The sequence below is a fragment of the Triturus cristatus genome, chromosome 10, assembly GCF_964204655.1.
Source record: "Triturus cristatus chromosome 10, aTriCri1.1, whole genome shotgun sequence".
Classification (NCBI taxonomy): Eukaryota; Metazoa; Chordata; class Amphibia; order Caudata; family Salamandridae; genus Triturus; species Triturus cristatus.
In genome coordinates this window covers 437,755,942-437,828,030 of record NC_140593.1, presented here as the reverse complement: position 1 = coordinate 437,828,030, position 72,089 = coordinate 437,755,942, and positions in this window count along the sequence as shown.

Below are 72,089 nucleotides of genomic sequence, written 5' to 3'. Positions count from 1 at the left end.
AGATGACGATGCATCCAACGCGGTTTCTGAACCGTGTCGGTTTGTGTTACAAATAGCATTTGCAAACTGATAAAAACAGTCAAAGCAAGCATTGGCACCGCCAAAATCAACCCGAAAAAAGTTCAATTATTAGCCACACCCACCAATCCACCTATATAAAGGGTCAAAAATATGACCATGATCCTTTGCTCCAACACAACTACTGCTAGGTCTCAGGAGTCCCTGCACATCTCCTGCTCTCTGCCTCTCTGCCTCACACACCACACAACTTGCACAGATTTTATTTAATAACAATTCTTACAAACACACACTCTTTTTCATATTCACACTCACCCTCACCTTCACAGTCACCCTCACCCTCACCCTCACCATGGCCCAAAAGAAGCAGCCATGTTTTACAGAGAAGGAATTTGAACAGACCCCCCTTACCCAGAGAAATAGGATGTGGGACATGCTAGTCAACAAGGTGAACGCGGAAGCACCTGTCCTGCACATAATGGATGATATCAGGAGTAGGTATTATGATGTGCGAAGGAGGGTCAAAAAACTGCTAGCCAGAGAGCATGCACAAAGCCAGCAGACTGGCAGTGGCCCTCCTGCACCACCTGTGTACTTCACTTCGTGGGAGGAGAAGGTGCATGCCATCCTTCCGCCAGAGAGCATCCATGGACTACCAGAAGCATCAGAGTCTAGTAAGCACCTACTCCACATTACAAAAAAGTTACCAATTATAACTCTATAGACATCACTGTAAAGGATATAGTTATACAAATTACTGTTTTTAAAGTAAAAACAAACTACAGTAAATGAGCATGTGATGTGTATGTCATATTGATAAACAACATACCTGCAAAGAAAATTAAAATGCATAAAATCCTACCATGTACATACTTCTTACAAACTCACAGTCACCAGTGTCAGCCATCTTGCCAGCGCATTTACAATCAGTCTCAGGAAATCTGAGTCACAGGTGGGTGTGGGCACAGGCATGATCAGAGTTGTAGTGACAGCAAACACTCCTCCTCCCACACAGCCCAACAAGCCCATCTGGAACTATGCTTTCCTGACAGTGAGTGGAAATGTACTTGCAAGATGGCTGGCACTGTTGCATGGTATCTGGAGCATGGGCCTTGATGGGAGTTGCAGTCAAGTCAATCAGCAGGCTCCAATGTCCGACATCTAGAATGTACACTTACCTTCATTGTCAGGACAACACTTTCCCTTGTGGCCTGGTTGGGCTGCCTGGGAGGAGGAGTATTTGCCCTGACTACATCTCCCATCAGGCTCTGTCCTCTACACACCTTCCTACCCATCCAAACTAGCTTATCTGGGACTCTGCTTTCCTCACAATGAGTGGCAATGTGCTGCCAAGATGGCTGACACTGCTGCATGGTGTCTGGAGCTGTAGGCTTTGTTGGGTGTTGCATTCAAGTCAAACAACAGTCACCAGTGTCAGCCATTTTGTCGGTACATTTCCACTCACTGTCAGGTAAGCATGGTTCCTGGTGGGCTGCTTGGGCTGGGTGGGTGGAGTAGTGTTAGCGCTGACTTAATCTCACATCAAGCCCTGTTCTACACATACTTTTACCACCCAGCACAAACAGCCCACCTGAAACTATGCTTCCTGACAGTGAGGGGACATGTACTCTCAAGATGGCTGAGAGTGATGCCTATTGTCTGAGTTGACAACAACTCCCATCATGGTGTTGTGCTTTGTACACCAGCCCGCAGTGTCAACCATCTTGCCATCACATTTCACCTCAATGTCAGGAAAGCAGAGTCCCAGCCAGTCTGTGCTTGGTGGGAAGTTGTGTTTAGGACAAGGCCTGATGGGAGATGAAGTCAGTGCAAATACTCCTCTTCCCTCCCCCCCCCCCCAGCTCAACCAATTCATCTGGGCCTATGGCTACCTGACAGTGAATGAAAATGCACTAGCAAGATGGCTGACATTGTTGCATGATGTTTGATACACAAGGCCTTGTTGGGAATTTGGAATCAAGTTTAACACCATGCAGCAGTGTCCGCCTCTTTGCTAGTATACTTCCCCTCACTGCCAGGTAGCCATAGTCTCAGAGGAGTTAGCTGGGCTGGGTGGGAGTAGGAGTATTTTTAATGGCTTCAACTCACACCAAGCCCTGTCCAACATATACCTTCTCACCCAGCACAAACAGCCCAACAGGAACTAAGCTTACCCACAGTGTTTCAAAATGTACTAGCCGGATGCATGACACTGGGCACTGGTGTCTGACTTTTTCACAACTACCAACAGTGCCTTGTGCTCTAAACACTATTCCCCAGTGTCAGCCATATTTGTCAGTACATATCCACTCACTCTCAGGAAAGCATAGTTCCAGGAGTGCTGTGTGTAAACGATGGAAAGAGTGTGTGTAGTACAGGGCCTGATGGGAAATCTAGCCATTGCAAACACTCTTGATCCCACCCAGCCCTACAGGCTCACTATGAACTATTCTTTCCTGACAGTGAGTGGAAATGTACTGACAAAATGCCTGAGACTGGGGAATGGTGTTTGGAGCACAATGCCGTGAGTGGAGTTGTTGTAAAGTCAGACAACAGTGACCAGTGTCGGGCATCCTGCTGATACATTTTGACACACTTTGAGGTAAGCTTAAGTCCTGTTGGGTTGTTTGCGCTGGGTGGGAAGGTATATGTACGACAGGGCCTGACGGGAGATGGAGTCTGTGCAAACACTCTTCTTCCCATCCAAACCAAATAGCTCATCTGGGCCTATGGTTACCTGATACGAGGGGATCATACTTCCAAGATGGCTCACAGTGATCCCTGGTGTCTGAATTGAGCACAACTACCATCATGGCTTCGTGCTCCAAAGACCATTCCCCAGTGTCTGCCAACTTGCTAGTCCATTCTCCACTCACTGTCAGTTAGCCATAGGACAAGATGGAGTTGATGTGCCATGGGGGGGGAATAGTGGTTGCCATTAATTCAAATCCCATCAGGCAATGCCATACACACATGAGTCCCACCAATCCCAAACAGCAGCCACAGGATCCAGTGTGAATGTGAGTAAGTGGAAAGAGGAAGATTTCTGCCACTGGTGCATGGTGTTTGAAGACCAAAGGCCATGCTGTGAGTTGGTCTCAAGGCAGACATCTTGCAAGTACATTGCTACTCACTGTTAGTAATGCATATTTCCAGGTTGGCTGGGTGGCAAGGTGTATGTAGGATTGTGACTGATGGAAGTCAGAATAACAGCAAACACTCCTCCACACACACAGCACAACCACTTCATTGGGGCCTATGTCTATCTGACAGCGAGTTGATGTGTACTAGCAAGATGGCAGAGACTGGGGACTGCTGTCTGAACCTATCACAACTAACAATTTTGCCTTTGTGCTACAAACACCGGTCACCAGTGACAACCATCTTTGCAAGTACACTTCTCAGCATAGTCTGGACAACACTCTTCCTGGTGGGCTGGGTGGGAGCGGGATTGTAAGTTTCACAACTGGTGCCTAAGCACTCAAACCTCAGTTCATTAAATTAGTTTGCCACAAAATGGCAGAAAGCAGAGTTAGTGATCACATCTGACTATGGAGTAAATGTACAACATGTTTTATCTGTGTAGGCACAAAGCTCAGCAGTCACACATGTTGCTCCTCACAGCCATTCACTTTTGTATAATGAGATGAGAAGCACCTCACTCTCACCATTCCCACAAATTTCAGGGTAAATAAACAGAATGTGAATGTGTAGGCAGCCACACCTATGTGACTGCTAAAGACATGGACCCAGTACACAGGCCTGAAAAATACCAACACTGGGAAATAAAGAGTATACATGTCACCGTGCAAGTACAGATGTGGACAACACCAACCCACCTATGTCATTCACAGGGTGTCACAAACCAGTCAATGTCTTTGGACATGTAATGCCAACTAAACACGACATGCCCATTTATGCACATAGCTGGACATGTTTATTAATCCCCATCTTGTCAGAATTATATTGTCCTTCAAAATCATAGGCCAGCATCATAGATGAAGGATGACAATCTATGTACATTAACTCATCATTAGGTTCAGTGATCGATGTAATGAGTATGATCGGAGAGGCAGTGGACATTCACATCAATCATTGTGTCATGTATGTACCCACAGGGCGAGCTGGGAACACCCCAGAACCAACCAGGACAGCCAGTCCCAGACTCTGGTGGACCAGGAGCTCTCCGTTGTTGATGTCTCTCAACAATCCTCGGACGAGGATGATCGACCTGGCCCATCAGGTTTGGGTCGGCCCACAGCACCAGCAGTGACTACAGCAGGATCCTTTGCAACCACTCTAGCATCAGCTGACTCCTACCCTGACGGACAAAGCAGCCTGAGGCACCACCGACAGCACAGCAACACAGGGCACTCTGGAGTTGGTGGACAACAACATCCCTGTCAACGAGGAAGGAGGCTCAGTGTCGACAGTGCCACCACCAGCTGGGTCTGCTCGGGTAGTTAGGGGTGATGGGAGGGGCTGTGGGGATCTACACCGTCATGTAGCTAGTGCTGCTGATGAGGAGCACCCAAACCTCTCCCGGATCATCAACGCTTACGAGGGACACCAGGGAGAATTTAGCCAGGTCATCGGGATCCTCAGGGACATTGAACAGCTGCAAGCAGCTCAAAATCAATGTCTGAACACTTTCATGTCAAAAATTGATAAAATAACTACAGTGCACCCGGACATTGTCACCTGCCTCAACATGTCCACCCCCAGGAAGTGACAATCTGCCCTTGATATCCTCCATTGTGTGCCAAGCGTTCACTTTGTTGATTGTTATCAAACTGTCCCATATTGGATGGAGGGTCTAAGTTGGACTTTGGACTCAAATAACTGTGGATTTACTTTTGATGACTTCATCTACAAACACTTCCAACTCCTATCTGCACTTTTCTATTTTTTTGTTGAGCACTCCACCATTGAGTGGAATGATCTTCGTAACAAAATATTAACTAATGGCTTGTGAGTAAATGTACCTTGTCACAGCATGATAAATAGATACAACCAGGTTATCAAACAACCCGTAGTACATGGTACTGATTCAATGGAAGTCTTTTATCAACAAAACTATCACCATTTGCCAGTACAATCAACAGTCATTGTTAGCAAACCAGATCATCATGGTCCATTTCGGTCACAAAAATGTTTGGATGTGTGATAACACACAAGGCACACCTCAATGTGGAACACATGTTTATTCTCAAGATATAACCTGGCATATAAACACAAACTCAGATCACATGACACAGTAAGAAAATGCCCACAACTTTAAAAAAAAAAAAAAAAACATCAGGTCAGAAGGAAGTGTGTGCCAAGGTTTTCCGCAACAGTTCTATGTTGTAGTATGTTACAGCATCATGAGTCTGGTGAGGTCACAACTCTGCAGATGACATGGCAAAGTACCCTGGTAAGGAGAAACATAGAACAGAGTCAGGAACTCAGGAATAATGTAGCTACATTTTGAAATCTATGTCAGCTAAATCACAAAGATGTCAGTGTGAACACAAGCTAGTATTAAGGGTAGCACTTTACACGTTGACCTGCAAATATTATTGAACCATTTTAGTATAAACCTCAGGGCAATTATCATACAGTCACTGGTATACATACAAATTGTACACCAGCAACACACAAACAAACAATTTGGCTTTGTCAACTCCTCTCATTGCATACTTACATTCATGTGAAAATGTTGTGGATAAGTTGTTTTCTCAAATCCCCACCATCATCCTCATTACCACTGGCATCATGTCCGAAGTCTGGATCCTCCCTCGCTGGCAGCTGCTGGTCTCCATTATGAGTGGTATTGCTTTCCGTATTGCAAAGTTGTGGAGCATGCAGGAAGCTGTGATGATCTTGCACACCTTCAATGGGTCACATTGGAGGGCTCCTCCAGTGTGATCCAGACACCGGAATCTGGTTTTCAGTAGCCCAAAAGTCTGCTCCACGAATCGCCTGGTCCTACCATGGGCCTCATTAAACCACACTTCTGCAAGGGTGACAGGGTTGCACAGTGGTGTCAGCAACCAGGGTTGGTCTGGGTATCCAGAGTCTCCTATATTGAACATAGAAAATACTTCAAATGTCTGACACTAGAGCAATACCTGACATATAATCAACACACACTACAACATACACATACAACATCACCTACCAACAAGCCAGGCCCGGTCACATTGCAGCTGAGACATCAAATGGGGGATAACGCTGTTTCTCAGGATATATACATCATGTGCTGAGCCAGGAAAACGTGTGCAGATGTGGGAAATGGACATGTCAGTCAAACATACCACCTGGACATTGATTGAGTGGTAATGTTTTTTGTTCCAATACACTTGCTCATTTGCCTGTGTTCCACTAGATGATGCCACTGTATACTGGAAGGAACCCATGGCAAAGAAATGAAATGCTGCCATAACCTTCACCTTGGGGTCAGTGCAATAAGATACGGGCGACCAGGCCGCAAATGAGGTGATAACTGCACAGACAACTGTTCAATTATTGGCCTCGTGAAACAGTATTTCCTTATGGTATCACGTTCTTCCATGGTCTGTAGGTCTGTAAAGGGCCTGTACACTGGAGGTCGTCTGCGATACCTATGTGTAGAGTGTTCACACACTTGTTGTTGGTTCACAATGTACAAAGCAACATGCATTTAGACAAACAGGACTTGAAATATGAACACAACTAGTACTAGAGCACATAGGAAATAGATGTTTCAATGAATACAGTTGATCTTAAATATACATCACAGCATTGTGACCCTTGCCAGATCTGTTACCAAGGTACGGTGACACAGCAATTAGAGTACTGTTGTGAAAAACTCACTAGTGTCTATCACTGTTCATGTCAATCAAGCATCACATACTAAACAACTCCCAAACAAATAAGCAGAGATATAGGTTTGTGATAACAATTACATGGTTCAAATGGACCCACAATAGGATCATGTAATGCCAGATATGTGGGACACCAAATACACACAGTGTCTCACAATGTAAATTATGCACATAGCTGTCACAGGGTGGACACTGTCATGTTGACATGTTTGCAATACACATACATCACATACTCAAACCATTACCTATGTAGAAGTTGCTATATGAAGCCATCATCCACTTAAGTCTGGGACACAAAGATACACTAGTTAATCACATTACAAACACAAGATAATTTGGCTGCATTATGTCACAGTCTACTCATTCAAAGGTAAATGCATTATCCATGACTTAGACACAAAACATTTACAGTGAGAAATCACACAGATTGCAGACTGGGTCACACAGTCCCCAAATGCAGTGAATATGTCAAGAATGCACTTGTACATCCCCAAAAACTCTTTGTAACCAAGTCTAGGAAGGTAAATGGAGTAGTTTGGTTTCATGTTGGTATTAGCCTCAATCAGTGTGTCATGTTCCCCTCAAGGTTAGCTCCTCATGGGAGTGTGAGCTATTAGTTTAAAGGTCTATTTCATAATTAAAAAACTGCATCCACACATGTAATGCACAAAAATACATCCATTGCAGAAGTGTCTGCCCTGCCTACCAATTATTGAAAGGACGCGGTAGCGGCATCCTAACCTATTTGGACAGAGCCGTAGGCTGAAAGTTGTTATGGTGACAGACGCGGGTGAATATTCAAAGGACGCGGTAGCTGCATCCTGACCAATTTGAACGCAGGCATAGGCTGTAAGTTGTTATGATGACAATTGTGGGAAAATATTCAAAGGACGCGGCAGCCGCATCTTAAGCAATGCAGACAGAGTCATAGGCTACAAGTTGTTATGGTGACAGACGCTGGTGAATATTCAAAGGATGCGGTAGACGCATCCTACCCGATTTGGACACAGCCATTGGCTGTTGGTTGTTATGGTGACAGACGTGGGTTTAGGATTGTGTCCTCATCGCATGGAAACCTACTGGGTAACCTGCCATTACCAATGTATCAAAGTCAATCGCGGTCCGATGTTGAGTTTTTGAACTTCGCGGTAGGCATGTCGTCTTCAAGCAATGTAATGCATTGAACAGAGTCAGAAAATGTGACCGACGTGAACCTACAGCTTTGGCCGCATGGAATGAAGACCGCCTCTTCAAATTAGATATAAGTCCCATACAGACTTCACTTGCCTGCACCACCTACATCATTCCTGCACCTCCCCATCTCTCTGCTGCTGTTTCCACATCCTCTGGGAGCTATTATGTCAGCTTTCACAGAGGAGGAGGACAAGGGTCCTGTTGGACACCCTCCTGCCAATCTACAGCCAGCTCTATGGCAAACCAGAGGAGCAGGTGAGTGATGATTCCACTAAATTCTCATTGGACATGTGCAATTACCATGCACTACTAGCATTAGGAATCTCATAAGCAAGCATGTAAACTGTGCTTTTTGTAAATTTAACAGTGTGTAGATAACTGTTCTGGGCGGCACACTGCTGTAGAATTGTGTGTACTGGGGTAAACATCTGATCACTGTTCTCATGGGATGGAGTCATCATTGAATACAGGACAAATGCACATAATGACACTTGCCTATCCCTTAGACATTGTTGACAATCTGACTATGACCAATGTGTTCAAGTGTTTGACTCCGAAACATGTTGCAAGTGAACTAAGGGACTGTCACCATAAAAATCTAAATGATCCAGCACGCTTAAGTGCAATTATTTACAAATGCAGTACAATTCATAAATTAGTTTTACATTCATTAATATTCTTTAGCCACACAATTAAATATGACATTGATGCAGCAGCTGTATTGCAATTCCTTTATTCGTGACTTCTTCTTCACAATACATAAAACCGTAGCCAGTGCGTTTCGTCCTCTCGGACTTCTTCAGGGCTACAAACAATATACATATATACAAGTTATATTTACAAAATTTAAAATCATGTAAATTCATTAAAATATTTTTCCATATTTTTATGAATTTAGCCAGTAAAGGTGATTAAATCATCTGTTGAAACAATTCTATTTCTTAAATAAATTTTTCTATTTAAAACGAAATGTGCGAATTCACACACAAAAGAGTGCCACATATTAATTCATTACAAACCTCAGTTCTGTATTTTTCCTGCTGAATTAAAGACATTATACCAATAAACACTGCATAAAGTATTCACTAAACCACTAACATGCATAGTGTTGTGCTCCAGGTGGGATGGAGCACACAAGCAATCTTTGTGCATTAAGACAATTATATGCCATTTTATTGCTTTAGCTTGTCACCCAAAAAGATAACCCCTAACCAAGCCTATATTTACACTGATATTACCAGATTAAGAAAATGTTTGGCCTCCTGTCTTGAAAGCTGTGAGCGTTGTTCTACTTCTTCTTTTGCAATAAACAGATGGACAATTTGTCTATTAACAGGATAAATGCCTATCATAAGTGACTCAAAGAGGAGGGATGCTTTAAACAATTATGACTATATGATAATATTTTAAAGAACTAAAGGATTCCTACCTTTATTTTAAGAAGAGGTAATCCCAATGTCGTTATTTTACGGATTGGTGGAGAAACCATCTGTAGAAATCCATCTGGTATTAGGACCTTATGCCTGGAAATAATGCTTAATTCAGTATTACCCCAATAGTAAATCTATTGGAAACAAGAGTTCCCGAAAGATAACTTAATTAGATTAGATGTCTGGTATATGAATACATAAATTTGAATTTTTTTCTATTTTAGGGGTAATTACTTTTTTTAAATATTATTTAGGAAAGGTATTATCTCCCTTCTATATGGTCTCAAGAATGGCAGCCCTTAGTCCACACCATCCCCATTTGTTGTTTATTGGTCCTGTTGGTTAAACAAGACTTATGGTAAAAAAAGGCCCCAGTATTACTAAGGTGCCCTTCCTTCAAACAACATCTTGTATTTGTGGAAGGTGCAGCATCAATGTTTTCATTAAACAAATATACTTATAAAATGATGGAGACAACCCCAATGTTCCTCCAGAGAGGAGGGGGTCTGGTTACCACATACAGAGGCAAATTATAATCTTCCTGCCCCCAACGTATAAAGTATTATTATACCCCGCGATCGCCTAATATTGCAGCGTCAAAGTCCCCTTATTCCAAAAAAGCCTCCCGCTTAGCATATAACTTACTTCTGATCTTCTGTGGCTCGTGTAACGGCATGGAGTTGGCAGTGTTTGCAACTCATGCCGTGCAGAGGCTCCATTTAAATAGCCCAATTATTGAAATCATCTGTAGATTGTCAGGATTTACGTTCCCTTGCATTACGTTTTCTTGGCCGCCATCTTACATTGGCCAATTGATTCCTTTCACACTACAGAATTAGTTAGGTTGCTCCTAAACCTACTCTACCATTCATTTGTACTAAAATTATATACAAATGAAATCATTTTTTTAATGAATAAGTGTGTATTTACTATTAATTTTTTACCATACTTGACTCGATCTGAATAAAAGTCCCTCCTTTTTGGTAACAATACAGGACCACGGGATTTACACGGCATCCTTCACGTTTATTTGGCTGCCATCTTAGACATGCCAAAGACACCATTTTAAAGCTAACATTAGACTTTCCTTTGTAAAAAGTTAGTTTCATCACTCCCAAACCCACTATACATGTGGTTAGTGCTCTAAATATATACAAAGCAAATCTAATTTTCTATAGATAAGTATTATGTTTACAATCCATTTTCATAATGATTTTCTTGATCTGAATAAGAGTCCCTTTTCTAATTAAAAGTACGGGACCAAGGAATTGCTCTCTATACTTCAAGTTTCTCCGGCCACCATCTTTTAAAGTCCGAAGAAACGATTTAAAGTTTGTCCCATGATATTATTCCCCACAATCTAACTACTATTCCGGTTTTTACTGCACAATTATTCTATTATAGTATTATTTAAGTTAATTTAATGTAAGAAAAAGTTCCTAACTTTTGTTGCGACACAGGACTTAAAATCACTGGCTTGCTACATCATTTTTAGACCGTCAGCTATAAGTTTCAAAGAAAACCCGTTTAAGTTGGCATATTAAAGTTGTTACTCATAAAATCTTAATATTTCTACACGGATATGAGATGTAATGTAGTTTTGGACAGTTTAGTCCAAAATGAGGTCCCTTTTTCATTACACCGCAGGACTAAAAAATCCGTGGCTCACTTCAGTTTTTTACGTCCGCTATTTTCAAGGTTCAGAGGGAGCCCTTTTTAAGCTGACCCATTGAAGTTAATACAAATAAATAGCTACTTACAGTTCAGCTACTAATCCATTTTTGACTTCAGGGATGTTGTATTTAATAATATTTGAATCAATTTAGTCACACTATAGGTCCATTTTAGGTTACATTACAGGAAAGAATACACAGCTTAATTCAACTTATTTTCAGCCGCCAACTTTAAGTGTCCAAGATGACATTAATATGTGGCATATTGTTGTTATGATCTATACATGCCAACTTTATGGGAAGTGATGCATTCCTCGTTATGGTCTTATATTACCATTTTTTTTACTGTTACTGGTTATCTGCAGACAGACACATATAGTGTCTCTTATCAGGCACATGCAAAATTATGCCTAGTGTTTGTCAATGATCTCTTTTATAGATGTTCATCATTCGCTGCAAATTAGGGGATTTCTTTCTCTTGCATAAAATACATTTTTACAGGAAATGGTAGAGTTCCCTGTTGGTATTGAGACCCAGAGCTATTATCCGTAGGCGGCATATCCACCCTGCCTCTGCTTTCCTCAGTGCAAGTTCTCTGTTTCCACCTCTCTCCAAAGCCTTAACATGTTCTTGTGCATGGAACCAAATATCTGTGTCTTCAGGATGTGATTCATATATATGTGTTGCTACCGGGTACCTTTCATCTTTATTTTTGATGGTCCTTATGTGTTTTTGAATTCTGGTCTTAAGACTCCTGATACTACTTCCTATCTAAATTTTATTACAAGAACATCCTATTGCATAGACTGTATAGGTGGTATCACAGTTGATAAAGGTATTGATGTTAAATTCCCTGGCAATGTTACATTGGAATCTCAGTTTTTTATTGCATCCAAATTGACAAACATTACATGTCTCACATACTTAGAAACCGGTTGGTTTACAAGGGAGCCAAGTAGAGGATTGATTTTTTTTATCCCTTATGTAACTTGGACATAGTATCTTTTTCAACGTGTTGCCCCTTCTATAAACTTCTTTAGGTTATTGGCAAAAGTGCCTTCAGGCAATAATCCTGATGCTAACAAGTGCCAATTTTTCCATAAAATGTTATAAATATGGTCACTATATGCATTGTACTGTGTGATGAAAATCACTTCCTTATGTATCCTTTTTTTCTGCTGATTCTGTTGTGACATTAATGTAGACTTCCGTTCAACTTTCATAACTCTTGCCTCAGCTTGTTCCAAGCATTTCTGTGTATATCCTCTTTCATGAAAGCTCTTTTTTAGAGATTTGACATTTTTAGCAAAGTTTTGTTCCTCACTACAATTGTGTCTAGCCCTAATCATTCGCCAAAAGGTATGGTGTTGATGGTCACTCGGGGGGGTGCACTGTCAGCATGAAGCACGCTATTGCAGGCTGTTGATTTTTTATGAATGTTGCTTTGTATTGTATTGTTGGATATATACAATTTCAAATCCAGGAAGTCTATAGCCTCCCTTGAATAATTCATAGTTAGCTTGACATTAAACTTGTTCTTATTCAAGTAGCAGTGATATGCAGTCAGTTCCTCAACACTCCCATTCCAGATTAATAATACATCATCTATGTATCTCCCATAAAATATGATGTTATCCCTCCAGTTCTGTTATCCAGGTCCCCATGCATGCTCCGCCTCATACAAATCCATAAAGAGGTTTGCATAAGACGGAGCAAACCTGGATCCTATGGCTGTCCCCTGTTTCTGTATAAACCAAGTGTCATTATGCAAGAAAACATTCATGGTCAAAATCATACGAGCCATTTCAAATATCATGAGTGTATGTCCCAGGTGTGTGACATTTTGTTTATACAAGAAGTATTTCAAAGCATCCAAACCACAATCGGTTTGGATGCAAGTATATAAACTTTCCACATCCATGGTGACAAACATAAGGTCTACAATGTACCAGACAAAGTCTTCCAACTTACACAATACATCCCCACTGTCTTTTAAATATGAGGGTAAGTTTTTTAAAAAGGGCTGTAAGAAGCCATCAACATATTCAGATAATCGCTCAGTGGGGCCTCCATTCTCTGATATAATAGGTCTTCCGGGGGGGAACTCACCCCCTTTATGAATTTTAGGGAGCATGTAAATGCAAGGGTGTCTAGAATCATGAGCTAGTATGTATTTGTATTCAAGATCCGTGATTAGACATGACTCATGCCAGTCCTGTAACCTGGCGTTAATAGATCTTTCAATATTGTCAATTGGATATTCATTCAGTTTAGCATAACAATCAGTATTCCCTAATTGTCTTTCAATTTTTCCTAGATAGTCCTTATGATCCATCAGAACTATATTCCCCCCTTTGTCTGCCTCCCGTATAACTATCTTGGGGTTGTCTCTTAAAGATGTCAGTAACATTTTATATTTTTTGGAGAGATTATAATTATGTTTGCAATGTGCATTGTTGGTGTGTTTATCCTCCAGCTGGTACAGTTGTTGTGTAACCCGATCGTAAAATTCATCTATGGAGGAATCTTGTGTTTTTGGGGGCATAAACCTCGACCTATTCCATCATCCACTGTCAATTGTAGTATCCTCACATATATCCAACATGTCTGCTAACTCAACTACATCAACATTACTATCATCCTCACCAAGAGCTGTCAATCAATGTGTTACATTGAGATCTGCAATAGTTAGGGCAGAAACAACATTTCGATTTTGTTCAATACAGGAAATGGGGGGGGAGATCTTCAAAATATTTCTTTAATTGTAATTTCCTCACAAACTTATACAAATCGATGTGGGTATCAACAAAATTACATTTTTCAGTTATACAGAATTTCAAACCCTTCTGAAGAACACATTTCTCATGATCATTTAATGATTTGGATGACAGATTAACAATGCCTAATTCATTAGAAATTGTAGTTTCATCATCATAAACACTGGGGGCCCGATTCACAGAACTAACTTAAGACAAAATCCTAAACTTACTACCATTTTGGTATTCACAGAAGGCACTTACTCATTTTGGTATTCACAGAAGACACTTACTCATTTCGGTATTCACAGAAGTTAGGAGTCCTAACTTTAGGACTCCTAAATGCCTTCTGTGAATACCGAAAGTCTTAAAATTAGGATTTTTCTCAGTTTAGTAGTAGTATAGTTAGGACTCCTAACTTTAGGACTCCTAAATGCCTTCTGTGAATACCGAAAGCCTTAAAATTAGGATTTTTCTCCGTTTAGGAGTAGTAAAGTTAGGACTCCTAACTTTAGGACTCCTAAACTGAGAAAAATCCTAACTTTAAGACTTTCGGTATTCACAGAAGGCATTTAGGAGTCCTAAAGTTAGGAGTCCTAACTTCTGTGAATACCGAAATGAGTAAGTGCCTTCTGTAAATACCAAAATGAGTAAGTGCCTTCTGTGAATACCAAAATGGTAGTAAGTTTAGGATTTTGTCTTAAATTAGTTCTGTGAATCGGGCCCATTATCCTCTTTCATCTACAATTCTCATTTCCTCATCTGTGTTGTTTTGCTCTGTAGCCTTGTTTGCAGGCCTGTTCTTGTGTTTCTTGCCTCCCCTCCTTGTTTTATGTTTTGACTTTTCTTCCTGTTCCGAGCCTGTATCATTGTACCTCTCTTAAAAAAGAGAAGTGGATGGTGTTGTTTCAATGTTACTCGCTTCCTTCCCTGGGTCACTTTCTAAGGAGGATAGGGAAGTACTGCTGGAAGATACACTTGCTGTTTTCTCAACAGTATTCTGGTCTATAGCTGATTTTGATGGTACATCATCATATTTTTTTGAAAAGGTGAATATTCATCCCTTTTCGTAATCCAACTCACCACCTCATCTCTTAAGATCTTTTTCTGTTCTTTATCTTTAAGGTATAACTGGTAGGCAATGAGTTCCTTTTTTAGGATCCCATAATTTTTTTCAGTAGCATCCTTCAAATTCATTTCAGAAATTTATCTTTCTAACTTCAAAATGTCTTCCTTTATTTTACTCACTTTCCTTTCAGAATTTATGATCAGGATCTTCACCATTCGATATGATGCATCGTAGAGGTCCTCCTCCCATTCATCTAGAAGATCTGTTTCCAGATCCTCATAGTTAGGAAATATTAAAATTCTAAGACCTCGGGGTATCCCTTTGTTTTTTACATATTTCTTAAGGGTCGCCACATCCGACCATTTGGCCAGTTCCTGTTGTTTAAGCTTTTCCAGTCCGTGGAACTTATCCTTAAGACCCTCATTTTTCAAAGTTGGTATTTCTGAGATGGTCGTGTTGGGGCCTTTTGGTTTAAATAGGTCCCCCAACATTTCCTCTCGATTGTCATTGAAGTCCATGTTTTAGTATAGTCTGTCACCATGTCATCCTTACAGGTCAACTCCCATCAGAAGGCCGAGCTGTGGAGGACCATCGCCCGGAAGGTGCACGCCGTGGGGGTCACAATTCAGCACGTCCGTCACTGCTGCAAATGCTGGCAGGACCATTGTGGCTGGACCAAGAAGATCGCAGAAGTCCAGCTGGGCCTGTCAGCTCCTGGTAAGAGGGGTGGGTGCCAAACAGTGACACCTCACATGCTCCTCATCCTAGCGGTGGTCTTCCCTGACCTGGATGGGATATTGAAAGCCAGACAGCAGCAAGGAGGGGGTGAGTTTGTCACACACCTTTTTTTAACCATGCATGTTGTAGTATCTTGGCCTGCTGGCCCTTTTACAGGATGTAAGACACACAAAACCACTGTTCAGCTTTAAATGATGCATATGTACAAGGATTATGAGATGCCTGGTGATGCCCCTTTCATCAGGCACAAGAAAGGAAGTTGTGTTCAGGGTAGTGGGAGTAGTGCCATGCTCATGTGATCAGCACACATGACAACAATATGTGCATGGTGATAACCTTCTGGAGTAATGTGATTGCTTAATATGTGTCAGCACATTGACTAATGTATGACCTGTTCTCAGTGTGGTTTCAACAAATCTGTGAAGTATGTTGTTATTGGAGCACTCAAGTGTGTAAAGCCTATGCTATACTTGGAAGCAGGTGTTGTCTATGTTGAGGCCTTGGTGAGTTTTGCTTGATCAGTGTGCCAATGATAGGTCCCAGCCGTGGTGCTCGTTGAATTCAAATGTGTCCCATGGGCCAATTACAGGTTGCTAAATCGGGTCACCTGTCACACTGGCCTTTTCACATGGTTGGGTGTAAGATTCTCTTCTCTCCATTCAAAAGAGTGAGTCCATGTGTCTGACTCTGTAACGGTGACAACACATGCCATTCAGTGTTAATCACAGGTTGTCACTGGTGGAAACAGGGCTGCAATTGTAAGGTATGATGTTAGATACACATTCACAAAGGTTGACAAGTGTGTAAAGGATCTTGACTCTTCACACCTGATGGCTATGTAAACCAGATTTTTGATGCATGACTGTCAGGTTCAGAGATGTGAAATGTGCATAATTTTGGTGTAGGTTTACAAAATGAGATGGTAAACCAGAGCAATGTATGCTGTTCACAGTGTGCAATATGTCTAAAAGAAATGAGGGACATTCAGACTTGGCCCTTACAAATAGGGACTTCGGCAGTTTAGACAGGAGTGGTACACAGTGTTGACTGGACTCTTAAAGCCTAGAGGTTCATTCAGAATAATCTGTACACACAATGCACCCAGACGGCCCAGTGCATAGTGTTCCACCTGAAGCATTGTGGAGATGCAGCCATCGGACTTGGAAGTGTGTTGACCATTGTTCACATCTGAAACTGGTGAGCTGTCTCCAATGTGCACAACATTCTGACTCATCTTCATGACACTTTGCATAGATGACACAAGGCTATGGGCCACGTACCTCTCACCCTAGCTATGCCAACTACCTTGGTGTCTATACACGATAAGAGTCAGATGTGTGACCTGCTAGTAAAGGACCGACATTACAGGACAAATTATCACAATCACTGTAATCTGTTTAACATGACTAATACAATGACTACGCCAGCTTGATGTATGACAATAAAGTCACATGGCCTGCAACATCAGAGCCAATGACTCACAATTTGATGATTAGGGATTGCATGGGAGTGGATACCATGTCTCAAATCATTTATGTTAATCCTATTTCCATTGTGAGGTATAAACTCCCTTGCATGAGATGAGATAGGTATGTCATGACATGAGACCGTAAGGAGCAATAGACGATACATCACCTGCTACAGAGTGAAGTAGTTGACATTGTGGTTGTGGAAATTGTTATTGATACACCCAGTGTTGCAGATAACATGATGTGTGAGGGAACCATGGTTAAGTGGCATACTGATAATTGCCATGTACGGAACTATATCAAAATGTTATGGCACAAGTACAAATTATGTTTTTGGCTGATCTGTGAAGATTTGTGATGATACCTATGTGTCAAGTACATACGGATGATTTATGTGAATCTTTTTCATGCTTTTTCACAGCATCGGCACCGGCCAGCGGAGGAGGCAGCACCACGGACCAAGGGGAAGCAGCTCGCCAGAGTGGTTCCAGTGCCGAGTCAGAGCAGGAGGGAACCAGTGGCATGGAGGGTGAGGGAAGCCTCACTGAGGGCAATTCTGACGTGACATCAGTTGGATCACCAACCGACCCCAGTGAGGATTCCCATGTGGTGGTGGATGGCTAAGGAACTGAATTATGTACATCCAAGTCCAACACCACCCCAACCATCTCCACCCTCCCAGCTGCTCCCCATCCCAGTGTCCATGGCTGCTCCCATAGAAGGGGACCTGTATCTTTCATGCTAGGCACCTCACTCCCTGTCCCTGTCGCCCCTGTCACCCCTGCTGCCCTGAGTGTGGAGGCCATCAACATCCTGAGGCAGATCTTTGTGGGGCAGACAGCAGTGCTGAATGTCCTCCAGGTGCATACAAATCATTTGACACGAATGGTATAATTCCTGGAAGGCATTCACTCTGACATGTCTGCCCTACAGAGATCCAATCAGGCTCTGACCTCCACACTGACTGCAGCAGTGTCCCAGCTCCAGCTGTCCCACCCCTCCTGCCTTTTCCCCATCCACGGGTCCCAATTTCCCTCCCTGACCCTAACACATGAAAACATACACATGCACCCACCTCAACAGCCACATGCAGAACACAAACACACAGACACAAGGACAAACCCACACACACATTCAGGAGACAGACAGCAAACCCACCCCCCACAGACACACCACCAGACAACACACATGCATCCACAGACCCTTCACATACCTCAGATCCCTCTGCCTCCACACCCCCTACCCTTGCCTCTCCTGTTCCCCACTCAGCCCAGGAACCCCACTTTGTCCCCATTGAATTCTTCCCTACCAAATCCTGCACACCCCCTCCCAAGAAGTGTAATTTCACCCCGACAGCCAAACATCTACATCTGCCCGAGAAGAAACCAAGCCTCAAATCAGCCTCATCAGAAAATCCCCCTGTCTCACAAAAAAATAATCCACTCCAGTAACCCCTACATCCCCAGCCCAGTCCTTCCGTCCCCACAAAACCTACTCCTAAAAAGACCAAACCCCTCCCTATTCCTGTCCACACCATCAAAAATGTTAAAATCCCTAATTAGTGAAGCCCAGTACATCCCCCCCTCCATTTAGCCCTTCCACTACAGATGCCCCCTCTCAATCTGAGCCAACCACTGCAGTGGAGACACCACCCCCTCAATCTGAACCTACCACTACAGTGCACCCACACCACCCTCCTGATTCCATCCCTCCCAAAACCCAAACCAGTCCCCCCTAGCTTTGGCCCTTTGGCATGCCCCCTAGATGCCTCTGCCAGGGGAGGTGTCCCTTTGTCATAAAAGTGCAGGCAAGCAGTGATGGCCTAGACATTTATGGCCCTCAAAGCCATTGACTCTTATTGGACTGGCCATTGGCCTTTTTCGCATCACCGTTAACCCTGGGTGGAGTTCGCGGAGTTAAACTACGCAAAGCTACGCAAAGTTAAAAAAAAATGTTGCACTACGCGGAGCTCTGCGAGCGGCGGGGTACAGTAGAAAAACACCGTTCGCAGTGATTGCACAGTGCCGGATGCTTGTCCGCACTGTGCAATCATTGCGAACAGCACCATGCACAGCGCAAGATTACCTTTTCTGCAGCTTGAGTAGATTTTTACTCGAGCGGCAGCTTACTCAACACGAATGGGCAGTTTCTCAATGCGAGCAGTCGCAAGCATACGCGAATACTCGCAATGAGAAACCTGACTCTCCCGCGTTGAGAAATCTCGCCGGCAGGTTTATTTTCCACGCTCGCTCTCGCCAGCTTGATCTTGGTGATCGCGAACGAGGAAAAATCTATCCGGGAGATGGATTTTCCTCGCTCTGCTGCGCGAAGTGGAGTTTTTCGGAACTCCGCGAGCTCCGCGTAACGCGGAGTGTGGGAAACTCCGCAAAGTTCGCGGGCGGAGCGGAGTTCACCGCCCAGGGTGAATCACCCTTCCATATATACTTTTGTTGAATAAAGCATTTTCTAATTATTTATTCACATTTCTGTGTCCTCAAAATGTATTTCTGGTTAACTGTTATTCATGTGTAAACTGTGGTGTAAGTATACAATGATGTAAGTATGTTGTGGATTGCATATGGTCCATGGGGTACAAGTTCTTGGTCAGTATGTATCCTAGAGTGTTATGGCTACTTTGGCTAGATGTCAATGTCAACATTGGTTTTGTCTATGAGTGTGACATGAAGTCACAAAGTTTTGTTTTAGTAAAACACTGTTCCACGTGGTTCATGCTTTCAAATGTCAACATAGTGCTAGTGTGGCAAAGTACAACAGTTTATGAGAAACATGCTGCATGTGTTTGGTAATGTGCTGGAAGACCACTGTCTCATCAATGCACCTGGATAGATATGGAGTTTGAGAACCTGGTAGTGAGTTTGGACAGGCACATGTACACAAAGTAATGGCACAAAACTTTCAGGTGACTTGATTCAGATAGGCAACATCAAGTCCTGTTAGTACATTCTGTATGTACAACATGTCTGTGCCTGATAATCCAAAGCCCCTTCAGGCCCCCTCATGTGACACAGCTGAAGGTATACCTTTTCCGCATGACAATGCACAGCAACAACGTCCTTATTGGCTCAGTTCATGCAAGCAGGTTGAACCTCAGTTGTTGGGAGCAGAAGTGGTGTAGAGTGGTTTAGTCCAAGCATGTGGCCACATCACTTGTAAGTGTTATGGATGTGACTGCAACCTGCCCCTGCCTGGATGGAATTTGGTAAATCCTATGATACGCCCCCACAAGTCTAGCAGGCATGATGTAATCGTAGATTTTTGGGCACTGCTCAACAGGGGTGAGTGCCAATTGTGGACATTTCTGCTGTGTTGTGGTGAGGTATTTTGCACAATCTTCAACTGTCAAGTGTTTTGTCTGTCCAAGTTTGGATGTTATTGTTTCAAACACACATCAATGGTAGTTGAGCATATGATGTGTGTGTAGGTTGTCATTTGTGCATGACTGATAATGTAGTCCTTTTGAGCTATGCTTGATGCTGTTTCAGATCACACTGCGCAGAACTATGAGTGCTGTTATGTCTATTGTATTGGCCTGGGCTACATGTGGTAAGCTGAGTGGACTGTGAGTTCACATAAGTGTTGTGGGCCCGTCTACTGTGCAGGTGCTACATGAGCTAGTGTCACACCCATGCTCTTAGTTGACACACAGGTGAGGAGGTGGAATTTGGGATGTGAGGGCTAGTTGCTGACATGTTTAGCAATGTTCATGTTGTATGTGCTAAGCTAGCTTAAACAAGGGTAACGGTGACAGAGACTTGTGTTCCCTTTTTGTGAATGGAGCGGAAACTCATACGTAATGGGGGCAGGATAAATAATGAGTTTTTCAGAGAGTGTAAAATAGGAGTGTAGGTCAGAGGCAGTTCTTGAGTACGAAACGTGAAGTTTCGTTATTGTTCCAAAGTGTTTCGTTTGAAATGTGGGGGTATGAGTCAGAGTGTGGGAGCTTGTAAAACTGGTTAAATCCTGTGCCAGGGATGCTAGGAATAGGTAGATGTGATGGGGTAGAACCAGCTAGACCAGGTTGGAGTCTGGCAGGAGATGAGAGCTGTAGTTTGTGGCACTGTGGTGAGAGAGGACTGTAAGAGGTTAGTGTAATTGAGTAAGGACAGTTGTTGATGTGCAGAAGTCAATCGAGGTATGGAGTATGGGACTCGGATGTGGATGTGAGAGGGCCACAGTAAGACAAGATTAAACTTATCATTTGTAACAAAGTGGATACGTATATGTCAAGGGTATGCGCCAGTTGTGAAATTTAGGGTGCTATATGGTGAAATGTGAGGTGTTGTCCAGTTGATGCATGTTGTGTTTGAATCTGTGGATGCATTTGTTTTTTAAATGACTATCTGTTGAACTTGATCAGAGTAGGGTGTGTGAATGTTGATATGCAAATGACTGAGGACATATTCATTGAGCAATGTAAGTGTCTTGTTTAGAGATGTGGTGATGTGTTAAGTGTGCATGTCAGAGTGGGCTGCCATGGTACACATTGTGATATGAGTGAAGTCCAAGACATTACTGAGGGTGCAACTGGTGATGAGAGTGGTCCATATGACATGTAATGTTTAACGCCTCCTGAGGAGGTGATGAGTAAAGAACATTGTGTACATGTCATGTACATGAGAGGTGTTGTGTACATAGTGATGCTCCTGGAAGGGGAGACACCAGGGGTAACTCAAGCTGAAATGCAAGGCAATGAGTTAAAAATGAGTGTTAAATAAATGCCTTTGTTGGATGTGTGTGTGTGTGTGCTGTTTAGCATGCCTCCTTTGCCTGGCCATTATAGGCCTACTTTAGTTCATTGTTTTCCAGGCCTCCTGCTTGTTGTGCTGTGAGTGACCATGTGGCTGGTGGCCATTGTGTGGTGGTAGTTTAGTAGTGTGCTGCTTTTGCCATATACAGGCCTGTATGTCTTTCCTTTGTTCCTCTTGGCTTACTGCTTCCATCCCCTTTGTCAGCTGCAGCTCCCTGAATTACATTTTTCAGTTATACAGAATTTCAAACCCTTCTGAAGAACACATTTCTCATGATCATTTAATGATTTGGATGACAGATTAACAATGACTAATTCATTAGAAATTGTAGTTTCATCATCATAAACACTGGGGGCCCGATTCACAGAACTAACTTAAGACAAAATCCTAAACTTACTACCGTTTTGGTATTCACAGAAGGCACTTACTCATTTTGGTATTCACAGAAGACACTTACTCATTTCGGTATTCACAGAAGTTAGGAGTCCTAACTTTAGGACTCCTAAATGCCTTCTGTGAATACCGAAAGTCTTAAAATTAGGATTTTTCTCAGTTTAGTAGTAGTATAGTTAGGACTCCTAACTTTAGGACTCCTAAATGCCTTCTGTGAATACCGAAAGTCTTAAAATTAGGATTTTTCTCAATTTAGTAGTAGTAAAGTTAGGACTCCTAACTTTAGGACTCCTAAATGCCTTCTGTGAATACCGAAAGCCTTAAAATTAGGATTTTTCTCCGTTTAGGAGTAGTAAAGTTAGGACTCCTAACTTTAGGACTCCTAAACTGAGAAAAATCCTAACTTTAAGACTTTTGGTATTCACAGAAGGCATTTAGGAGTCCTAAAGTTAGGACTCCTAACTTCTGTGAATAACGAAATGAGTAAGTGCCTTCTGTGAATACCAAAATGAGTAAGTGCCTTCTGTGAATACCAAAATGGTAGTAAGTTTAGGATTTTGTCTTAAGTTAGTTCTGTGAATCGGGCCCATTGTCCTCTTTCATCTACAATTCTCATTTCCTCATCTCTGTTGTTTTGCTCTGTAGCCTTGTTTGCAGGCCTGTTCTTGTGTTTCTTGCCTCCCCTCCTTGTTTTATGTTTTGACTTTTCTTCCTGTTCCGAGCCTGTATCATTGTACCTCTCTTAAAAAAGAGAAGTGGATGGTGTTGTTTCAATGTTACTCGCTCCCTTCCCTGGGTCACTTTCTAAGGAGGATAGGGAAGTACTGCTGGAAGATACACTTGCTGTTTTCTCAACAGTATTCTGGTCTATAGCTGATTTTGATGGTACATCATCATATTTTTTTGAAAAGGTGAATATTCATCCCTTTTCGTAATCCAACTCACCACCTCATCTCTTAAGATCTTTTTCTGTTCTTTATCTTTAAGGTATAACTGGTAGGCAATGAGTTCCTTTTTTAGGATCCCATAATTTTTTTCAGTAGCATCCTTCAAATTCATTTCAGAAATTTATCTTTCTAACTTCAAAATGTCTTCCTTTATTTTACTCACTTTCCTTTCAGAATTTATGATCAGGATCTTCACCATTCGATATGATGCATCGTAGAGGCCCTCCTCCCATTCATCTAGAAGATCTGTTTCCAGATCCTCATAGTTAGGAAATATTAAAATTCTAAGACCTCGGGGTATCCCTTTGTTTTTTACATATTTCTTAAGGGTCGCCACATCCGACCATTTGGCCAGTTCCTGTTGTTTAAGCTTTTCCAGTCTGTGGAACTTATCCTTAAGACCCTCATTTTTCAAAGTTGGTATTTCTGAGATGGTCGTGTTGGGGCCTTTTGGTTTAAATAGGTCCCCCAACATTTCCTCTCGATTGTCATTGAAGTCCATGTTTTAGTATAGTCTGTCACCATGTCATCCTTACAGGTCAACTCCCATCAGAAGGCCGAGCTGTGGAGGACCATCGCCCGGAAGGTGCACGCCGTGGGGGTCACAATTCAGCACGTCCGTCACTGCTGCAAATGCTGGCAGGACCATTGTGGCTGGACCAAGAAGATCGCAGAAGTCCAGCTGGGCCTGTCAGCTCCTGGTAAGAGGGGTGGGTGCCAAACAGTGACACCTCACATGCTCCTCATCCTAGCGGTGGGCTTCCCTGACCTGGATGGGATATTGAAAGCCAGACAGCAGCAAGGAGGGGGTGAGTTTGTCACACACCTTTTTTTAACCATGCATGTTGTAGTATCTTGGCCTGCTGGCCCTTTTACAGGATGTAAGACACACAAAACCACTGTTCAGCTTTAAATGATGCATATGTACAAGGATTGTGAGATGCCTGGTGATGCCCCTTTCATCAGGCACAAGAAAGGAAGTTGTGTTCAGGGTAGTGGGAGTAGTGCCATGCTCATGTGATCAGCACACATGACAACAATATGTGCATGGTGATAACCTTCAGGAGTAATGTGATTGCTTAAAATGTGTCAGCACATTGACTAATGTATGACCTGTTCTCAGTGTGGTTTCAACAAATCTGTGAAGTATGTTGTTATTGGAGCACTCAAGTGTGTAAAGCCCATGCTATACTTGGCAGCAGGTGTTGTCTATGTTGAGGCCTTGGTGAGTTTTGCTTGATCAGTGTGCCAATGATAGGTCCCAGCCGTGGTGCTCGTTGAATTCAAATGTGTCCCATGGGCCAATTACAGGTTTGCTAAATCGGGTCACCTGTCACACTGGCCTTTTCACATGGTTGGGTGTAAGATTCTCTTCTCTCCATTCAAAAGAGTGAGTCCATGTGTCTGACTCTGTAACGGTGACAACACATGCCATTCAGTGTTAATCACAGGTTGTCACTGGTGGAAACAGGGCTGCAATTGTAAGGTATGATGTTAGATACACATTCACAAAGGTTGACAAGTGTGTAAAGGATCTTGACTCTTCACACCTGATGGCTATGTAAACCAGATTTTTGATGCATGACTGTCAGGTTCAGAGATGTGAAATGTGCATAATTTTGGTGTAGGTTTACAAAATGAGATGGTAAACCAGAGCAATGTATGCTGTTCACAGTGTGCAATATGTCTAAAAGAAATGAGGGACATTCAGACTTGGCCCTTACAAATGGGGACTTCGGCAGTTTAGACAGGAGTGGTACACAGTGTTGACTGGACTCTTAAAGCCGAGAGGTTCATTCAGAATAATCTGTACACACAATGCACCCAGACGGCCCAGTGCATAGTGTTCCACCTGAAGCATTGTGGAGATGCAGCCATCGGACTTGGAAGTGTGTTGACCATTGTTCACATCTGAAACTGGTGAGCTGTCTTCAATGTGCACAACATTCTGACTCATCTTCATGACACTTTGCATAGATGACACAAGGCTATGGGCCACGTACCTCTCACCCTAGCTATGCCAACTACCTTGGTGTCTATACACGATAAGAGTCAGATGTGTGACCTGCTAGTAAAGGACCGACATTACAGGACAAATTATCACAATCACTGTAATCTGTTTAACATGACTAATACAATGACTACGCCAGCTTGATGTATGACAATAAAGTCACATGGCCTGCAACATCAGAGCCAATGACTCACAATTTGATGATTAGGGATTGCATGGGAGTGGATACCATGTCTCAAATCATTTATGTTAATCCTATTTCCATAACTTATTTAAGCAGAGAACGAGGTTTGGGGCAAACGCAATTGCACTTATCCCTAGTGAAATTATGTTTTGATATGGTGCTAGTGACCGGAGAACCAAACCCCCTAAATCTCCTGAAGCAGAATGCCTCAAATAACTATAAATACAACATAATGGTCCAGCACCCAAGATACAATAAAGTGTGAAACAATATTAAGACACAAGTAAATGTCAACAAATTCTATTCCATAAGAACACACGAGCTTTCAGCAGAGGTATTTTCCATCAGATCCTTTTATTCAGTGATTTCTTTTCCAACATGTTAAAACAGACCATAGCCAACGCGTTTCATCCTTGCGGACTTCTTCAGGGCACTAAAAACAAGCTTTATTTTTCCGTGGTCTGTGCACTGCCCATTAGAGTACTGGGTTCTTTCTCTTCACGATCGTTATAAATTTTTATCTGAAAAGAGGGATATGGCAGTTGTAATATTTTCTTATCCACAAAATACTGCCTGTATTTTGGATTATTCAATGTAAGCCATCCCTCATTCGATTTTCATTTGTAATTTCTCAGTCAGCCGGCACAATCGCGTAGCGTCAGTAATCCTATTTCCATTGTGAGGTATAAACTCCCTTGCATGAGATGAGATAGGTATGTCATGACATGAGACCGTAAGGAGCAATAGACGATACATCACCTGCTACAGAGTGAAGTAGTTGACATTGTGGTTGTGGAAATTGTTATTGATACACCCAGTGTTGCAGATAACATCATGTGTGAGGGAACCATGGCTAAGTGGCATACTGATAATTGCCATGTACGGAACTATATCAAAATGTTATGGCACAAGTACAAATTATGTTTTTGGCTGATCTGTGAAGATTTGTGATGATACCTATGTGTCAAGTACATACGGATGATTTATGTGAATCTTTTTCATGCTTTTTCACAGCATCGGCACCGGCCAGCGGAGGAGGCAGCACCACGGACCAAGGGGAAGCAGCTCGCCAGAGTGGTTCCAGTGCCGAGTCAGAGCAGGAGGGAACCAGTGTCATGGAGGGTGAGGGAAGCCTCACTGAGGGCAATTCTGACGTGACATCAGTTGGATCACCAACCGACCCCAGTGAGGATTCCCATGTGGTGGTGGATGGCTAAGGAACTGAATTATGTACATCCAAGTCCAACACCACCCCAACCATCTCCACCCTCCCAGCTGCTCCCCATCCCAGTGTCCATGGCTGCTCCCATAGAAGGGGACCTGTATCTTTCATGCTAGGCACCTCACCCCCTGTCCCTGTCGCCCCTGTCACCCCTGCTGCCCTGAGTGTGGAGGCCATCAACATCCTGAGGCAGATCTTTGTGGGGCAGACAGCAGTGCTGAATGTCCTCCAGGTGCATACAAATCATTTGACACGAATGGTATAATTCCTGGAAGGCATTCACTCTGACATGTCTGCCCTACAGAGATCCAATCAGGCTCTGACCTCCACACTGACTGCAGCAGTGTCCCAGCTCCAGCTGTCCCACCCCTCCTGCCTTTTCCCCATCCACGGGTCCCAATTTCCCTCCCTGACCCTAACACATGAAAACATACACATGCACCCACCTCAACAGCCACATGCAGAACACAAACACACAGACACAAGGACAAACCCACACACACATTCAGGAGACAGACAGCACACCCACCCCCCACAGACACACCACCAGACAACACACATGCATCCACAGACCCTTCACATACCTCAGATCCCTCTGCCTCCACACCCCCTACCCTTGCCTCTCCTGTTCCCCACTCAGCCCAGGAACCCCACTTTGTCCCCATTGAATTCTTCCCTACCAAATCCTGCACACCCCCTCCCAAGAAGTGTAATTTCACCCCGACAGCCAAACATCTACATCTGCCCCGAGAAGAAACCAAGCCTCAAATCAGCCTCATCAGAAAATCCCCCTGCCTCACAAAAAAATAATCCACTCCAGTAACCCCTACATCCCCAGCCCAGTCCTTCCGTCCCCACAAAACCTACTCCTAAAAAGACCAAACCCCTCCCTATTCCTGTCCACACCATCAAAAATGTTAAAATCCCTAATTAGTGAAGCCCAGTACATCCCCCCTCCATTTAGCCCTTCCACGACAGATGCCCCCTCTCAATCTGAGCCAACCACTGCAGTGGAGACACCACCCCCTCAATCTGAACCTACCACTACAGTGCACCCACACCACCCTCCTGATTCCATCCCTCCCAAAACCCAAACCAGTCCCCCCTAGCGTTGGCCCTTTGGCATGCCCCCTAGATGCCTCTGCCAGGGTTGGTGTCCCTTTGTCATAGAAGTGCAGGCAAGCAGTGATGGCCTAGACATTTGTGGCCCTCAAAGCCATTGACTCTTATTGGACTGGCCATTGGCCTTTTTCGCATCACCGTTAACCCTGGGTGGAGTTCGCGGAGTTGAACTACGCAAAGCTACGCGAAGTTAAAAAAAAACTGTCGCACTACACGGAGCTCTGCGAGCGGCGGTGTACAGTAGAAAAACACCGTTCGCAGTGATTGCACAGTGCCGGATGCTTGTCCGCACTGTGCAATCATTGCGAACAGCACCATGCACAGCGCAAGATTACCTTTTCTGCAGCTTGAGTAGATTTTTACTCGAGCGGCAGCTTACTCAACGCGAATGGGCAGTTTCTCAACGCGAGCAGTCGCAAGCATACGCGAATACTCGCAATGAGAAACCTGACTCTCCCGCGTTGAGAAATCTCGCCGGCAGGTTTATTTTCTACGCTCGCTCTCGCCAGCTTGATCTTGGTGATCGCGAACGAGGAAAAATCAATCCGGGAGATGGATTTTCCTCGCTCTGCTGCGCGAAGTGGAGTTTTTCGGAACTCCGCGAGCTCCGCGTAACGCGGAGTGTGGGAAACTCCGCAAAGTTCGCGGGCGGAGCGGAGTTCACCGCCCAGGGTGAATCCCCCTTCCATATATACTGTTGAATAAAGCATTTTCTAATTATTTATTCACATTTCTGTGTCCTCAAAATGTATTTCTGGTTAACTGTTATTCATGTGTAAACTGTGGTGTAAGCATACAATGATGTAAGTATGTTGTGGATTGCATATGGTCCATGGGGTACAAGTTCTTGGTCAGTATGTATCCTAGAGTGTTATGGCTACTTTGGCTAGATGTCAATGTCAACATTGGTTTTGTCTATGAGTGTGACATGAAGTCACAAAGTTTTGTTTTAGTAAAACACTGTTCCACGTGGTTCATGCTTTCAAATGTCAACATAGTGCTAGTGTGGCAAAGTACAGCAGTTTATGAGAAACATGCTGCATGTGTTTGGTAATGTGCTGGAAGACCACTGTCTCATCAATGCACCTGGATAGATATGGAGTTTGAGAACCTGGTAGTGAGTTTGGACACGCACATGTACACAAAGTAATGGCACAAAACTTTCAGGTGACTTGATTCAGATAGGCAACATCAAGTCCTGTTAGTACATTCTGTATGTACAACATGTCTGTGCCTGATAATCCAAAGCCCCTTCAGGCCCCCTCATGTGACACAGCTGAAGGTATACCTTTTCCGCATGACAATGCACAGCAACAACGTCCTTATTGGCTCAGTTCATGCAAGCAGGTTGAACCTCAGTTGTTGGGAGCAGAAGTGGTGTAGAGTGGTTTAGTCCAAGCATGTGGCCACATCACTTGTATGTGTTATGGATGTGACTGCAAACTGCCCCTGCCTGGATGGAATTTGGTAAATCCTATGATACGCCCCCACAAGTCTAGCAGGCATGATGTAATCGTAGATTTTTGGGCACTGCTCAACAGGGGTGAGTGCCAATTGTGGAAATTTCTGCATGGTTGTGGTGAGGTATTTTGCACAATCTTCAACTGTCAAGTGTTTTGTCTGTCCAAGCTTGGATGTTATTGTTTCAAACACACATCAATCGTAGTTGAGCATATGATGTGTGTGTAGGTTGTCATTTGTGCATGACTGATAATGTAGTCCTTTTGAGCTATGCTTGATGCTGTTTCAGATACTTTACCTGAGAATATTTTTTGGCAGCCTACGCAGCAACCCTACACACACACCTACTCCCTGCTGACGAGAGGCAACTACCTCGAAACACGTGTCCAGGGATGGCTAACGCGACATTCATTTTAAACTTTTGGCATAGGCGTACCCGCCGACGCTACTTCATGGACCACAATGCTTTGGGGTAACACGCTGGTAGGACGAGCAGAGTGCGGCCAATCAGATTTTTGTTTATATTCAGGCTCCCTTGAGCCGGTGGGGCTGACGAGCCCATGGCTACACACCTGCGCGCCTTGAGTGGTACTTTACCTGAGAATATTTTTTGGCAGCCTACGCAGCAACCCTACACACACGCCTACTCCCTGCTGACGAGAGGCAACTACCTCGAAACACGTGTCCAGGGATGGCTAACGCGACATTCATTTTAAACTTTTGGCATAGGCGTACCCGCCGACGCTACTTCATGGACCACAATGCTTTGGGGTAACACGCTGGTAGGACGAGCAGAGTGCGGCCAATCGGATTTTTGTTCATATTCAGGCTCCCTTGAGCCGGTGGGGCTGACGAGCCCATGGCTACGCTCCTGCGCGCCTTGAGTGGTACTTTACCTGAGAATATTTTTTGGCAGCCTACGCAGCAACCCTACACACACACCTACTCCCTGCTGACGAGAGGCAACTACCTCGAAACACGTGTCCAGGGATGGCTAACGCGACATTCATTTTAAACTTTTGGCATAGGCGTACCCGCCGACGCTACTTCATGGACCACAATGCTTTGGGGTAACACGCTGGTAGGACGAGCAGAGTGCGGCCAATCGGATTTATGTCTATTGTATTGGCCTGGGCTACATGTGGTAAGCTGAGTGGACTGTGAGTTCACATAAGTGTTGTGGGCCCGTCTACTGTGCAGGTGCTACATGAGCTAGTGTCACACCCATGCTCTTAGTTGACACACAGGTGAGGAGGTGGAATTTGGGATGTGAGGGCTAGTTGCTGACATGTTTAGCAATGTTCATGTTGTATGTGCTAAGCTAGCTTAAACAAGGGTAGCGGTGACAGAGACTTGTGTTCCCTTTTTGTGAATGGAGCGGAAACTCATACGTAATGGGGGCAGGACAAATAATGAGTTTTTCAGAGAGTGTAAAATAGGAGTGTAGGTCAGAGGCAGTTCTTGAGTATGAAACGTGAAGTTTCGTTATTGTTCCAAAGTGTTTGGTTTGAAATGTGGGGGTATGAGTCAGAGTGTGGGAGCTTGTAAAACTGGTTAAATCCTGTGCCAGGGATGCTAGGAATAGGTAGATGTGATGGGGTAGAACCAGCTAGACCAGGTTGGAGTCTGGCAGGAGATGAGAGCTGTAGTTTGTGGCACTGTGGTGAGAGAGGACTGTAAGAGGTTAGTGTAATTGAGTAAGGACAGTTGTTGATGTGCAGAAGTCAATCGAGGTATGGAGTATGGGACTCGGATGTGGATGTGAGAGGGCCACAGTAAGACAAGATTAAACTTATCATTTGTAACAAAGTGGATACGTATATGTCAAGGGTATGCGCCAGTTGTGAAATTTAGGGTGCTATATGGTGAAATGTGAGGTGTTGTCCAGTTGATGCATGTTGTGTTTGAATCTGTGGATGCATTTGTTTTTTAAATGACTATCTGTTGAACTTGATCAGAGTAGGGTGTGTGAATGTTGATATGCAAATGACTGAGGACATATTCATTGAGCAATGTAAGTGTCTTGTTTAGAGATGTGGTGATGTGTTAAGTGTGCATGTCAGAGTGGGCTGCCATGGTACACATTGTGATATGAGTGAAGTCCAAGACATTACTGAGGGTGCAACTGGTGATGAGAGTGGTCCATATGACATGTAATGTTTAACGCCTCCTGAGGAGTTGATGAGTAAAGAACATTGTGTACATGTCATGTATATGAGAGGTGTTGTGTACATAGTGATGCTCCTGGAAGGGGAGACACCAGGGGTAACTCAAGCTGAAATGCAAGGCAATGAGTTAAAAATGAGTGTTAAATAAATGCCTTTGTTGGATGTGTGTGTGTGTGTGTTGTTTAGCATGCCTCCTTTGCCTGGCCATTATAGGCCTACTTTAGTTCATTGTTTTCCAGGCCTCCTGCTTGTTGTGCTGTGAGTGAACATGTGGCTGGTGGCCATTGTGTGGTGGTAGTTTAGTAGTGTGCTGCTTTTGCCATATACAGGCCTGTATGTCTTTCCTTTGTTCCTCTTGGAATACTGCTTCCATCCCCTTTGTCAGCTGCAGCTCCCTGAATGATGTGATGCACAAATTAATGCCACACAGGTTCCACTTCCATTATATTTGTATTTTTGTTTTCGTTCTTCTTCTTTCCTATTCTTCCTGAGTGAACACAGTAACAGTACACCATGAAAGCCCTTGTTGTCAAAGTCTCACAAATGGCTACACTGTTGTTGTTGTTATTTTTTTAATAACTGAGTTAATAACATTTAATAATAAAACACTAACAAGTGTGAACACCACACACTAAGTTATATGTTATATTTGTTTGTTTGTACTAGCAGTAATTGAACCACAACAACAAATGCAATATTTCACTGATGTTCTTCTGGCTTCTTTGCTTTTAGGTGCTTAGACTGAGGAGGAGGTGTTATCATCACCCGTTGCACTGCCAGACAGAAGTCTTGCTGCGCCCGAAATCATGTGACGTGTGACCACAGACATCTCTGCAACTTGTGCAACTGTATCCTGCTGACATCTGAAGAAGATGGCCCCAAAGAAAGGTACCAGGTCCTTCAGTACCAAGAAAGTTGCCAGTGAGAAGAAGGAACAGAAAAAGGAAGTGGCACTTACCAAGACTGGTGTGCCGGCCAAGATGTTTTTTGGGAAACAAACAAATTACGCCTGCAGCAGCGGTGTCCGGGGACCAAGCTGGGAGCAGCACCTCTGAGTGTCGCAGAGGCAGCCAGTCTAATTGCGCAAACGCCAACGAGCAGTGATGTTGAAATTGACTTATCGTTATCGCAAAGTAGTACCCAATCAACGCAGGAGGAAACTCAGCAGATAAGTGGGCAACAACAGCCGCAACCACTGCCCACAATAGTAGTTGTTCATCCAGAAGTAGGGGCAGTTCAGGAAATAGAGCTTCCTGCAGAGGAAGAAGAAGAGCGAGCCAATCTTTCAGAAGATCCATTGTCTTCCAGAACCCCAACAAGGAAAAGGAGGGTTAGTCCATCAATTTCTTCTTCAAGCCCCCCTTCTGATCTAGATGCCACTTGGAAGCCACCAGCTCAGTCTGAGAGTGAGGCATGTCATGCGACAAGGCTAGGGAAAAGGAAGGTTCCAGAAAGCCTTAGAGTTATGAAGATAGATGTAGAAGCAGAGGATGATGACGAGCCAGTCATCATGAACATCACGCCCACCCCAGTGGAGATGGAGACTGACATTATTACCCCATCCCAAGTTGTTGTGAGGGATGTGGCACCGATACCACCAACACAGGTAACACCAACACGACCTCCAGCTTCCATATTTGCATTTGCAAAGACCCGGCAGGGACCTACATCCAGCACAACCACCACCTCAGTAGGTAGTGTTACTGGCACTGCACAGTCAAATTCTGGGCACACCCTCTAGTTCATCCAGCATTGCAAGTTGCACCTCCAGCAGCGCAAGAAAATTCACCTCCCCAGATTGCGACTTCTTTTCAGTTAGCAGTAAGGAGGAGAACGTTGCTATATGCTCAATTTGTCGACATGGTGTCAGTCGGGGTAAGCTTGGTACAAACTATGGTACCGGAGGCCAAACAACCCATCAGAAAAAACACCACTTGATCCAGTGGGAGGCGCACCTTAGCGGACAAAAAATTGCACCCATCACTGTTGGTGGGGATGAAGAAGTAGAAGAAGATATGACCGCGGTGGAAGGTGAACAAGAGGGAGACATTTTCTCTGGCCCACAAAGTAGCCCTGATCCCAGCAGTGCAGTTGTACCGCCCACATCCTCATCAGCCTCAGCAACATCTCTGTGGTACCGTAGTAAGAGTCAGGCTGAGACACCAAGACAACAGAGTACCGCAATGAAAAAAAGTTTGTAGTTGATCCTAACTGGGTTCAAGAAGTCACCTGCATCAGCGGCACCAGAAAGGAAAAAATCCAGCCTACCATTGTGTTATATCTCTCTTCCTTAGTTTACCGTGTCATAGAATGTTATGGTTGCTTAGTAACCCATTGTTAGTGTTGATTTGAATCGTTTGCGGAGCTGTTGGTGGAGGAGCCAGCCTTTCACCGTGCTCCTGTCTGCTGTGTAGCTGTATCTGAATAAATTACATTCAGCATCATCAGCGTCGGAGTAGTTAATTACTAAAATTATTGTGGCGACGATCGAGTGCTACACAGTCACATTTCGGACTACGCGCGCAAAGCTGAGTGACAAGCTCTATGTTAAGACGAATTGCGGTAAGACTATTTATTAAATTATAAAGGATTACCTCGTTAGACTTCCACCGCAAAGTCTTCTCATACAGAATCGCGCAAAGAGGCTGATTTATTCTATTTTTAAGTAACAAGAAGCTCTTACGTAAACAAGGATGTTTAGAGAGTAATTCTCTTACCAGTGCACGACGGAAACCCTCGTTTCTTTAAAAGATTGCTACGCTTCTTGTCCGGACTTGCGCAGTTAAGCAAGCGCTGGCATATCTCCGCGGTTGCGCACTGACGGTTGCAGGCCCAGATTCGCCTGATTTGCCTGACCTAGGCCGCAGATCTACGATGTAAGCTTGTTGGACATCGCGTCATCAACGTGATCAACGCGCAACAGCGTTTATTCACCTTGTCAGTAACGTTCCAGCCAATCACGGCGATTGGCATGTCTAAACATTGGCACTTCAAAAACATTGGATTACCAAGTACAAAAGCCATCTCAGCCGATCAACGATTTCAAGGCATTAGTAGTGCTGTCTTCACACGACGATCAGCACGTCTTTTGGCTTCACTTGAAAAATAAAAGCAGATAATAGTGTTGAAAGGCATTAGTAGTGCTGTCTTCACACGACGATCAGCACGTCTTTTGGCTTCACTTGAAAAATAAAAGCAGATATTAGTGTTTTAAAGGAGCATGCTCACACATTAGAAAAAATTTATTTAAGTTAACTTCATATTTATCTGTTTCTATTTTTTTTGTACATTTAGTCAAATAAGGACAAACGTCAAAAGATTTTTTTTTTTTCTTTTTTTAAAAATGTTTGTTAACTGATGTTCACACCTTATGAAAACAAGTTTTTTTTTAGTCTACACATGGCTACATTCTGCTGATTTTCATGTAAATTCATGCACTAGAGTTAATTTGCATACTCTAGGATTGTGTATTCTACATGTAAATTCCTAGTTAAAGATATAATCTCTTTTGGTCGACAGTATGCAATCTGTAACTCCACCTCCTTCGTTTTTAGAATCTCCAGGAGAACCTCCTGTCAGGTGGGAGGTGTGGTTTGATGCGTTTCAAACCTACTTGGGTGCCATTGGTGCATCCAGGTTTTCAAGCGAAAGAAGAAAATATCTCCTTCTGCATGCCCTTGGTTTTGAAGGACGTTCAATTTTCAAACACCTCCCAGAAATTAGTTATCCCCTGATGAAATTGTTGATGCGTTTCAAGATACTGTTGCAAAACTTAAGTTAAGGTTTGACAAAAAACCCAGTCTAATGGTGTTACGACACAAATTTTTCAAACGCAAACAGAGTGATAGTGATGACGTGGATTCGTACATTTCAGTACTACGTAATTTTGCTTCTCTATGTCAGTTCGAAAATTTCACTGACCAATTGATCCGTGATCAGTTTGTATGCCACTGCAAAGATAAACAGATTCGTCAGAAACTTCTATCTCTAGCAAATCCCACTCTTGATGAAACTATAAAAATAGCTAAAAGCATTGAGACTTCGGTGACCCCTTTGAAAGAACTGGAGGAGAATTTTACAGAATCTGTTAATGTTATTACTAGCCAAGGTAAAGACAAACAAAGTGCGTCAAAATCTTCATCGACGAAGATCAGTTCACGCAAAGACATTAGTGGAGGCAACAGTGTTTATCAAACTCAAATTACAAGGAACATGTGTTACCGATGTGGAAATCCTCCTCATCAAAAAGGTGCAAAGTGTCCAGGAGCAAATGTTATGTGCAATTATTGCAAGAAAATAGGACATTTTGCTAAAGTCTGCATGAAGAGGAAAAAACCACTCAAATCCGTTGCCTGTATTGTTGAATCTGATCAGGATTCTGATCCTGAAATCATTTCTGTGGTTACTGACCTTCATGATATGGTGTCTAATGTTAATGATTCATCTGAATGTGTGGATCCTGTTGAAGAGATTATAGTAGGTGGTAAATCTCTCAAGCTCTTGATTGATTCTGGGGCTAGAATTACAATGATTACTCAAAAGTTGTTTTATGAAACATGGGGTGACAAACAACTTCAACCTCCTGATCGCTCCCCAGTCTCGTACGAGGGACGTAAAATTGACCTTTTGGGTTTTTTTGAAGACAAACTTGTTTTCAAACACATGAAAATTTGTGGTAAGATTTATGTTGCTGTTAAGGGCCTTAACATTCTTGGTTGGTACCATCAAGGATTGTTCGGAATGGTACTCAGACCAGGCACTAGTGAACAGGCCTTGGTAATTACGGAAGATCAACAATTGGGCAGTTGGAAGGAACGATACCCTTCTGTCTTTGGGGAAAGTTTGGGTACGATTAAGGGCTTTCGACATAAAATCATAGTAAAAGAAGGTGCTCTTCCAGTCAAACACAAATTGAAAGGTGTTCCTTTTAGCTTGAGGGATGATTTGGACAAAGAACTTAAAATGTTATGCGAGCATGGAATCATTGAGCCAACGGAGTCCTCACTTTGGCTTTCTCCCTTGGTAGTTGCCCGGAAAAAGTGTGGTAAGCTTCGCGTGTGTGGACTTGAGGTCTCTTAATAAGGAGATCTGGGTCGATTCCCACCCGTTACCTAAAATCTCTGATCTCTTATCAAGTGTCAAGGGGTCTAGATATTTTTCAAAACTAGATCTCGCAAGTGCCTATCATCAGATTGAATTAGACCCTTCCTCTCGTCATCTTACTGCATTTATTTCACCTCTTGGCACATTTCAGTTTAAAAGGATGCCATTTGGGCTTGCCTCTGCGGCATCAGTGTTTCAGAGGGTGATGCAAAACATTTTAGGTGGGATTAGTGGAGTTCTGGTCTTTCAGGATGATATTTTAATTCACTCAAAATATATTCCTTCACACAATTTACTGCTCAAGAAAGTTTTTGATGTGTTAAAGAATCAGGGTGTGGTAGTTAAATGAGAGAAATGCAAATTTCTTTGTGATGAAATTGAATATCTGGGTCATTTGATTTCCAGCGATGGTATCAGGCCTAGGCAAGGTTTACTTGACGCAATCACTCGTGCTCCAACACCTTCTGACAAGGCAGGAGTAAAATCACTTCTTGGTTTGCTGGAATACTATTCCAAGTTTGTCCCGAACTATGCTACAATAGTTCGTCCTATCAGTTCGCTTTTATGCAAGGGAATGATTTTTGCGTGGACTGATGAGTGTGAATTGGCTTTACAATATGTGAAATCGTCACTTGTTAAGAGTGGGGCACTTAAACCTTATGATCCTACGCTTGCCTCATGTATCATAGTTGATGCAAGTCAAGTTGGGTTGGGAGCTGTTTTAACCCAAGATTCTCCCTTTGGGGAAAATACTGTTGAGTTTGCATCCAGAGTTTTGAGAGATGCGGAGTTACAATACTCTGTGATTGAGAAGGAACTACTTTCATGTTTGTGTGCTGTTGAAAAGTTCCGACCATACATTTGGGGAAAACGTTTTACATTAAAAACTGATCATAAACCCCTAGTTAGTATATTAAGTTCGTGTACTGGTAAATCATGTTCTCCACGGATACTTCGTATGGTTTCTCGCCATATGCAGTATCAGTTTGATGTACAGCACATCTCGGGAGGTAGAAACCTTAGAGCGGATTATTTGTCGCGTTTTCCACTTGACAATTGGAAGTTGGAAGATTGTGAGGTTGGGGATGATGACTCTGAAGATTGTTTTGTAGCTTCTGTGGATCTTTATGAGCATGGTTTTGACTCAGTTGATGAATGGGTAAAAGCCCTCAGTGAAGATCAAGTTTTGCAACGTGTGTGTGAATTAGTTAAATCTGGGTGGCCAAAAGAACGTGTGCTCCCACAATGTTTACAACCTTTTTGGAAAGTAGAGTCTGAAATTTCAGTGGAGGATGGAGTACTGTTGCGTGGTGATAAGCTTATTGCCCCTCATAGTCTCAGAAGGAGTATTATTTTTAAAGCACATGAGGGTCATCTGGGTACTACGCTTATTAAGCGAAGGGTTTGTCAGTCATTTTGGTGGCCAGCTATGGATAGTGATATCAATCAACTTTTTGACTGCTGTGTGATTTGTCGTTCAGCTTATAAGGGTCTGAAGGTGACAACTCCTCCTCTTCTCCCCATAGAATGTCCTTCAGAACCATGGTCTAAGGTTGGTTTGGACATAATGGCACCACTGGAAATATTGCCAGGGGGGTGTCGTTTTATTTTTGTCATGATTGATTATTCCTCAAAATGGCCTGAACTTAAAGTTGTGAAGGACTCTTCATCTCGTTCTGTGATCTCTTTCCTAAAGGAGATTTTCATGAGAGAAGGGTTTCCCGATACAGTTGTTACAGACAATGGGACACAATTTATTAGTTCAGAATTTGAATGTTTTTTGCGCTCATGTCATATCAAGCATGTAAAAAGTTCGCTTTATCACCCTCAATCTAATGGTCTGGTCGAGCGCATGAACAGGGTGGTGGGTGATTGCATTAAGTGGGCTAGATCTCAGAATGCTGATGTTCTTAGCTCAATTGATAGCATGTTGTGGTTCTATAGAACTACCCCACACTCCACTACCAAAGTCTCTCCCTTTCAACTTCTGAGAGGTAGAAGAGCCAATACAAGCTTCAAACCTGCATGGATGAATACATTACTTAATTCTGTTCCTAATGTTGATAGTCTTATGACATTGGTGCGTGAAAATGTTTCCAATTCCCAACGTAAACAAAAAATGTGGTTTGATAACAAATGTGGGGTCAAATCTGTACATGTTGTTGTAGGTGATTTTGTCCGCATTAGAACTCCTTTACATGTAAACAAAGGTGAATCTAAGTTTGGTTGTCCTGTACAGATTATTAAGGTGGGAAGGAATGCTGTACAAGTCGATGGAGGAAAATGGTGGAATGCTAACAAAATTGTAAAGGTAAAGGAGGTTGTGGGTTTACCATGTTCACCTTCAACCTCACATGTTGCCCAAGATACAAAAAATGTGGAGGGTTCTCTAAGAAGAAGCAATAGATCGAGAAATGTACCTTACAGATATCGTAATTGAGAATGTGGACATATGTATTTTATAGTCACTGTGATTGAAATGTGACCATTTATTTTTCTTTCCTATATCAAGTGTTAGTTTTGTTCTTGTTTTTTGGGGTTTTGATTGTCTTTTGTTTACTTTGTTGGGAGGAGAGAGGATATGTTATATCTCTCTTCCTTAGTTTACCGTGTCATAGAATGTTATGGTTGCTTAGTAACCCATTGTTAGTGTTGATTTGAATCGTTTGCGGAGCTGTTGGTGGAGGAGCCAGCCTTTCACCGTGCTCCTGTCTGCTGTGTAGCTGTATCTGAATAAATTACATTCAGCATCATCAGCGTCGGAGTAGTTAATTACTACACATTGTCAACATCTTTAGGTCGGAGGGGCAGTACGAACGCAACCGCCCAATGGCATGTTTAACAAGGGAAAGGGTGGGTTTTCTGGAATTTGTGACAGCCATCTGCCCAAAATGGAAGGTTCACAGCCGGTCCTATTTCGTATTTCTGTTCCAGCACTACATCACGACGTGCTGGAATTGCTTGGACAAGCTTTGAAGCAGAGTGCTGTTCACAATATCCACCTGACAACAGACATGTGGACCAGTTGCCAAGCCACTGATTACATGTGCATCACTGCACACTGGATCTCTTTTGTGGGGGTTAGAGAAAAGATATCTACAGCAGGTGTTGTTGACACTGCAGAGATTTTTTATGCGACTCGTAAACATGCAACTGTAGCCATGTTCGCCATGAAGAAATCTCATACTGCTGCAAACATTTTGGAATAGTTTAACAGCAAGGTCTTTGAATGGCTGCACCCAAGAGGGCTTAACATTAGTTTTGTTGCCACAGACAATGGCAGTAATATAGTTAAGAAATTAAAAACTAAAGGACGCACTCCTTTGAGTAGATTCCTGGTAAAAGAGGTTGAGAAGGTAGGTGGTGCAATCGGGTTGATCGTCCTGAGTATGAGGAATGTATGAACAGTCGAGAAAAGCACCCTCCTTGGGACAAGAAGAGCGTCTCCCTTTTGCACTCAATAAAATGTTCAATTCTTTATTTCACTGGAAAAAAACGTTTCTTTGTGACTTTCGGGTAGAATCAATTGTTTGCTTTATTCCTTTTCTTTTCAAGTTATTTTTAGTATGTTCATCAACTCTGTTAATATTACATCATAATACCTGGACGAGTAAACTATACAAATTCGTTATGCCCAATGCATTTCGGGCACAGATGCCCATCTTCAGGGGCAGTACTGTAACATTCCCGGTCGACTTTTCAACTGGGTATAGTAAACGGGTCAGCGCGGTCTCGAAAACACCAGCGTGTGTAGCTTCGAAGGGTGGCAGTAATATAGTTAAGACCATGCACACTGGTGGCTATTTCAGGGTCCTGTGTTTGGCGCACTGTATTAACATCATTGTTCAAGATTTTTTGAAAAAAGAAGACCGAGTCAGCAACTTACTGACTAAACTCACCATGACCAAACAAGTCAACGCTGTCTCCTCCACCTGCTTCAACACCCTCCGTATGCTCCGCAAGATCTACAGATGGATCCCGACAGACACAAGGAAAACAGTCACCCAGGCCCTAGTCAGCAGCAGACTCGACTACGGAAACGCCCTCTACGCCAGAGCCCCGACCAAGCTCATCAACAGACTGCAAAGAATCCAGAATGCCTCTGCACGCCTGATCCTCGACGTCCTGCCCCGCGACCACATCACCCCCCACCTGAGGAACCTGCACTGGCTCCCCGTCGACAAAAGAATCTCCTTCAAGCTCCTGATCCACGCACACAAGGCTCTCCACAAGACCGGCCAACCTATCTCAACAGTCGACTCTCCTTCTACGTACCCAACAGGATACTCCGCTCCGCAGACCTCTCCCTGGCTACCATCTCATGCATCCGTAGAACCACAGCCGGAGGCAGATCCTTCTCCCACTGCGCCGCCAAGGCCTGGAACACCCTCCCCCTCAACCTACGACAAATCGAAGACCTTCTAACCTTCAGGAGACGACTCAAGACCTGGCTGTTTGACCAGTAGCAACAGCACCCCCCCCCCCCACCCCACTCCCCACCCCCCACCCCACTCCCCACCCTCAGCACCTTGAAACCCTTGCGGGTAACTAGTGCGCTTTAGAAATTATTTGATTGATTGATTGATTGAAGAAGAATATACACACATTTCAGCCATTCTTTTAAAGCCCTGAAGCAGCTGAGTATCATTCAACGTGAGCATAGAATGCCAGTCAAAGCACTCATCCAGGATGCTACTTCCTTTCACACGAGAAGTCAGCAAGGAGGACTGCACTATGGGCCAAGCTATCCTATTGTTGCACATGCTAGAGCAACAGATGAAGGCGGTGTCTGAATCGTACAAAGGTGTGGAGGTAAAAAAAAGAAGCATATGAGTTGGTGGAGAGCTTAGCCCTTCGCTTAGCTGAAAATACAAGGGTGCAAGCTAGCATTGTGTCAGACAAACATTATATTTGTGCCACAATTCTGGATCCATGGTACAAATCAGCACTGAACACTAAGACATGAATTCCTTTTTCAGAAGTGGATGTTGCCCAGTACAAAATTTGGATAGCTAAGGCAGCCAGTGACTTGGAAAATGAAGGGCTGTTAATTAAAGGGCCTCTACTTTAACCCACAACAAGTACTGCAGCAGGGCATCCGGCGTAAAGTTCAACTTCAGAGCCTGAGGGCAGTGCGTTTGGCTCACAGCAGTCACCAACAACAGCAAGTACAGGATCATCAGCCCCAGTAAAATCGGCACAGGATTGGTATCTACAGCAAGGGCTTGTTAGGTCCAGTGCTGATGCAAAGGCAAAAGAGGCCCAGCACAGCAGAGCACCCCTGAGCATTGAGCAGATGGTCCAGGACTATCTGGATGACCCAACAGAGGTCTTCATTGATCTAAACCCATAGGTGTATTTGTATGGGAAAATGCGCCACTGGCCAGTGCTCAGGAGGCTGGCGATAAACTATCTGGCTTGCCCTGTTGCAAGTGTCTCTTCTAAGCGTGTTTTCATAGCTGCTGGTGCCATTGTAACAGTGAAAAGGACCAGTCTCTCGCCCAAAAACGTGGAGAGGTTAACCATGATCAAAATGAATCAGCACTTTATACCACCGAATTACAAAATACGATAATCACAGCAGGAAGATGAGGACAGCGACTTAGGTGACAGAAGTAGTGTGTTAGATGATTACCTACTTCTGGTTGAACCACCAGAGTATGAGGACGAGCTATACTTCCCTGACAACTAGGCTTTCAACTTTTTACTTTCTTACTTCCTTATTTACTTTTATTATTTGTGTGTGTCTCTGTCTTTCTGGTTCGAATCACAACAAATCCATCACCAGCGTCTCCTTTTTTTATTGCCATATTGGATTGCAGCTGTGTGCATTTAAGTCCACTCCTTGGAGTCCTGCTCCATCCTCCTCCTGACTCGCCCTAAATTCATTTCCCTCAAGCCAGATGATTGGACGGAGAATAGTACAAGAAATGTTGCCTCGTCGGTCCCTGCAAAAGTAGTGGAACATGATGACTATAGCTATCTTCTTTTCTGAGCCGAGAGAGATTGCCCCTTAACTTAAGATGAGAAGGAACAATTAATGAATGGCATGCATTGGACGCTGACTCTGAGTGATTGGTGTTTGTGTTGTTTGTTGTGCATGAGGTGAAGTCAGAGTGTACTAGTATTTAATCTACACACTAAAAGTGACTCACTTCTTGTGGTTTAATAACAAAATTGTACTTCTACTGCAGGCCGATCCATTGCATTTTTTAATGTGGAATCTGTACTCACTCGGTACACTGAAGACTGAGTTGGACAACACCATCATGACTACCACAGTGACATAGTATCTTCGCAGTCAGTCAGTAGGATCGGAGATGATTGTGGAATAACTCAGGGCGTTTTCCATGAGTGGTATAAAAGGTAAACAAGTCAAGAACAACCACAGCAGACCTACATGTCTGTGTAGTGGTTGAGTCGAGTCACAAGTCTCACGACTGTAGTAGTGGTATGACTGACAGCTGTGCATTGATTTAGTTACTTACTTTGGAAAATGCTATGTTGCTGTATATGTGTGCTCTGTCTGGCTCACTCAAAATCTAAGCTAAGTGGAGGTTGGGTGGGCACCGTGGGCCTATTCGGTCCTGTTGCTGTTGTAGGTTAATGCTGGAAACAGACAGCAGAGTAGACATGATTTAGCCACGCCGCCTCTGAAAGTGTTTTTGCTCCTCCATAATTTATGCTTTTTTTTCTCCTTGATTTTTCAATATCCCTTTTGTTTTTCCATATATTCTTACAGGCCGGCCTTTACCCTGTGCTAAACAGAGAAAAACAACTCACCCTCACCTACCAATCCGCATCCGCCAGGCAGGCAGTGGCACCCAAGATTGACGCACGCAGCTTCCATGGAAGGGAGGACCAAGGGGAATGCCGAGAAGCAACTCCCCAATTTGACCAGGATCATACAGTAACTTTAGTATCATCATCTTTTAAATAATTTGATTCATTTTTTCTCTTCAATCATTATGACTGTGTGTTGTTGTTATTGTTGCTCTTTGCTTATTAATCCATACAGCTATTTTTTAATTTTCTTTGCTAGCTTTAAAAGAAAGCCCGGTACAACAGAATATAAAATGTATGTAATTTGGGTCTCTATGAGGGCAAACAGTCAAAACAAATAGCATAATAATAATTAATAATATACTGCTGCTCTGTACTGTCTACTTACTAGTCTAGTTAGTAAGTACTACTTATCATTAACCATCAAGTCATCATCATGCATGCATTTCCTTTTTCTCCCTTAACAGATTTATGAATATGATGGTCGTCTGCCAAGATTGTGTGTGTGTGTTGTTGTTATCCATGTGTAATGTTTGTCTTTGTCAAACCTTTCCCTCAAATACCCTTCCCAACCATTCATCAAACCCTAGCCCTCTTCCCCCGGGCTGTGTGATTCACATTGAGGTGTGACTAAATTAAATTTACACCAATAATTGATCACACACTTGCTGGGGCGGATGTGGTGAAAGCAACACTAATTCAATTTGAAGGCAGGGCGAGGATCTTCTTCTTCTTCTGCTTGCCCACCCATGCTCAGTATATTTGCAAGTCATTTTTTTTCCAAAGGAACATAATCCATCATAATTAATTGCCGGCATCGATTGGATTCATCCTCCTCCTTTTACAGCACTAAAGGTTACGCTTGTGTCGAGTGATTCGACACAACTACAGTTTGTAACTTCTTGTTGTACTAGGCTATCCTCGCCACCATTATGTTTTATTTTACTTTAGCATTGCTACTCAGCATTATTATGGTTTATTGTTTGGTAGTATTCTTGTGTACTGTACTTCGTTCTACTACTCCTTCCAGAGTCTCTTTCAGGCAACTGACTGTCTCATTTTCTTTTTTTGCAAATGCTTCTGCCAGTGTCTACTACTACAACCACAACCATGGCATCTTGGGAAACCAAACCATCATCACCATGCAGCCATGGCTGTGCCTAAGTTTAAACATCAATCACAGGTAGGTGAAGAAGTTTGGGGGGGCATAATTAAATTAATAATGGAAATTAATTTATTAATTCACACACCCACCCCTTGAGTCCAGTTGCAGAATGCATAGACCAGGAGGAGAGACTGACAATACTAGTAGGACAAGTCACTCAGTGAGGGTACGCATCTATCTGTTTGTGCGTTACAAAAAATTGGCAGATTATTTAAATCAAACACTGGCTGCGGCCCTGCAGCAGCAAAGGAAACCGTGTGACGTAAAAGAGTAACCCCCCCCATAAAACATTTACATCACATGTAAAGTTTAAGTATAAATATAATTTAATTCCGTAACAATAATAAACGATGTAAAAATCCCACAACATCTGACCCACCCCTCTCCCTAACCCTGACCAATGTCCAAAAAGAATAGTCCAACCAATATTTGTTCAAAAATAAAATTGTCCATATAAGCCCAACTTTTCCCCAACGTGCACCCAATGCCCACCCACCAAAAAAAGGAATAAAAAAGGGGCAATTCAACGGGATCTCTCGATCGGCAGGCTGACAGTCGCCGGTTAACCGCCAGGACCTCCTGCTTTAGTTCCTTTACCTGCTCCTCTAGGTCCGCCTTTTGGAGGAGCATGCGGCTTTTAAAAGATCGACAATTGTGTCCACAGGGGGGTAGCAGTTTTCGATGAAGTGCGGAGGGCGTCTGCCAGACCACGGTGCCGTACCACTGGAGGGTCCTGGCTGGGGCCCGGGGCATTGGAGGAGGCTGCAGCTGCTGCCGCCTCCTCCTCCTCCGCCAGAACCACAAGCCGCCGATATTCTGTACAGATGTCCTCCAGCTTCAGGCGTCGGGCCATGGCTGCCAACTCCTTCCTGTCTGGTTTAGATGATTTTGGTTTGGAAGGAGTTGCTATATCAAGAAGAAAAAAGAATATTGTAACCAATATACTCTTAGCAAAACAGTAAGACAAATTAATTCTAAACATAGTGGCACAGTAGCACTAGCAAGCACAGTACATAACATGTGTAGTATTTATCCTCCCACTTCCTCGGCCTCTAACATTTGTGGGAGTTTCAGGCATTAAACTTGCACTATGGACTCTTCTTCTTCTCTCTTGTTTAGCTAAATTAAGTAACCTTGTTGTGGCCGGCTTGCCAGCTCTGTCAGCTTGCGACCAAGACACATACTTGTGACGCAGACTCGCGTTAGTTTTATTTACTACTGTCTGCATGTGGGAAAGCTGACTACTACACAATCATCTTATTTTTCTGTTATGGGTGGCACTGGCCATACTCTGTTACATCAAGGGCAACTGCTCAATTTCATTTTCACCCTGCCCTGACTACTATACTACAACAAGGCAGATGATATCTGGTCCAAATGATCATTGCTTATATATAGGACGACATGAGGTACTTTGTTTTGATTGATTGTGTAACCATGCAGCCGATAGGCCAGGCTGACACAGTCAAAAATAAATTAACATAGGTAGGGAAGGGCCGCAGAGTCGGAGGGAGGCGCTTGATAACAATATACATACACTATATAAATGCTGTGCTTGCAAACTACTGTGAGTTAAGTGAGTATTCTGAAAATACAACTTCTATTCTGCTTGGCTTTGCTACTCTGGCGCAGTTTCTTTTTCTTTTACATTCTCTTCAAAGACTCTTCATCCACTGACAGTCTCCACCTATGCTATCTATGATGAATACCACCCAGGCATTCATCCATTCAAAGTAAACATGTCTATCATTCTTCTTAATCTCTCAACAAACCTCAGTTTGTTTCACCAACAACAAACTTTTTTTTTAAACCACCACCCATGCATCCTTCCTTCTTTGCTTGCCTTTGAGTTTGACGCCATGATCCACCCATACAGTTTCTTCCACCCAGGCAGGCATCATTTCTTTCACCTTCCACCCATCCTTCAACTACCCATGCATCTGATTCCTATCAGCCACCTATGCATGCATCCCACAAATCATTCTCTGCCAGTCATATATATTACATCTCGCCCGTCCTTCCTCCTTCCATCCTTTTTTACCTTTTCGTTCAACCCATCCATCAAGGTCATCTGATCTGACTCTTAGTCTGCTCCATAAAACTTTCACAGCTGAGTTGAAGTCAGATAGACAAAGTCATTAGTTACTCAACTACTCACGACGCTAATGCTATTGCTCTAATGCTTAGTAAAGGGTGTCTTCTTCAACCGTTGTTCTCAAGAACTTAGTCTCTCTCAACTTACACAACACCCTTGCAGCAAGTGTGTAACTATTGTCAATAAGTAAGGAATATAAGTATAACTTACCACCGCCTGCCACTGCTGCTGGCTCACCCACCCCTGTGGCAGCTGCTGCATCCACTGCTCCCTCCTGGCTGGCGTCACCTGCCCCGCCGCTGGCCCCGGCACTGGTGGTCGTGGAAAAAACATTACACATTTGTTAGATGCCATATACACCTCCCCGTATTTTCCACTAGCAAAATTGAAAAAAAAGTTAAAATACATACATATACCACATACATCACTACAAATCGGTTACTAGAGTAGAGTAGACACTACTAGTAGTAGTATGTTCTATCCTATCAAAAATAGTAAAATATCTGGTTGGGCATTTTGTTGGTGGGAATTGTCGAAAAGCCTCTCAAGAGTAAGAAGACTAGAAGAGGCCAACCCAAAGGACTGGACTCAGTGGCTAGAGCTATTGGTGAATCTGAGTTTTGATAAAACTTTTTAAATAAAGAGTGGCCAATTGGGCAAGCTTAGCTACAGACAGACTAATAATAGTAGTTTTACAGAGAGTCATAGCAGAGGCAGTTAGAGGCAGGGATAACAAGAATTTAGCAACAGATAGTCTAGACCGAAGAAGATTTGGTAAAAAATAGAATTAGGAAACAGAAATAATAGTTCGAAAAAACATAAGGTGCAGTAAAAGTTGGGAAAATATAATAATTAATATTATTATTAACAACAGGAAGACTTACTGGGGCCAGCAGCAGGGCCCTCGGTATTTTTTCACTTCAAAAAATACATTTATTTGCATTTTGCAAATGAATTGCAAATTACCATCAACTGGAAGTTGATGGTAATTTGCGATTCTAAATTGCGAAAACACAATTTGCAATTGCATAATGCATCGCATTTAGGGGATCGCAATTTGCGATTCCCTAACTGCATTTGCAAATAAGGGAATCGCAAAAATTGCGGTTTCCTAATTCTATGTCAGGACCGGAGGCGAGGATTATGCTGTAACTTTCTTAATTACTCCTTCCAGCACTTTTTAACTTTTTAAAAACCTTTAAAACAAAAAACACTAGCACTCCCATGGTGCTTCAGAGAGGTCATACACAGTCCACCAATAGGCAGTCTCCACTATCCCCGAGGGCGTGTGCTTCCTGTGCCAACTCCTCTTTCTTTCCTGCTGCCAGCAGTTAAGTCGTTTTTCCTTTTACTCGTCAAGAGTTGCGAGGAAATTGGTGTTTAATATTGTTTGCGTGCGTGCTTTCTGAGAAAATATTGCAGCACTAGTAGTAAACGTTCCCCCTGCACTTAGTGTGTGGTGGGAACGTGACTTGATTATTGTGATATTATTGCTGTATATTTAATTGCATTTCCAACTGTTTTCAGTGGACCGCGCAGTGCGGTTGTTCCTTGCACTTTGACAGGTTGTGTTCTTCCATTTTGCTTTCATTCTGGGGCCACGGGAGCACTGTCGGAGCTCCGCTCGTGGCCTCCCTGAAATCAGGCAAGTGGTGCAGTGCACGTCGGGACAACAGGGGCGCCTGACTCAACTCATTGATCCCAGCCCCTCTGTGAGGTGGGACCGGCGAGTTCAGTCACGGAGCCCAAGTATTTTCTTGACGCGCACCGGAGCCTGTGGAGTCTGGAAGCCCTGACGCCCACCAGAGTGTGGGTCCGTATATAAAGTGCTCACAGCTTGACGCCCGCATCATATTGATGGAGCAGGGTTTTTACTTTAAAACCGAATACCTGTTTCATTTTCGCATGTTATAACTAAAAGTACTACTGATTAATTATTAATGATTAAAAGTTTGTCGAATGTTGACTAATCAACCTTATTAACAAGAGAATTACACGTGGGAATGCTATTGCATGGCCAAATAACAAGTGAACTAAGTTGGTGAGCAAACTGACAGAAAACGATGTTGCTTATGTGATGTTATGGTGTTTTGCGCTTATAATTAATATGCATTAATGGCTTCTGAAGTCGCAAATGGCTAGATAAATACACACACATAAGGGTATTAGCAGGGGAATAACACTGTATAATCATTTCTATGCAGTAATTCTGTTTTATGTCTACTTTGCTTTAAGTTGTCCATTGTGGCCTGCCACAAAATGGCCACCACCCGTAGCCTGCATTGGAGTTGCTGGAAATTTACAGAAAGGCTTCGCTCTGCCTGTGACCTTGCACCTCCGATTAACTGAAAAGCCATAAGCATGATGACAAGTCTGGGACATCTGCCAAAAGACCCTGAAAGACGGAAAAGTTGATACGAACTTAGTGTGAACCCATTTTTGCAACAAATTCACCTAATAGAGACATCCGTAGATGTAGCGAATTAGTCATGGACGTTAAATTCTGCTATTCATTATTTGGGACAATCTATGTGTGAGAACCTCCCGTATAATAACGAAAAAGTACCAAGATGACATTATTTCCGCCATTCATCCGTTCTGAATAAAGGAATGTTACTTTTTAGAATGTAAATTTCAGTATAAATATTAGTATACTAGAGAGGTCTAGCGCCACTTCTTCCCGAGCTGATGATGCGAGGTCCCTATGCTGACGGAGAGGACGGTGACTCTACATGACGGCAGAAGACTCTAAAACTTCTACAGAGGACCGGTTCTGACTTAGGATCTGACATTTAGACAGAATAGGTAAATATGAGAGAATGAAATTTGCATTTAATTGGCTTTTCTTGAAATTTTAGATAAATGAACAATCTGTTTGAATTACTGTCTCGGGTGATTATTTATGGTCATGATTATTGATTTTATTGTGTATTCTTTGAAATGTATTTTGCTAGATCTACAGCAATCAGCTGGTCGCATTGACCTCAAAGTACAGGCAGATTAGATAGAGCATATGTGAAAGGTGTTTTCTCCTTTACAGGTCACGGATAGGTTGATTTAGGGTAAATGTTGGTGTAATGGGCCCCACCAGCGGGTGATGTGTGTATGCGTGTGTGTCCGTGGAAGTAGAGGGGATTCAGAGGCTCTGATCTGCACCAATAGCAGGTCAGTATTAACACTGTTAGGCGCACAAGGCACGTTCATTGCTGGGAAGCTGTGGGTGGGCCCAGACTAACGTGACACCCGGCAGATTAAGGGTGAGTAGCCCCCATCCGGAGTTTTCCAGCTAGCCGCTTGGCGGCCCAAATAATTCAGTGATTCTCTCACTTTTCAAAATTCTGCCATAAAACCAGGTAGTTGCTTGCTAGCGCACAGAGCGCTTTCAAATAAGGAAAAGGGTTTAACACATACATTTAAGTGCATTTTTTTGTCCCAGCCACCCTTGTGCCTTACCTTTTTTCTTGGTCATGGAGGAGGATTATGCAGAGGAAGAATCCCTGCAGGTTCTTCCCCTCGATGACGAGTTTTGTGATGCAGTTGATGCATCCATTCATCAGGCAGTGGCGGAGGCTATGGGACCATTGCGCGCTGCATAATGCAAATAGCTGATGCTTGCCAGGCAGAGAGACCCTAATGCGCCGAGAAGCGCAAAAGCACCTCGAACATGGACGTAGGTGCGTTTGAACAGTTGAAGAGTGCCTTCTTAGTAAGGCCAGTGATAGGAGGGCAGGATACCACCTCAATCATCCCAGAGACCCCAGAGTTCGGACAGGATGAGGAAGAAGAGTCCTGCGGGAATGAGGGCAGACAAGGCAGGCCACTCTAGACCCTGGCGCCCCATAGTGTCCCCTTCAGGCACACCGAAGGAAACAGAGGAACTCTCCGACATGTTGGTCCCGGAGAATTTGATACACCCACGATCCTCAGAGTAGACACCCTCTCCAAAGGACTCGGCGTTCATTGCAGGAAGGCTGCATAAACCTCTGGAAAAGGAGGTACGGGCTTGCCTCAGAATTGTGTGCCCTCGCCCGGCCCTTCCAGGCAAAGTAGCAACCACGCCGGAGGTCGACCCGAAAATGGCCACCTTTTCACAGAAGTATGTAAGGGACCCAAAGAAGGGAATAGATAGACTCTGGAAATCCTGCCAGGATAAGCTCCTGGACATAACAGGACCCATTACTAAAATACTAGAATTGGCAGAAGAGGCCAAACTGGCAGGTACCCCTTTGTCCCTGGAGATAATTTCCAATTGGGCACAACGTGCAATTGTTTTTTGGGGGAAAACTAACTGCGCCCTCTCTACAGAGAGGCGACTCTCTTTTCTCCTTAAAGTGGATCCCAAGCTTGGGGACCTGGCCTCTTCGGAGGCGGGTACTCTCCACGTTTACGTCCTTAGATAAGGTGCAGTCACCGATTAAAAAGGTTTTCCACACTAGAGTTTTTGTCGGGCCGGTCGTGGCAGAGGGCGCTCGACCAGCCATTTTTACAAACAAGGCCTTCCAAGGGGTGGCAAGAAAGCCACAGACTCCGGCAAGCAGGAATTCTTCCAATCCCGAAGAGGCTACAGAGGCTGAGGAGGCAGAGGAGCAGACAGAGGCCAGCTCTTGGCCACAGCAGGTGAGCCTTTCTCCTTTTCACCATCTCAAGGTGGGGGGCAGGTTGGCATTTTTCGAAGAGAATTGGAAGTCCATTACCTCAGATGCCTGGGTACTTCAAACCATCAAAGGTTTCCAGATAGAGTTTTACGGCACTCCCGTTCATGACACCCGTACCAGACCGCTGGTTTTCGCACAGGACCAGGCCTCGCTAATAGACAAGGAGGTAGTGGACCTATTGCGAAAAGGAGCGATTGTGCCTTCCCACTTACACCCCAAAGGTTTTCCCAGCAACATTTTCCTCGTATACAAGACAGACGGTGGACAGCGACCACTGATATACCTGAAAGAATTCAACCAGTGGCTGTTATACCGCCACTTCAAGATGGAAGGAATCCATCTTTTGCAGGACCTCCTGCAGCCCAACGATTGGATGGTCCGTTTGAACCTGAAGGACGCGTACTTAGCGGCACCCATTTTTCCCCCACACAGGCGCTGCCTGCAGTTTCAATGGAGGAAGCAGGTTTACGAGTTCACAATTCTTCCCTTTGGCCTCTCATCGGCCCCGTGGTGTTTCACGAAAGTTCTCAAAATGGTGGTGGAGACCTACGTGCCAGGAGTTCGCGACTCATCATCTATTTGGACGACATCTTGCTCTTAGAGCAATGTCCTTTGCGCCTCTGGAGCCGTCTGCAGGAAACAGTGGACCTTCTGCAGAATCTGGGTTTTGTGATAAACGACAAAAAATCTCTAATGACCACATCCAGACAGGTGACATTCTTAGGGTTTACCATAGATTCGGTGGCCCGAATTCTGAGACTTCAAGCGAGGAAGATTACCAAGATCCGCAGGGAACTGAGGAGGATCTCAGCTCACTCCTCCACTTCACTGAGGCAGATAGCTCAGTTGGTGGGTCTTCTCACCTCTTCGATTCAAGAAATCTTCCCTGGACCGCTCCATTACAGGGCGTTACAACATTTGAAGGCCTCTCACCTTCGCAAATACTCGGACCAGGTCCCCATTACAGAGGAGGTCCGCATGGAGATGAGGTGGTGCTAGACCATATGGAAGCCTGGAACGGTAGGGCAATTTTCGGTTGCGATTCAGACTTAGTAATAGAGTTGGCCGCTAGCAAGCCGGGATGGGGAGCCAGTTGCGGGGACTCTTTTACAGGAGGAAAGTGGTCTGTCGAAGAAGGCCAGCTCCACATCAATTGCCTAGAATTGATGGTGGGCTTCTTCGCGATCCAGTGCTGGACGAAGGACAAAGTATCCTGCAGTGTGCTGTTGAAGATGGATAATATCTCGGCAGTGCGTTACATCAACCACCTAGGAGGTACGAAGTCCAAGGCATTAGCAGATTGGGCCAAGGACCTCTGGACGTTTTGCCTTTCCAACAACATCTCGGTGAATGTGGAATATCTCTTGGGAGTTTCCAACGTGGTGGCAGATTGGTACTCCAGGAGTTGGTCAGTTTGTGGCAGCTGCACCCACAGATTTTTCAGAGACTTCACGAAACGTGGGGTCCATTTTCAGTAGATCTTTTTGCGTCCAGGTTAGATCACCAGCTACCGAAATTGGTCTGCCGAAGCAGGATATGCCTTTCCCCCGTGCGCGATGCTAATGAGACTCATGACACATGTCCGCGGACAGCAAGCGAGGGTGGTATTGATCACACCACATTGTCGGTCGCAAGTGTGGTTTCCAGTTCTTCTGGAACTTTCCTGGGATTCTCCAATCCTTCTATCCAGCGATCCTCTCCTTCTGAGGGATCCTCAGGGCCATCCTCATCCGCTAGTCTAACAAGGGAGAATGCCGTTAGTGGCATGGCAGATTTCAGGCATCGCTGGAGAGTCTGTGGCCTTTCGAATGAGGCTAAAAAGCTGCTGGGACCAGCATGGGAGGACAGCATGAATAAAAGATATAGATCAACTTGGTCCAGATGGGTCAGTTGGTGTGTTCGGAATTATCAGGATCCCATGGGATGCTAAGTGGTAGCAGTTCTGAACTTCCTGGCATCCTTAGCGGTTCAGGGACTGGCGTACTGCATGATTAATTCCTATAGGTCGGCAATATCAGCGGACCATATGCCAGTCCAGGGTCATCCAGTTGAGGAGCACCCAATGGTCTGCAAGTTGTTGAGGGGCATACGCCTCACGCTTCCTTCAGAACCCAGATATTCATTGCTTTGGGACATTAATAAGGTGTTGCACTTGTTCCAAACTTGGCAGCCCAATAAGTATTTGTCCCGTAAAGAGCTATCGGCGAAACTGGATATGCTCTTGTGCCTGATCTCTTGCAGAAGAATGTCGGACGTTAGGGCACTGGACATTTCAGGACGAGTTTGCACTCTGCAGGGAGTTACATTCCACATTGTCCGCAGGACTAAGTCAGACTCCAGAGTGATATCTTATCCAGCTTTTGATAGTTCCCCCAAGCTGTGTGTGGTCCGATGCCTCAAAGAGTATGAGAGTACGACAGAGAAAACCCACCCCCCGGGGAGCGCCAATTGTTGATTTCCTTAAGGAAGCCCTTCAAAGCCGTTACGCCACCAACTATAGCCCGTTTTATCCGATGGATGATGCAAGAGGCAGGCATAAATGTCTCGCAGTTCGGCACCCATTCGGTCCAAGGAGCCATGGCTTCAAAAGCTTTCTCCCTGGGGGCCAGGTTGGAAAACGTTTTGAACGCTGCAGACTGGTCATCAGACTCTATGTTCAAGAGGTTCTACTTTAAACCAGTCGTGAACAAGGTGTCGCTGGTGGTGGATAAACTTTGAATGAGCATAATCCTCGCCTTCGGTCCTGATATAGAATGAAAAATTTCCTAGAAAGCATGACAAGAAGTTTTAATTCTATTAAGGACACGGAGGTGAGGATTATTCCCACCCAGGGCTCTAAAGGTCTCCGTTTTCCCACCCAGTATTGACAAAGGAATGTACCCGTCAGTGTGGAAGCCTGCTGTATGGTATAAGTATATGTTTTAAAGTTGTTTACAATGTAGTTAAAGGTGACAGAGTCTATTAACATTCATACTGAGATGTTCTCACATTATGTTAAAAAGTAAAGTTGAGATGCATTTTGATGGTACCGAGATCAGAGTCATAGGTTGTTGTTGATCTGTTTCAGGTTCTGAAGGTTCCAAGAATGACTGACAAGACGCAAGGATTCAGTGTTCACAGTCAAGAAAGAGGAGTTGGCACAGGAAGCACACGCCCTCGGGGATAGTGGAGACTACCTATTGGTGGACTGTGTATGACCTCTCTGAAGCACCATGGGAGTGCTAGTTTTTTTTGTTATAAAAGTTTTTAAAAAGTTAAAGTGCTGGAAGGAGTAATAAAGAAAGTTACAGCATAATCCTCGCCTCCGGTCCTGACATAGAATTAGGAAACTGCAATTTTTGGGATTCCCTTAATTGCGAATGCAGTTAGGAAATAGCAAATTGCGATCCCCTAAATGCAATGCATTATGCAATTACAAATTGTGTTTTTGCAACTTATAATCGCAAATACCATCAACTTCAAGTTGATGGTAATTTACAATTCCTTTGCAAAATGCAAATAAATTCATTTTTCAAAGTTACAGCATAATCCTCGCCTCCGTGTCCTTAATAGAATTGAAACTTTCCGTCATGCTTACCAGGACATTTTTAATTGTGAATTGCAAAAAAGGTACATGCATCTCAAAAGGTCATTTTGCGATCGCAAACGGCTGAATTTTGCGATTCGCACTATTTGCGATCGCAAAATGGTTTGATGCATGTGCCCCTTGGAGCCTTATTATGATGGAGGTCGGATGAGCGTCCGACCACCATCATTACGGGGTGGATCCCGGCTGACATGTATTTGCCGGTTCCACCCGCCGAATTATGATCTAATTGCCTCCGTGCAGGCCGTGAGAAACATGCTATTTTCTATTGCGGCTTGTGCAGAGGCCCAGAACAGGCCCGCAGGACAAGCCACAATAGAAATAGGCATGTTTTAAACATCAATGCACCGCTTGCTAGGCATCATGAGGTGCCTGGCACAGGGCCCATGGATGTTTGGGGGGCTTCACATGTGCTTTTCAAACCCCATAGCAGAGGCCGATTGGGGATGGGGGCCTGGCTAGAGGCCCCCAAAGTCGCTTTCTGTCATCCTACATATGATGGTCAGACCGCCATGCAAAGGACAGAAGAAAATAGACATCATAATACCTATGGCGGTGCCTGTGCAGGCACACTCCTGTTGTAGGGATTACGGTCCGACTGCTGCCCCGACAGGCTCCTCGAACTCGTTGGAAAGGCAGCGGTCTGTTCCTACGACCGATGCCTCCAACCGCTGAATCATAATCCGGCGGTCAGACCACGTCTATGGATGTCGGTGGAATTGACAGCCCATCTCACCACCATCGTAATGAGGCCCTTAGTCCTAATATTTCGGACTTTTCTATTAAAAGTGAGACCTGAAAAAAAACACCACCATTTCTACCTGTGGATTTTCTCTTCAAAGTTGCTCCAATCTATTTTTAGAATGATACAAACTAAGTAAATCAAGAGAAAGGCAATCAGAAGTTGCTGCTGTAATCACTTTTGGATTACTTTTTGGATTTAACACCAAGCCTCATACTTAAACTAGGCACCAGCCATTTTGCATGGCTTATTCATTTATCAATGCACACAAAAGAATTATACATATTTACTCAATAGAACTGGTGAATTATCATTCCTGCGGTGACATAATATTCTCATTTTTCTGCTTATGTGCCTCCCAATGCAGTTCACATATTACTATTTACATTAATTTGAGTGCACATTCTCATTTATAAACGTGGCTGCATTGTGTTGTTTTCGCATGTTTAACATATAATCTTGCTTGTGATAGTTTGATAGTTCATCACTCATTCATATATATTTAAGCATTGATATAATGTATTATAGAATTAAGCCAAGGTGCAATACGATTAAGATGTTAATTCTTGCATTCAACCTCATTCATTACGAGTCCTGTCCTTTTCAAAATAATAAGAATAGTGTATTTATGTTTGGTACAGAAAAGTATTAGCAAAAAGTAATCTTGGTATTCCTAGGAGATTTGGTTTAATCAGAAAGAGCTGTAACCATCCTTGTTGAAAGCCAGAGGCAGGCTTCTCAGAGCTGGCTAGGCCTTATTGGCTTGCTGGAATACCACAACTAGAACACATATACAGAAAGCGACCTTCTCAAAGTAAAGGGTGCATCGTTATAGATCTTTCAGTGTCATCATGTCAGAACTGAAGCATTTGCAATGTTATTTACAACAATGACGTAGGTGGTGCTTATTCATCATATGCGAATAAGAACCATTGACAAAGCCAACAGTCCTGGCTTGTTGTGGGTATAATGTTACTTGTTGTATTAGAGAGATCGGAATTTTCTCTTGTGGAAGTTTTAATGTCGCGCAGGAGGTCAGTATGCCTGCTGCAAAGAACGTGTACCGTGCAGATCACAATGTGCATTGAATAAATATTGGTTAGCATGTTACTACTTTTGTCAGAGAGGTCATTTTGTTACCTGCAGTTTATAAGTTAAAGTATTAACTGTCATCAAGGAACTTCAAGCGTTCTGCAAGATATAGATTAGATCGTTATGATTTTTTTCCCCAGCCACTCATTATCCTCATGTTGCAAATAGGGTTAATTTGGGTACATAGCGATTCTTATTAAAGAGAAATCTTAACCATTGTGTTACATTTTAAATTCTGAGTTTGTGCTTCTCCAGACAAAGCGCTCTTAAACTATACTGCCTGACATGTCACTCCTATACCTTGCAGTCCTCTGTCATATGTAACATTTAATATACAATGATTTACATACCTATGATTGATTGCCCCTGTTTAATATGTGTGCAATGTAAAGTACACCCTACACTGGTATGAGAGGCACTATAAAACGAATTAAAACATCTCCGAGAGAGTGGTAATGGAGACCTCGAGGGGCACTGTTAGATGGTAATAGTGAGGGTATCACTGGCGGGGGTGGTCATTGGGGTGCGCCAACAAACGTTGTCACACAGGGCACCACCAGCGCTAAGGCCGGCCCTGTGCGGGGCATATTGTGTGCCTCTGAGAAAGTATTCATGGTAATTGCAGCACATGACTTGCGCTGCGATTAACATGAATACTCACACAATCTGCACTGATATTTGTCGCAGCAACCACACGCATGGTCGGGTTACTGGCGCACATACCCTTTGCATGCTGCGCACAGAGACCTTACAGTGCCGCACACAGAGGGAAAAAATTAGAGGGAACATTCGCTGGCACTAGGGTCATGATTTCAATAGTGCTGCAGATGCTGTGGCACAAGGGCCAAAAGCTGTCAGACCTGCTCTAAACACCAAATATTGCTATATTTAACTACTAAATAAGCAGTCACAAGTGCAGTTACATTGCAGGCACTAGGGTCATGATTTCAATGGTGCAGCAGGTGCAGTGACACCAGGGCCCAAAACTCGAGCAACCCCTCTAAACACCAAATGTTACAGTATTTTACTACTAAACAGGCAGTCACAAGTGCAGTTACCTTACAGCCAATAGGGTCATAATTTGAATAGTGCAGCAAGTGAAGTGGCACCGGGGGCCAAATGTGGTCATAACTCGTCTAAACACCAAATATTGCTACATTTTACTACTCAATAGGCAGTCTCAAATGCAGTTATCTTGCAAAGCCTAGGGGCATAATTTGAATGGTGCAGCAGGTGCAGTGGCACCGGGCCCAAAATTTGGCAGAACTCCTCTAAAAACAAAATATTGCTATTACATCAGTTAATTCTATTATTTCCCTCTTTCATTTTTCAAACTTTGCTATTACTTACCCGCACTATACCACTAGTACCAGCACAATATACTGCCTTTTTGTACATACAAAAGTTAGAACACTTTTAAAGACTTTCTGTAACTTATATTGTACAACTACTCAGCAAGCCACAACTTACAACAAAATACAGCTTAATATTGATCACATAGGTGAAACCTAATGCATTTACCAATGCTTGCTCTTTTTAGCAGGCAGGGGAGTCATCCATAGGTAAAGTGGAAGCTGGCAGGATTGCTATGAGTTCCCAGAAACACACAGATTTCACAAAATCTCCATTCTGGCTTATAGCTGGCCCAATCATTTTCTCCCACGTAGCGGTCCTATTAAGTTGTGGACAGTAAATTGAGTAACCTGTAACCTCCCCTCAGCATCTGTAATTTTTTTGTTAATAGCTCTCATAGATTGACAGAAATGTTGCTGTAGTATTAGTATGGTTGTAGTTTTTCTCTTTCCCATGAAGGTGATAATTTAGTGTTGTTAGTCACTATGATTGTATGGTGAAGAGAGGTGGCCCAGTCCAGTCTCTTGTAGTCCCTTAAGGGCAGAGCTCGGCCCACTCATGGTCTAGTCTTCACCAGATCGTGAAGAGAAGCTTAGGGGAGGCTTCGATACATGTCGACCAGCGAGGGAACTGCTCATTAAAGCCCTTTTCCCTCCTCTTCCTCCATATTTTATTAATACCAGCTGTAGGGAGCAATAAAGTTCAGTTTCTCCATAAAGCCAGGTATTTTTTAATTCACTCATTCCTGACCCTCCACTCTCACACCAAACACATAACTTCACTCCACTTAAAAGTGCTCCCACGTATCCATCAGTCGTAGCATGCCCCGTCCTGTAGCGGGGCGGGAAGAATCCGATGATGAAGCATGCCACCAAGGGACCTTTTGGTGGGTGAGGGTTATTTTAAGTAAACTTATTGTTTTCCCCATGCTAGTAACCAAACGGTGCGCTTGGGCTTAGTCACCCTTTTGTAAGGTTAGCACTTTATTTTGTAACTCAAAGTGGACTCTTTTTGTTTTTCCACTGAAATACAATATACATCACCTACCTGATATATGTACCTTCGAATACCTATAGAGTTTTCGAGCCCCAAGTAACTATGCACAATACAGCAATACATTGACCTAAAGACATTAGGAACTGCAAGCACATATGCACATCAGCAGTTATTTAAGCTTAATTAGGAATCAGATTTTTTTTAAAACTCCATATGCTTTGAGCAATTAGCCTGACAGCCATGAAAACCACCAAAAAGGTATCACATTTTTGTACATCCCTTCCTTAAATAATAAACATGGGCACTGAATCAAATTGGCTGTCAGCTGTATCTTTGACTAAACAAATCTGTTGAAACCACTACTTAATTGAAGCTGATGGTTGTGGGTGGGGTCCACCGGCACTCATTTTTGGGGGCTGGCACTTATTTTTCCTTATCAGACATTGACCGAGAGCAAGAGAGGGAAAACACACACAGCAGGAACATGCAAGAAAGAGACAAAGGACCAAGGTGTGTCTGGTAGTGGATTAAAGAGGCCTGAGTTGTATTTAAGCCTACACATTCATTTAATGGCACGGGCCGTGGGCTTCTGAGCAGAGCTTTGAGCACCAGCACTCATTCTTTTACAAATTCAGCACTGGGTGAATCTGAAAACTGAGAGTCTTGCTCATGATCAAATGCCCAGTTGGTCAACTGAAACAAAATCTTCAGGGCTGCTCCACTTCTGCATCATCTCATGTAATCACTGCCACCCCGGCGTGCCCTTCAGCACAGTCTGTACAATACAATAACACTTTATTACCATGACTACACAAAGATGTCCCCAAACCTGAGAGGTGAGCACCTCCTGTTGAGGAGCATACGGTTGGACTAACCATTAACTCAGTCTGGCTTATGCCAGATTGTTTGACTCCATTACCCACATTGCATCATTTCCTTTGCTGGTTTGTGGCATTTCCCTGGCTTGTTTAGGGCCAGTACAACTACATGTGTTCACAGGCATTCTTAGCAGCATCTGCAACAGTAAATATGTTCCTGAAGCGGTGTTGTGCCTTACACCGTCTGTGCTGCAGCATCTCCTTTCGGCCACCTTGAACACAAAAGCTGCCCCTTGCAGGTACATATGTGCAGCTCATGCACAAAGCGTGCCGGACAGGAGTGGTATGCCCAGAGTGTACCTAAGCTTCTCAACCCGTTCCTGGCTGCAACAGATCTCGCGCAAAGCCATCCAAGTAAACAATGGGTCTAAAAGACAGTGCCAGGTTAAATCCGGAGGAGGCCTCTAGGAAGTCGAAATTTCAGGGGGGCAAATTATCTCCTAATACGTTTCTAATTTTACCAACAATTCAAATAAGCCAATTGTATTAAACAAAACTAACCATTAACAATTATTAATGTTATTAAACAAAATTTTTTTTTTTTTAAACATTTAATAAACCAACAAAACTTCAAATATTCACTTTCCTCAGTTGTTTTGTGGTGAAATCTTTCAGGCTATCTTGGAAGTCTACCTTTTGCAAGACATCCGGCGATATTATCAAGACCGGCGATAACATTATCGCCGCTTTAGCGGCAGGAAACTGCCGCTAAAGCGGCGATAAGGGGCTTGATAATATGCCCTTGTGAATTCCCATAGAAGCCCAGGTTCACACAAGAAAAGGAGTGGGGCCCATAGGCCGGTGCCTACTTTGCCTATTTGGTAATCCGGGACAACTGAAAGATCGCTTTTTTTGCAGCAGATGAACATATTATCTGCTGCTTTTTCGGGCACACTACACCTGCACTTACATGCTTCTGGGGAAAGCTGCAAAACAAACCGAGCCTGTTAAGAGGAGCAAGCCAACTCCCAGGCTGAGCAGGAAGAAAATCACCCACCATCTTGTCAAAGCAGCCTAGCAGGTTGAATTACATGCCTTCAGCAGAGAATGGAGTACTGATACCTTACGAGACCCGAGGCTGGTTTTGCACAGCGGTACCTGGCAGAAATGGGGCAAAGGAAAAGCAAAATATTATCTGGTGTTCTGCTTCAATGTAGCTGGATTTACTGCTGCAGAGAAATGTTACTCGGCAAACCATACCATAACATTAAAAAAATATATAGCGTTGGCGCAGTTTCTCTATTCCATGTATAATCTTTTTTTCCTCTCGGTATTCAGGTAGTCCAGTTCCTTTCATTATAAATTCAGGACTACAAGTACCAGAATGCAAAGTAGAAAGTAAAAAAAAACTAGCCTGTATAATCTAGTCATGCATGGCATAGGAAAACTTGAGACAAAGGCTTATAGGGGCATATTATCAAGCCAGGCGATAAAATTATTGCCACTTTAGCGGCAGAAAACTGCCGCTAAAACGGCGATAATGTGTTTGATAATATGCTCTATGTAATTCCAATTGAAGTCCATGTTAGATGTCCTTCACATCTAACATGGGCTTCAATTGGAATTCCATAGAGTATATTATCAAACCCATTATCGCCGTTTTAGCAGCAGTTTTCTGCTGCTAAAGCAGCGATAATTTTATCGCCTGTCTTGATAATATGCCCCTAAGAATGAAAGTAAACCGCTCCTAAGAATGAAAGTAAACCGTGAACTCTGCTCACTGGGATGACCAGCTGTATAATTTCAGAGCAATTATGAGTGACATTTTAACGACTATGAGTTACACTTTCTCATAAGCAAAATCAAGCAATAAAGACGAGGGTACTATACACATATCAGAAATTACACCCAGTTGAGCAACGAGAAACTCCAAGTTAATTGCTGCAAAGCGTAAGAAATAATTGTTAAATAACTTCCATTTATCACTCCTGTCTAAGTAAATATACTTAAAATAGTACAAATATCACAAAGTTTGTTTGCAACATATTAAATCAAGGCTCTGAACACTAGCTCACGAGCTTGTTTTAGGAGGCGTGTGCTTCCATGTGGCGAATGCTACAAGCCTGCACAACACACCCAGCTATGGAAAACCACACCATTTGGCAGTGGGATTGTGCAGACCTTGCTCTTGTGTGTCAGTGTCTTTATTCCTAGTTGCAGGCAGTCACTCAGACTGTGACTAGGAATGAAGAAGATAAGCCATCAAGTTCTGCTTGAGACCCAGGCTTCGTCTGCGCCTCAGATGTCACAAGCTTAAGGAATACGAGGACACAGACTTTCTGTCCCATCATTCTGCCACCAGTAGCTATGCAGTTCCACAAGTGGGCTACTGTGACTTCCCACCCCCATCTCGGTTCCAAGTACAAGGATGATGTGTGGGTACAGTCAATCTTACCCTCTACTAGTTCACTCCAGAGACGAAATGTGCCTGAAACCCTATTTAGACGAGAAGTGGATTTTACATTCGCGCAATTCACCAGCGATCGCCGTCACAGCCACAACAACTCCCGAGGCAAATGCTGGCCCGCATGATTCCGAGGCTTAGCATGCCTGGCTGCACAGGGTGTGGGGTTCGGTCAGCCACCATTGGTTCGGTGGGTCGGCTCAGGTCACTGCTGGGTCAGTAATACATGACATTAGCCATCGCAGACTAGTTTCAAGTAGATGAAATGTCCATACTTCCATCGCAGGAGATACCATTTGTAACGATTCTAATGGAATTTCATCTAGGGTGTGCCTTTGACCATGCAAAATTCAAATCTTGTCACTTATTACGCTTCATTTAAACACTTACTGAAACTACAAAAAGAAAAAACGGAATATCCTTGGTGCGAAGTGAAGCCAGAAGTCTGTCAGCAAAATCAAGTCTTAGCCTTGGCAGGCCCCACAGTGAGACACGTTTATGCCAACACCGCGTTAACTAATTGAGCCCAGCCCCACCTGTTCCAGATATGATCTGGAATGCAAACACTGGCATTTAAAAACGATAATTGGCCCTTTACAGATCTTCAGAAATCTTGAAAGATCTAACTACGGTTGTGTAAAAAAAGTCCTCTCCAATAAAGGGCCTGTGCGACCTTTCTAAATGAGGTCCGGCCTGGGTCGGACAGTTGACATGGCAGCCGAGTCAGTCCTGGCATGCTCCACCAGTGAGCAAATGTCTAGGCGTGTGCTGCTGCAGCCTATATGTCCATTAGCCACCGGTGGTGAGGTGGGTCGGCTCCGGTCGCTGCAGTGTCTTTAATATCACAGCACAACACGGTGCGAGAAGCTAACATATCCGCTGTAGCCTGCTAAAACGTAATGAATTACTGCCGCCCTTGCGCCCTGGGTGGCGTCGTCGCATGCGGCAGCAGGACGTCCCGTCTAGTAGTGTGCGTCAAAAAACTCACCCAGGTCATGTACTTGCAAGACAGTCAAGATCACTGATGAATCAAATATGCTACGACCAGCGCTGTCGGGCGAATCCTATTAGTATAATTGTTCATTTGTAGCCATAGCAACTAGAGCTGGGGCCTCCGAGCCAGCCCCCCACCCCAGGAGCAGCCCGCACAGCGCACTGCAATTTAGCTTCAGTTTTATGCTAATGGTGCAAATTACTAGCTCTCCTCCTTGAATGTAGAGGCGCTATTATGCGTGACTTTGCATTTCAGTGCGTTGATGCGGATCACCACACTGAAATGCATTAGTCTAACGCCTGATGCGTGAAACTTGGCGGAGCTGCATTTGCAATGCAATAGGACTCACATTTACGCAAGACCTATTGCATTGAAAGTGCCGACGAAGGGCAGGGAGCGAGAAGGCACGAACAAAGAGGGTGGGGGGGCAAGAACGCACGGACTGCGGGAGGGGGGCAGTGGGGGAGAAGTCACAGGAAGAAAATAGTTACTGTGCAACACTTGGAGTAAAGGTACCAGTAGCCTTGGAAAGATACAAAGGCCGACATGGTCGTCATGAGGAGGGACTAACAAGCCTAAAACCAATCAGAAGGCAGGATTTAGGACCTAAGCCCATGAAAAAGATGGGCGGAGAGTGGGCGGAGCTTCCACGAAGCTTCACACTATACTGAATACTACATGCCTCACAAAGCAAGCAGCGCATGCGCTGCAACGCTGGGCTCGACCTAAAAAGCGAATGAAGCTGAATCTTCGTATTTAAACAAACTTGTGTTAAGAACTTTTGTATGAAAGAGGATGGGTTCTGAAACCCACACGGGCATGGAGTAAAATGGTGCATGGTTCACTTACAGCTCTCCAGTGTGCCTAGGTGATGTAACGGTGGTCTGAAACACTATTTCTATAACAGCAGCTCCATGTCACAAAAAGCTGCCAGTTGAAAGGACTTGTGCAAGTACACATTTGAGATAGTAGCAGGCATGCTTGCCATTAGTAGCAAATGTAACAGACTAGCAAAATAAGGGTTGGTTGTCTTGTTGTAGAATGAAAATGATGCAACGTGTGTATTTTTAGGCTTTCATTGGAGCTAATTAACTTATACACATAGTGACTTGCACATCTGCCTCTATCAGATGTTTGTAGAACGATAGATCGTCATCAAAGGAAGTCAGGGGATTGATCTCCTCAGGCACAGCTCAGTTACAAAAGCTAAATCATTTTCTCTTATATTAAAGCCTCGCAGTCGACTTCCTGCCTGCAACCAGCATATCCATCTGTGGTGAAGTCTTTATGGGTAATGAAAAGTATGTCAAGAACCATGCACTGAACCATAGAGGTTGCAGAAAGGGATTTAAAATTCCCATTTGCCAAAAAAACTAATGTTAAGAAGAAGTAGGATGGCCTTCCTCTTAATGGGGTTTAGGACAGCAAAGAATCAAACCAGTGGACCAGGCTGTATCCTCTCACTATTACTAATAGAAAACACTGGTCTGCACTTGATCTTCAGAAGAATAGATGAAACCAGGGGAAATAATGTGAAGATGAGGGGAAATATCACTAAACAAATCAACAAAATATGGTACCATAGGGACCTGGAAGCCTGCCTAGTGGAGAGGCAAAGTGGATGCATTTGAAGTTCCAACAGATATAGAGTTGGGTGTGTCCCTGGTATAAAGCAGTGAATACCTCTTCATCCCTTGTAAATTCAGTGCAACTTCTTAGTCTTCCTCGAGGCTGGTTCGAATTTCTCCCTGAATAATCTATTCTTGGACTGGGAGGCAGAGATAGAAGAGAAAAAGCAATGGACAGAGGCTTGGAGCAACACACCCATGAGCTACTGCAAACTTTATGATCATGCTGGCACTTTTTGAATGGAGCAGAGTCATCATCTGTGATCATGTGACATTTTTCTAATCCTGCAACACATCATCCATTGAGGGATCATAGATTCTTATCATCAGATAGCAAATCACGTTTTTGTTTCTGGCCTTGTGCTTTAATTCCAAACATTTTAACCATGCCTGCCATTGTAAAGAAAGAAGTTGATTGAAAGACTCGATCTGGGTGGAGGATCAAACTTGAGGCCCAGCTCAGACTACTTATGTACTACATATGTATTACTGCCACTTTTCTAAAATGCTTTTAGACATTTGGGTCAGTGGAGTTCGCGCTCTATAAAAATGCCCCCAAAAATGTATCGGACATTGTGTAATGTAACTTGCACTTACGTGAAGCGCTCCAACACCTTTGGTTCACTCGGGTTCACATTATATAAATGTGATGGGAATTGCCCAAGTCTTGCCCTTGTGTGCTGCAAGGTTGGGCTGCTGAAGTTCCGGTGACCAAGGCTCGCTAAAGCAACATACAGCAAAGGAGGAGAAGTTTGGGGGAAATCCTTGCACTTTGAAGTCAGAGAAATTTAAAGAGCTGATTTCGTAAACAGTATTTGAAGTGTTTGACGTTTCATCTCTGTATTTGAACAGTACGGGGAGATTAAGTGACAGGTGCCAAAGATAAACCACATATGATAGGGAAACAGTGACACAAGCAGGAATCAAAGAAAAAAATACCCCCTCAAATGAACACATAAACACAGAAGCGTAATGTTAACAGTAATTGGTTGGTGCTTATGAGAGGAAACCAAAGACAAAATTGAGGGACAAAAGTAAGGATGAACCACTAGCAAGCAAGCATTTTGAACGACAATCAAAGGGACGAATAAAAAGGTAATGGGTGGACTGTAAGCTCACAGAGTGAATACAGCATGTCTTGAAGAGACAGTGCATGCGCTGCCTAGGCTCGGCCTAAAAAGGACTGTCACACCACATTGTGCGCTCCACCACTCCTATCTCTTTACCAGTACTGGCAAGCCTTAGACAGTGTTCGAGAGCGGGCAGTGCCATTACCCTTGCTTATGCATGTGCCATTGTCCAAAATGGCTTCCACATTCTTCACATAGATGTTAAGCGGCTTGTAGCGAAAATAGAACAAAGACTTTGCCTGAAGGTGACTAATGTCACACACTCAGATGCAACTCGTTCCAGGAAATGGTTGAATAGGTGTCAAAGACACTATTTCTTTGATTAGGCAGCTGATGTCATCTAGACCACACGCATCTTTGTGTTTTGCTGCTTATTCTACTAATCCTTCTAATACCAATTCAAGCGTGAGGCTTGAAAGGGTTGGCAAAGGAAAAATAATATAGGGGTCTCTCGAATGGTTCTATGACAAAATAGCAAGAACAACAATATTGTGAAACAAGAATATTATGTCAAAAATGTAATCTGCAAAACTAATGAGTTTACATACCTTGTATGGAAACTACCCAAACATACCAAACACCTGACTTATTTTCCAGTTCACCCTCTTCCTACTCTTGTGACTTTTCAACCAGTTGGAGATGACCATGAGCATAAAATGGCTGGCAGTCACCGCCATCTTCAGTTTCATGTTGTCTGCACTGCTTTCAGATAATCTTTTGTTTTTCTTTCCTAAGACCTAGCTGGATGTACAGTATTATAACTCACTGGCAACTTTTATATGGGTCAATGTGCTACACAATTAGCACAAACATCCAAGATGACACTGTATGCTCTGTACCTGCATAATTGGATTTGCTTAGTATGGCAGGACATTTTTTATTCATGGAAAACATGAAAGGGGGAGTCATATATGGTGACCATGTACTTGTGTTTTGAGGCCCCTGGGAGGACCGGGATGGATAAATCTTGTCTCTGGGACACTGTAAATCTCAAGTGGTTAGGAGTGTGATGAGGACGATTACAACTTGAGTAATGAAGTAAATCAGGCAGTACCGAGATGGTATCATCCCAGAATACTGTGGAAAAATATAGCCCTTTGCAGTTAAAAATAGAAAATTTATACCTAACTGGATTTAAGTTTTGTAGACGTTATTTAGTACATCATGTGCATGTCAGAAGACATTTTTGTCAACGATATTCCGTTCACTTTTCTTTTCAACAAACTTTTGAACGGATTACCAATGCCTACAACCTTGCTCTCCATTAGAAATATGTGCATCATCTTTTCAAGCATGCATGGAAGCCTTCAGCTGAGGTATTCACTCCAGATTTCAGTTGCAAAACCATTTTATTTTGTAGTTTGACTTCAATGAACTTTGCTAAGACTATTTTACACAAGACGTTTCTGGAAAGTGATTCCCTTCCTTTTTGGGTTTTATTTACATCACACATGCAGGAGGTTTTTTCTAATGAAAAGCATACTCTTTATATAATTTCTCATTAAAAATATCATGTTGGTATCTTGATGTGATGTGGCCCTACCTCTTGCTCAGTGAGATATACTACCAGAATAGCAAGCACAAAAATGTTGTGGTAAAAAAAATATCATGGCAGGGCATTGTGAAGGCTGAAGGGAGCGAGAGGGTGCACCTTTTTGCAAAGGTGCCTTTAATATAGATAATAATCCACACTAAATGTGAGTTACAACATAGCAAAGGGATTAAACAGCAACCAATCAAAAGCACTGCTCCCAATGTTTGGGGTGCAGTGAGCCATTCACACTCCTGGGCCACGATGCAACTACATAGCTGTCCTCATTTTTAGATGATAGATCCTTTCAGATAACGAAAGATGAACATCTTTCGGATAGTCTGCAAATTTCATGTGGAGTTCCTCAGGGATCCACCCTGAGCCCCACACTATTTATTGTACTGAACAAGAGTATGCCCTGTTTCTCTGATACTATCAATGACCGAGGGCCCACAATCTACACATACCAATTTGGCCCCCTGCATGGTAAAAATAGCAGAATGGATGAACAGATGCAGCTTAAAACTAAATGGAGGTAAAATAGAACTTATGTTGCTGGGATACAAATTGGTTCCTAGAAACCTCCTCGGCTGGCCTCAAGAACTAGGTAACCCCCCAGTCCCAAAAGAATCCATAAAAAACCTGGGAGTATGGCTAGGCCATAACCTTTCTATGGAGACACAAGCCAAAAAATTAACAGCCACCAAAAATTAGCAGACACTTGCTTTGGATTACTCCACATGATCAGGAAGATTCTACCTCTTATCCCGGAACATACTTGGAGAACTGTGGTCCAGGCCATGGTGATATCGTGGCTGGACTACGGTAACTCCCTTCATTTGGGCGCACCCAAATATGTAGTGAACAGACTAAAAGTAGTTCAGAATGCTACCGCCAGGATACTGCTAGGCATCCCAAGACAAAACTCGGCAAAAGCTGCACAAATGTTTGTACATTGTCTCCCGATACAGGCCAGAATTGAGTGTAAATCGCTTTGTATCGCCCACAAAGCCATGAATGATAAAGGCCCGACCCTAATAAAAAAGCTTGTAGTCCCTTATGTTCCTGGCAGATCGCTTAGATCCTCTTCAGATTTGCTCATGAAAAAGACAAGAATAAAGAGATCAAGATGGAGAGGAAGATCCTTCACACATCTTGCACCCAGCCTGTGGAACTCTTTTCCCAAAAAACATGAATGATAAAAGATGAAGGAAAGAACTAAAAACCTGGCTTTTTCCCCCAATAACTTTTGGCCTGATTCCATCTGCTCCTCAGCGCTGGGAAGCCTTCCGGCAGCCATGTGCTCTATAAATCGATAAAACATCTGGTACACTAATAGAGTGCTTTGCCAGACTTAGCTATATCCTCTGCCTCTTTCGCCCCATCGCCTCCCAGCCATCGCTCCAGTCCCAACACAAGACCTTTTGCCCCTTTGAGAATACAAAATGAGCCTTCACATATCATCAAGTCTCTGTAGCAAGAGTGCCCTGGGAATACAAAGAAAAACAAAATAGTGTTTCCACTGCCTTTTGTGGAACAAATGCAACCCCATATTTCACCCCATTTCCTCTCTCCTCAACCACTGCTTGGAGGCCACAGAGGTCCAGACACTTCGTGATCTGCATCTAAATGGAGCTAAATGGAGCCTATCGGTCTTCTTCCCCTCTAGCCTTTTAACCCCAACTCAACCCAAAGGATGTCTGTGTGTAAAAGAAGACAGACTATAAACACACCAAACAAACAAGGTTGAACTTCATGTCCATCTTTATTTACAACTCCTTTCTGAAGCATTCAACCCACTGGGTATACACTCATGCCCTCTTCTTCTATAGGATGTGAGATAGGGGGTCACTGCAAACATCAAGTTAAGAGATTTCAGCAGTAGGAGATTTCAATTCAATTTTTAACCTTATTTCAATCTCCAGGATCATAAATGCACAACACAAAAATAATGCTCATAAAAACCATCCTTCAGAAAGGTGTACAAAGTGTCATAACAGTCAAAATACTCATTTCATATGAGGCAGCTGATCAACATGTGCAAATAGATTAGAAAATAAAGAGAAAGAATAAAACCAACATAAACAAAATGGATATAAGCTCTAAAACATTTTTAAAACTGAACAGGAGTATGCCCTGTTTCTCTACCAGCATGGCAGGTTTGGACTAAAGTGCTAGCTCACAAGATCACCACAAGTGATTTGTACAAATCCAACGCAGTCCAGCCTATGCAGGTAGGTACCATTTTTATCGGGAGACCTGGGGTAATGCTGGGTGGGAGGAAATTTGTAGATCCACGCAGATTACAGAACTTTCCCACACAGAAATTTGAGAAAAAAGTTATTTTTTTCAGCTAAATTTGAGGTTTGTAGGGGATTCTGGGTAGGAAAATGTTGGTGGAGCCACGCAAGCCATACCTCGCTGGACTCCCCCGGGTGTCTACTTTTCAGAAATGTGTGGGTTTGGAAGTTTACCAAGATGGCCGCCGAGCCCGGGGCCAAAAACCCAGGTGACTCCCCTTGCAAAACCAGGATGTTTTGTGATTGGTAATTTAGATGTCGCTTCTATAGGTTTTTGGCCCTTGCCTGTCGCGGGTACTAGACCCACCCACGCGAGTGAGGTATCATTTTTATTGGGAGACCTGGGGGAATGCTGGGTGGGTGGAAATTTGTGGATCCACATAGATTCTAGAATTTTCCCCCACAGAAATTAGAAAAAAAGTGATTTATTCAGCTAAATTTGAGGTTTGCAGGGGATTCTGGGTAGGAAAACATTAGGGGACCCACACAAGCCATACCTCGCTGGACTCCCCCACGTAGATTCCAGAACTTTCCCACACAGAAAGTTGAGAAAAAAGTGATTTTTTCAGCTAAATTTGAGGGTTGCAGGGGATTCTGGGTAGGAAAACGTTAGGGGACCCAAGCAAGCCATACCTCGCTGGACTCCCTCCGGTGTCTAGTTTTCAGAAATGTGTAGATTTAGTATGTATCCCTAGATGGCCGCCGAGCCCGGGGCCAAAACTTCATGGGCCCCCCTTGCGAAGCCAGGTTGTTTTATGATAGGTAATTTTGAAGTCGCCTCAATAGGTTTTGTGCCCTTGCCTGTCGCGGGCACTAGGCCTACCCACACAAGTGAGGTACCATTTTTCTCTGAAGACTTTGGGGAGCGTGGCGTGGGTGGAATTTTGTAGATCCACACAGATTCCAGAACTTTTCACCACAGAAATGTGTTTGTTTTTTTTACAAATCTTTAGGTTTGCAAGGGATTCTGGGTAACAGTACCTGGTGAGAGCCAGTCAAGTTACCCCATCCTGGATTCCCCTGGGTGTCTAGTTTAAAAAGTGTATAAGTTTGCTAGGTTTCCCTAGGTGCCGGCAGAGCTAGGGTTCAAAATCTACAGCTAGGCACTTTGCAAAAAAAGGGTCAGTTTTCATTTTGAAAATGTGGTGTGTCCACGTTGCATTTTGGGCCGTTTCCTGATGTGGGCACTAGGCCTACCCACGCAAGTGAGGTACCATTTTTCTTGGAAGACCTTGGAGAACGTGGGGTGGGTGGAATTTTGTAGATCCACGCAGATTCCAGAACTTTCCACCACAGAAATGTGAGGAAAATGTATTTTTTGACACATTCTGGGTAACAGAACCTGTTGAGAGTCAGTCAAGTCACCCCATCCTGGATTCCCCTGGATGTCTAGTTTTCAAAAATGTACAGGTTTGCTAGGTTTCCCTATGTGCCGGCTGCGCTAGTGCCCAAAATCCACAGGCAGGCATAATGCTGAAAACATATCCGTGCCTAGTCGGCTTTCTGCCACCCTGGGGGGGGGGATATCGGGGGTGCGATTGCCCCGAGATGCCCCCAAGGGGCGCAGAAACACTGTGGCTATTTTTTTTGGGGGGTGGGGGCATTGGTATGCCCATTCTGGGCAGCCCCCACGCATAAACAAAAAAAGCGTAATCGTTGGTGTCTAGTGGGCTTTTTGCCCCCCGTGGGGGGAGATTGGGGACTACTGCCCCCATCTTCCCCCCAGGGGGGGCAGAAAGGCTGTAATTTTTGCAGGTGGGGTGGGGGCATTGGCATGCCCGTTTTGGGCAGCCCCCACCCTAATTAAGATTTGCCCCCAAAAATCCCTGGCGTCTAGTGGGCTTTTTGCCCCCCCGGGGGGGCAGATTGGGGGCTACTGCCCCATCTTCCCCCAAGGGGGGCAGGAAGGCTGTCATTTTTGAAGGGGAGGGGGTGGGGGCATGGACATGCCTGTTTTGGGCAGCCCCAACCCTAATTAAAATTTGCCCAAAAATATCCCTGGCGACTAGTGGGTCCCCACCCCTAATTATATATATTTTTTAAATCCCTGGTATCTAGTGGGCTTTCTGCCCCCCGGTGGTACAGATTGGGGGCTACTACCCCCATCTGCCCCCCAGGGGGTCAGAAAGCGTACTAGACGCCAGGGATTTTTGTGGGCAAATTTTAATTAGGGTGGGGGCTG